Here is a 60,948-nt window from a genome sequence, read left to right as displayed (position 1 = left end):
TAAGGCGTCAAAGAAAAAAATTATAATAGCCTTTCAAGACGTCATAATTATTTGGACTACCGTTGTCATTGAAATGTAAAATGTTGGAGATCCTCTTTTGATGTGCTGAAATTCCGTACAATATTCAGAAATAGCTATTTTATGCTCTTGAAACACAACAATATAATTTATAATTTTTTTTAGATAAAACGCACAGCAGAACAATATAAAGTAAGGTAGAATGCAATAAATCTAAACTGAAAGTGTGTAATAATGAGTATACCGAACTCAGACAATGAATACGGTTGCATCGAAATGCAAAATGTAGCAAATGTTTCAATTATAAACATTTGTGACGGAAAAAAATATGAACAGATTAGAAATACCAGGACAAATACAAGAACTATATTATTTCAGACTCACAAAGGAAGAGAGGTTGTCAAAGGTATTGTACCAAATGATAATATGTATTTTTATTTCCAATTTCAATTTTTTGGTTAAGTTTTAAAATAGGGTTATGTTGATCAAAACAAAGCAGTACAAAAGATGAATGTCTACAATCGGCGCCTTTTTATATCTTTTCTAATAAAGAGAGAGACATATTGCATTGAGCTTTAACTCCTCTGAACACACACATAATCGGAAATATTTGTGATATGACTATAAATGTCGTGTTTTGTACATTAACGACCGTTATTGTTTCGTATATGCTTTCGCGCCGCATGTTCATTTAAGTACTACTTGTCAACTCCCATACTACTCATGATCACTTATTACAACTTGCATCACTGTATCAAATTCGCACAACTCAAAAAGAAGAAATTAAAAAAAAATGTGTTTTATCAAAGCAGTTGAGTCACACTGAGACAGAACTAGCACCACTCGAAAAATTAAATAATACAATTTCGAACAAAGAAAAAAACTACAAATTAGCACCACTGAGAAATGTTTTAATCATCAGTGTTCTGGATTGTCCTCCTTTCTAGGAGCACATGTTTAACAACAAGAGAGAAGCTACTATGTGTACATTCAATAAGAAGAACTGAAAAACTAATAACATAATGCTTCGGTTCATAACAACAGTTTTTGAAACACGAAACTAACCTGTGTATCACAAAAAACACTCCAAGTAGTCTTCAAGTCACGCGCGGTTTTTTTCTCTCTAGTATATAAAAAAGAAACGTTATGCATTGATAGCTTGTGAAAGAAATGATTACGATATTTTAAACTACAATCAAAATAATAAATTATATTCCACATGTGTTGTTATTTTTTTCACTTCTTTACGGTCTATTTGAAAGGAGTGTATTAAAATCATAATGTAAGGAATTAACGAAAAAAATATATCATGTTTAATATAATATCTATGTATATTTTAAGTTACTAGTCACATTCTGAGTAGAAAGTATTTTATTTTTTAGGATCAGTGTAACATAAGTCTTTTTTGGACTGGATATTGATTGTTATTTGTTTGTATCATATGTATATAAATAGTATGTGAATGTCTCGATTCAATCGGTATGTGACATTAAAATGAACAAATTTATTCTATGTGATTCTGTTTATAACTATTTTATTTTCAATCAGTTGACACTATCTTGATATATTTTTCTTTAGTGTCAGGTCTTACACTGCACATGTGATTTGTGGTTACCTAAGTACTAGCAAAAAGTCTCAGTGTTAAGGTAACTGAAAACGGAAATGCTTTCGGTGAACTAGAATACTGAAACACAATAGTTCAATTAATGTACATTTCGGAAGATGTAATAAGACAAACGATATCAATTTTAAGAAAATCTGTGTACACGTGTTTCATAGTAAACTTAGCCACTCAACTATATAAAACATATTGAACTTTTAAAAAAAATTAAGTAACCTATAACATGTTTAACGTGTGAATAATAAACATACAGATAATAAAAATATAGATCATGCATGATACCACATACAAAATGATTTTCCATCAGACTATTCAAACGATATTAATGGATGAATTTAGGTTTAAGTTAGACAATAAATAGTTGAAACATATTAAAGAAACAGGTTATAAAATATAAATTATATCTCTTCAATAAAAAAAAATAAAACAACACAAATAGTAATATCAAACAAACTCTCACGAAAAAATCCAACAAAATGAAAATATCACAATTCTATAACAGATAGTAAATACGTGGTCGGTGTTTACATTTTCACCGAAAAATCTGCAACTGTTTATCACATTTAAACCATTTGGAATCCTTCCTCATCAACCTCTTGACTTCTCCCTCGACTTCTTTTTCTATTGACTTTCCGGAAAGGTTTCGGAAATTCTGCTGCATCATAAACACAACCTAAACTGCCATACGTGTTGATCAATTTTTTCCATACCTGGTTGCAACTCAACAAATGTCGATTACCTAAAATTGTTAATGTTACATTCATACATGACATAGTAAATTGGCATAAAAGATCAGATATTGTAACAGTTGTCTTGTGATTTACATCTATGTCTGAAAGACGTTACCGGAAAAGATCTATCTGAAGAATTCATAATAAATAATACTTTGCCCATGTCCTTAGGTAAACAATCAGAAGCTTGTTGTTCAGTCGTTGTCGTTTGTTTATATGATAAGAAGCAACAAAGAAGAAGTAAAAGAAGTTGTATTGTCGTCTTTGAACATAGCTTGATTTATTTAAATATACACAAAACGATCACAGTTTATTTCAACAGATGAAGTATTAAATAAGATTGGTGGAAACATATTGTAAATAAAGATGCATCAGCAAAAATAAACACAGAAGAAAAAATGTTGTTTGAATCATAAACAAATCATAAACAAATGTACAATAAAGGTAAAAAAAACAATCTTGGTTCCCTCAGATTCATTGTGTAAGATGGCGATGCACCAAAAAATTGAGTACATCGCATTAACTTTTTTTAAAGGATTAATTACAAAATAAACTCATTAAAGATACCAGAGTTATTATATTGCACGCAGGATTGTGCGTGTCATCTACAAAAGACTCGTCATTGACGCTCGAATACAAAAAAAGTTTAAATGCAAATTTAAGTACAAAGTGAAATATAATTGAAGCTGTAGGTTGTCAAAATGTTTTGCCAAATACAGTACATTTGATTTATACATGGGGTAGATAATCACAATATTTCAAACAATTTGTCATACACAACTTCTTCGAATAACATAATTCAAAAACATGTAACTTATATCAAATGGTTTGATATTAATTAATAATTAAAATCCATTTTGTTACATCTGGTGATCCGTTTATTTGGCAAGCGTCAATAATTTAATGACCTAATCTTGCCAAATAGTTGAATTTAGAAACTGACCTATTATGAATAACCCTTTCTTTGCTCGTGTAAGGGCCACATTTATCTGGTTCTCATCTGTGATGAATCCAAGGTTACGTTTGCACCATCCTAAGGTTGGGTACTGTTCAATTCTGAATTCTGGTAACGATCGAACCAAACTAAAAATTACATAGTCCCATTCTCCACCTAAAAAACGAAAATAAGTTTGATTTAGTCTTAGAGGCATGATTTTTTATTAGTTGTTAATTGCTTTGAACTAGCTGTCAGATAACTGCGAGTACTCTCAGATCTGTTCATTGTGTCTTTTTGTGTCGGGATGTATAAGTACCCGGCCACGTTCACTTTTATTTTGTGTCTATCTAATGAGTTAAGCCTTTTTCAACTGATTATTATAGTTCGTTCTTATGTTGTACTGTCCGAGGTTAGGGGGAGGGTTGGGATCCCGCTAACATATTTAACCCCGCCACATTATTTATTTATGTGCCTATCCCAAGTCAGGAGCCTGTAATTCAGTGGTTATTGTTTGTTTATGTGTTACATAATTGTTTTTGTTTATTTTTTATTTTTACATAAATAAGGCCGTTAGTTTTCTCGCTTGAATTGTTTTACATGTCTTATCGGGGCCTTTTATAGCTGACTATATGCGGTATGGGTTTTGCTCATTGTTGAAGGCCGTACGGTGACCTATAATTGTTAATTTTGGTGTCATTTTGGTCTTTTGTGGATAGTTGTCTTATTGGCAATCATACCACATCTTCTTTGTTATATTGAATATATAAAAAACAAAATAAACCCACAGAAAACAAACAAAAAACCACACAATCGCGGACTACTAAGTTTATACGAAAATATAATTTAAAGTAATTTCTAAGTTATTTCTATCATTTGAAAGACGTATTAATGCTGATGTACTTAATAATTATCTCTAATAAAAGTACATCGCATTAACTTTTTTTAAAGGATTAATTACAAAATAAACTCATTAAAGATACCAGAGTTATTATATTGCACGCAGGATTGTGCGTGTCATCTACAAAAGACTCGTCATTGACGCTCGAATACAAAAAAAGTTTAAATGCAAATTTAAGTACAAAGTGAAATATAATTGAAGCTGTAGGTTGTCAAAATGTTTTGCCAAATACAGTACATTTGATTTATACATGGGGTAGATAATCACAATATTTCAAACAATTTGTCATACACAACTTCTTCGAATAACATAATTCAAAAACATGTAACTTATATCAAATGGTTTGATATTAATTAATAATTAAAATCCATTTTGTTAAATCTGGTGATCCGTTTATTTGGCAACTGTCAATTACAGCAGCAGGGTTTTAAGAACATCCGTTGTTCTATCTCCTAGTGTTTTATTAAACTTTACTTTTTCACTTTTTTGGTCTATTAGAAAAAGATGTTTGTGCAGTTTTTAGACCCCTCTATCAAGATTTTTTTTTGCATGCACACGTATAAATAATTGCAGTAGTTCAAAATACTAAGGATATACTAATCCCAGGCATAGATTATTTTAGCCGTTTATGACACAATTTTTGGAATTTATTTTGGATCCTCAAAACTCTTCAAATTTGCACTTGTTTTGGCTAATTGACTTTTTTGAATTGAGCGTCACTGATGAGTCTTACATAGACGGAACGCGCGTCTAACGTATCGAATTATTATCTTGGTACCTACGATAACTATGTATATAACGCATTCATACGTATGAACGTTGTTTTCACTTAGACTTGTCTGTATTGTTTCGTTTGGGCTTGTTTTTTATTTCCTTCGGCTTTATGTGATGCGCGCGTTCATCCTATTTCAACTCTTCAAAATTCAACAATCTATCCTTAATTGAGGTAAAATATATGACATGCAAAATACGGTTTTGATTCTTTACATCACTGAATATACATTAATTGTCTAAATCCGGATATGGTGTACTAATTATTGTTCCTGCTGTTTACGGTATACCATCTTTTCCGCAAGTTCATTGTTTTCTGTTTGGTATTATTTAATAATTAAGATTCATTTTGTAACATCTGGTGATCTTTTTATGTGACAATCATCAATAGGAGTCAACAGTGTTAAATGTGTTTTGTTAAAATATACTTTTTTCCTTTTTTGTTTCCTTTTGAAAATGTTGTTTGCTCTATTTTTGGAAACCTCAAGTAAGAAATTTGGACAAATTCTTTACGTTTTAAAATGAAGCTTGTTAGTTGTAATTTGTGTACATTTTAAAAGAGAGCCGTGGTGTAGTGGTTAGTGCATCGGACTACTAACACAAAGGTTCCTGGTTCGATTCCCGTTCGGGATGAGAATTTCAGGAACTCAATTTTCGGCTCTCCCTTGACACCATTCGCGAGTATGGTCTTGAGGAAACGATGATAGTCCGTCGGAAGGGGACGATAAATGGCTGACCCGTGTTAAGAAAGAGCCATATCTCTTGCACGTTAAAGACACCCTTGTGGATTTCGAAAAAGAGTAGGCTAATGCCGCTACAAGGCAGCACTCGCACCCGCAAAGTGGAAAGGGATTAATATAAGTTGCAAAACTTGTTTCCCAATCCACTATAAATAAATATGTTTAAACTATAAGGCAGAGCTTGAAACTATAGAACATTTACTTTGGGGTTGTCATATTTTAGCCGACATTTGGCACAATCTAAATTCATGGATTTTCGATAAGGTTCTCATCGAAATTCCACTTACAGTAACTTGACTGTTAGTGTTGCTCTCCACCAATTGCAACTCATTCAAAATTTTGACCAAGTTGCAATTTGTTTTATAAAATCAAATTGTTCAACTGGTCAGAAATTTGAACCAACTGCTGCAGAAAACCAAAGCAAAGTCATGAAAGTGCAAGATGATAAAATAAAACATACTTACAATCCTATAAGACTTTAACTCCACTTTAATGATGTAATGACAACATTTGTTTATCAGTTTGTATTGGTATATTATAGTCATTTCCATGCTGAAGGGGAAATGTTTATTTTGAATTGCTAAAAAATTGTTCAAACTAAGCTTTCATATAGTTTTTCTTTCTAAAAGTAATCTATATTTATAAGAATCAGACATTATGTGAATTAAGCATTTCATAATTAGTAAAATATGTGTGAAATTCCAATATATGTTTGTAGGAAGTTTCCATGGGGAGATAATCATTTTTTCTTTCAAAAAGTCTTTATTCAAAAGAATAATATTTTAGATTATCTCCCCATGGAAACTTATCAATAGCATATTGTTATTTCACACATATTTTACTGAATATATGATGTTTTGTTTAAAATAATATCTGATTCTTATAAATATAGAATACTTTTAGAATGAAAACCTATATGAAAGCTTAGTTTGGACAATTTTATAGCAATTCAAAATAAACAGTTCCCCTTCAGCATGGAAATGACTATAATATAACTATACAAACTGATCAACTAATAGACCACTTTCGAGTTCATCCGTCACCGGAAAAAACTCGTCAATTATACGCGCCTTTATCACCGTCATTTGTGCGTTTAGGGGCGTCGTCACTTCCTTCCAATGTTGAGCGAGTGGTTATAAAACTATAATTCTATATTGTACGAATTATTCGGCAAAATGAACTCTCAAAATTGACAATCAACACTGCTGTCATTAGGGAATTGTCAGTAAGTACCTACAGAGCAACAATTATTTCTAGTTTATCCTGCACAAAGACGATCACTAAGACGCTTGATGAACGTAAATAGTGCAGGGATACAGGCGAGCCCCTCTATCTGGTAAATGACGTCATAAAGGCGTGCATAATTGACGAGTTTTTGCCGGTGACGGATGAACTCGAAAGTGGTCTAATAGACCAACATCATTAAAGTGGAGTTTAAGTCTTATAGGATTGTAAGTATATTTTATTTTATCACCTTGCACTTTCACATTTTGCCTGAACAGTTTGTTCAATATTCTGACCAGTTGAACAATTTGGATTAATAAAACAAATCGCAATTTGGTCAAAATTTTGGATGAGTTGCAATTGGTGGAGAGCAACACTAACAGTCAAGTCACTGTAATTTGAAAATTGTCATTTTTGGCCTCTATGAAAATTGTAAACTGAACTTTATTAAAAATAAAAGTTATCTTACTGACGAAGTATTTTATTAACAGATGTAAGATGCTAGATAGAAAACCTAATAAAAAAGGTCTTCAAAACTACATAAAAGAAAACTTGATTTTTTTTGTGGAAGAACACAACTTGTAATGGAACCCCTGGGCTAAAGTCATTAATTAGATTTAAACATTTATGTATATGAGCATTTGAAATTATCTGTTTACTGTTATACCATACCATATGTATGCTCATATATAATTCTTGCACTACTATAACTATATTGATGAAAATGTTATTACTATACTTAATCCATAGATTTCAAATTGTTAGTTCATATATTTCATTTGCTTGCTTATTGTGCCACAATATAAATATATGTTGATACTTGTAGATTCATGAAGAAAAATAAAAAATTATAAAAAAAAAAAAAGAAATTGGTACACAATTGCGGCTTTTATCCTACGCACAAAGGTTTAAACGCTGTTTTGTATCAATTGATACTATATCAATATTTAAAAACATCATAGAAACAATAAAAGTGATTTTATATCACGTTAACTGGTGAAATAATTAAACAAAAGTAGTTTGTTAAGAGTCAGATAGTGGATTCGCTTGAAACATATATAAGACTTGCCGTATTTAAGGATTTGTAGAATCCCTGACTCGTGTATTATTGTATGGCTCGTAGCATATTTATTGTTTCTAAGGTTTTATTTCAAAATCTGGATACTAATGATCTACAGTTAAAAGTTGCTGACCATTCTCTTTTTATAGCCAATACTCTGAATTAACTTACTCTATGGAATGTATAATAGTTTAGTAAAAAAAATAGATTAATTATGATCAATCATTATTGCAAAATTCATTATGGTTTAATATTGTCTGTAAAGTAGAATTTCAATGCTAAAGTGTTAAAAAAAGTGTTTTGTCTGCTGAAACAAATTTAAAATTACTTACCTTGGCTTCCATTGACAGTATTCACATTTACGTCATGATATCCTTCCTTCTCCAATTCCTTTGTAATTAAACTACACTGTGAATTGTACTGAGACATGATATTTATAGTGCATTTCGGTACCATTCATTTCTGCTTGTCACCAAAAATGTTTTCGCGTTCAAACAAGTACTTGAAAATCTTAAGCTGTAATGTATACAGAAAATTGATAACAATGTTTGTCTTTTAACACGGACTAACTTAAGTATTTGATAGCAAATATAATGTTTCAATTGATATTTAATAGAGACAGAACAAAACAAAAGTTTAAAATAAATCATGTGTGAAATAGAAACATATTATACCTTATCTGAGTTTTGTATATGATAGTTAATTTAGAATTTACAGATCTAAATAAAGTTAATTTTTAACGTTTTGTAATAAAAAATAAAACAATCAATTCAAAACATAACATACAACTTGTTTCACTTCTTCTTTATTGCTTCTTGACATTATGTTTCCTTCCCCACTGCTAACGGTCAATATATCTTCCTCGCCTTCCACATGACAGAATATATGGCGTTTATCATTGTTGTTTCCCCATATTTGCAGTGGAGGGTCCTCTTCATACGATGTGGATTTGCCTGTTTGTAATTTACCCCCATAAAATCTGCTGGATGGGAAATCGCAAATGCTCTTGTGCTGTAAAGCATTAATAGTGTACTCAGTTTTTGTTGTTTGAAATGGATAAATAGTTCCAAACAAAACATAAAAAAACATCAATTGAAAGGGTTCCGTTTTGATCGAATCTATGCGTTATATAATTATTTTTTTTTAGATAAACTTAAAAAAAACCAACTCATCCTTTGTGAACTTTAATTTTCAAATGGCATATACAGAAATGCAATTTTGTTTTGAGAGTTTGGTTTTGACAACAAATATCTTGTTATTTTTTCATTAATATATTAAGACACAGACGATTTAATGCTTGACGTATTCAAAAGACATTAGTATATTGTAGAGTAATTTTCTCTTACATAAGATGTCTTTCTGTTTTTTATTGTATTAGAAGTCCGAGTTGACATAGATCTACAGTAAACTCATGCGGAATATTGTGGAACTATTTTATTCCTTATTTGTAAAGTTTCTTGATAAGTAAACCTTTTTGATTTGTGACTGGTCGATATTTTAGATTTAAGTTATTTTTAGAAACAGAAGTTTTCATTGGAGGGAGCGGTAACAATAACACTGATACATCCAAAAAAACATGACGTAAACAAAGAAATTAGATTTAGAAATGTAAGAGTTGCATCTACTTTGAATTTACTTACTCGATGGAATATAATATACTAGTTAAGTACAAAAAATATACGTTCACAACAAAAGGAAATTGCATTTACACATTTTCGTTACGTTTCACAAATTAAGAAATGAAGATTAAAGGAAATTTATGTAACGGATGTTAAAAATACCTGTTACAAATTATAAAATTACATTTAACAAATTAAGAATTAACAATTAACAAATTAAGAATTATATAATTAAGGTAGATAGGGTGTCTTCCTCCATTTTGGATATTAAAATTCCAGAAAACAAGGTCTAGATTTTTGATAAAATGTGCAAATTTTGAAATTAGTAGATAATTCATGAATAAGATTTTTCATTATAATATAGAATATGCCATATTTTATCATATTTATGGTTGGATTTTACCAAAAAACAAATACTTTTATTTGATTCATTTTTTCCCAACTTTGCCAAATAAGGGGAAACAACTCAAATGCAAGGGCAGATAATGCTTATAGTGTTACTTTAACAATAGAATGTGTTAGGAATTTACTCATTTTATTATGTAGCAAGAAAACAAGTCCGGTGACCCCATTTTTCTTCTTCTTATCTGAAAGAATAACACTGGAGCTATCTTCTCATATTTTATCTCAAAATTTTATGGTGTGGTTTTCGTTTTATGACCGAAAATTGGGGTTTTCATGCATAATCTATACAAAATTTGACAATTTTGCACAACCTGTAGTGTGAAAATAAGTCCGGTGACCCATTCTTTTTATTAGTGTTCTTAAACAAGCAGGATATAAACTACATTTTGGCAAATTATTAAAAGATTCTATGGATTATAATTTAGACACCCCATCTACCTTAAGACGAATATACCATCCCGTATTTTTTTCTGTTATTTTTTATAAAGACTCAACTGCAGACCATATTTAACTCGTACAGATTCTTACCATTCTATATTGGGTTTTCATCTGTACAACATTATTACTTTGCCAGTATCTTTCAAAAAGCGATTTTGACAAGCCAAGTCTGTCTGCTTGTTGGCACTGAATAACTGGTTTCAACTGCTTATGGTCTCCAATCAGAACAACTTGTTCTGCTCTGGTAGCAATTATAGTTGCCAAACATTCGGGTTCCGTGCACATTCCACTTTCGTCAATGATGACCTGATATATTTCATTTTTCAAATTACAAAAAAGGTTTGAATTAGTGGCTACAGATGTAGTGCAAAATATAACGTCATAATTTGTCAATTCTTCCCGTGTAGCTTTTGAAAGAAGCTCGGTATATTCCTTGATAACATCAACTTTTAGCTTACTTTCATCTTCCATCGCATTTTCAAATTCTTTTATTTCTGCAGCATATGGTTTATCTTCACGTCGAATAATCCAGTGAATGGAAATAGATCTCAGCATTTCTTCTGGTTTCTCGTCTCCTTTTTTCGCAGAATAAAATTTACCAGGAATAGGGAAATCACAATTAGCTAAAGAACCACCATAAAGCCTAGTTATGCGAGGACATTCTTGTAGTTGTTGCACGTTGTTAAGAAATCTCACTAATAAAAAAGAACAGAATTTTTACACCAATTTAAAAAGAAAGAAAAAACAAAACAACATTTTTACAACACTTAAAGTTCTAGACGAAACTTAAAATCTTGACGCTAGGTAATTGCACTGTCTTAAAACCCAATTTAATTCATTATACATATAAGTGAATTATTGTTTCTCGTTCCTCGTTTTTTGGTATATAGATTAAACAGTTGGTTTTCCTGTTCGAATGGTTTTACAATACTCGTTTTTGGAGCTGTACTTTGACCTATAGTGGTTTACTTTTACAAACGGTGACTTGGATGGAGAGTTGTCTATTTGGCAATTCTGCCACATCTTCTTATATTGATAAAAGTTATACTTTGATCAATTGATAAAATTAATGCATATGTCCAAGCCCCTTGCACGCTCACCACACAAATTTAGCTAAGAATGATAAATAGTTTATTTGAGAATTAGGCATAGTATTCTCTATCTGATTTGTTTATTCTCTAAAACAAGTAAATGCAGACACTCAACCGTCACGAATAATGAAAATACTAACAAACTGCATTCCTTCTGTTATAAGGCTGTATTCCACAACTTACAATATACATTTGCAGATCGTGAGGATTTCAGCAGACAATGTCAAAGACATGTATTCATATTATTTTAAAACCAAACAACGTAAATTTGTTAATTAGCGGCATTACAATCTGTCGATATCTATATATAAAAATTGTATAAGGTGTTGTATTTTTCTGACAATAAAAAAAAAAAATAACAAAAATACCGATGTCTTATGAAATTCTAGACGGCAAGTCTAAAATTGCAAAATCAGAAGCTGGGGCAAGAGTTAACGAAATAGAAAACAACTGTCATATAACCGACTTGGTGCAGGCATTTTGCTATGTAGACAATAGTGAATTATAGCTGGTTTTATAGCTTGGTTAACTTCTCACTTGTAAGACAGTCGCATATAATTCTATCATACAATTTACAACATTGGGTAAGGCTGTTAACCTTTTTTTTTTTTTTTAATTCTGTGTAACTATAAAAAAAAACACAATTATGTTAAAAAAGAAAAAAAGTAAATAGACACTATAAAGACAAAGCACATAAGCAAAAAAATAACATAAAACAAAAACACGATTGGGGGATGTATAAATACCGAACAACGCCAAAAGGATATTACCAAAAAATAGTCTAAACAGTTAACGTAAAAAATGTACAAGAACAAATAAAAAGAAAAAAACCTCAACACATTATTTAGATGATTAACAAACTCAGATTCTAGATTTAACCTTCAAGACCATCATGTTTTAGATTTGAAGTTGATACGGAATATCTATCAAAAAGGTCTTGGTATTTTTCCGGTGAATTAATTCTGAGAAACTAGATCAGTTGGACAAAACGTGTTTCATCCTGATTCATCACCTTCTGCTTAAACACTGGTGACGTTTTATCAAGTTTGAGTAGCAACTGCAAGCTCTTGAATAACGGATTAGTCGAGAAATGTTTATTATATATGCAGGTGAAGTTGGTATATTGCTGTTAAGCAAGGGGGAATTTACACTTTCAAAATCAATATCGTCACAATAGATTCTGGTAGAGATGACTTCTTATGTCAAACTCGAGGGATACTATAAAAAAGAAGATGTGGTATGATTGCCAATGAGACAACTATCCACAAAAGACCAAAATGACACAGACATTAACAACTATAGGTCACCATACGGCCTTCAACAATGAGCAAAGCCCATACCGCATAGTCAGCTATAATAGGCCCCGATAAGACAATGTAAAACAATTCAAACGAGAAAACTAACGGCCTCATTTATGTAAAAAAAATGAACGAAAAACAAATATGTAACACATAAACAAACGACAACCACTGAATTACAGGCTCCTGACTTGGGACAGACACATACATAAATAATGTGGCGGGGTTAAAGATGTTAGCGGGATAAGTCTATAATTTATCGTTCCTGAGGATATAGTAATTGCACCCAATCAGAAAAAAGTACATATCAAAGGGAAGAGCTCCATCAATTTTCGAAAATGACGTTTTTACACTAAATCAACTGGTCCAAGGACACAGTTATCGTCCTTTGGTTTTCGTTGTCTACGAATATAGTCCCTAGTGTAAACAGTGTATAACTTGCATGTTTTATTTAATACACTTTCCCAATTTATTTATTTATATTGAATGCATGAAATATTAAGTAGGGGGATGTAATTACATGTCAAAAAAATTTGGGTGCTGAAACTTTATGTTAAGTAGTGATTTGGTCCAGTTCTAAAAGGTCAAATTTTATCACGTCTGAAGCTGTCAAACTGAATTTTACACCCCCTTAACACAGAATTGTCAATATTTTGAGTTAGAGCTGGGAGAAGTTTCTATAATTTTGATATTATTTGTCTCACTGGTAGTACACTACACTGTAAAAATATTTTTGAGAAAGAGCAGGTGCGATTTTTTTAATTTGAATTTATTGTCTAAAAGAAATGCACTACGAAATAACTGTGTTCTCGGGCCAACTGATTGAAGTTTTTAAGTTTATTAATTTTGAAATTATTAAGAAACTAAGGTTTCAATTCCCTCAGGCAAAGTCGGCTTTAGGTTAATTTGGCTATTTATTTTAGGTATTTTTGACACATACGTAACGGTTTCGGTACTTATACATCTTCGGATATCAAATGTTTGGCTTTGAGTGTTCCTGATGAAGGTAAATCCAAAAAAGCGCTTCGGACGCAAAAATCATTAACGTGTTGTTTTCAATTTTTTACATCACTGGGTCGGTACCTCTGCTGGTGGACTATAAGTCCCCAGGGTATTATCAGCTCAATAGTTAGTATTTCGGTACTGACATGATTTAACAAACTTTACTAAAATTGTTCGTATATAAATTTTTGAAATTATTAAGAAACTAAGATTTCAACTCCCTCAGGCAAAGTTGGCTTTAGTTTAATTTGGCTATTTATTTTAGGTATTTTTGACACATACGTGTAGCTCTTCAACGGTTTCGGTACTTATACATCTTCGGATTTCAAATGTTTGGCTTTGAGCGCTCCTGCTAAAGCCAAATCCAGAAAAGCGCCTCGGACGCAAGAATTTATAAACGTGTTGTTTTCAATTTTTTACATCACTGGGTCGATACCTCTGCTGGTGGACTATTAGTCCCCGAGGGTATCATCAGCTCAGTAGTCAGTATTTCGGTACTGACATGATTTAACAAACTTTACTAAAATTGTCCGTTTATAAATTTTGAAATTATTAAGAAACTAAGTGTTCAACTCGCTCAGGCAAAGTTGGCTTTAGGTTAATTTGGCTATTTATTTTAGGTATTTTTGACATATAGCTCTTCAACGGTTCCGTTACTAAACCATCTTCGGATTTCAAATGTTTGGCTTTGAGCGTTCCTGATGAAGGTAAATCCAGAAAAGCGCTTCGGAATTATTTTAACGTGTTGATTTCAATTTTTTAAAGACTTGGTTTTTTTTATTAGATGTTTCTGACTTTGAACTTGTAGCTGGACAGTGATTTCTAAAGTTTGTATCTTCATTTACAAGTGGGGTTGATTTCATTTTATAAATTAGCCGTATGGTGTATTTGAACATTAACACATAAGGAAATAATATTCCACTTTAGTTTGATTCGTAAAATAGGATGATAATCCAGACAATTTTTACATTCTTCATGGTATATCAAATTAAAATAAACGCATATTGTAAGGTTTTACTTGTCGTGTAACACGCCATGTGGTGTTAGGATTGCTCAAAGAGCGACCCCTTATAGGTGGGGTTTCATTTGATCAATCATGACACCCTTTGGTGTATTACAAGACAAGAAAAACCTTAAAATATATATTATTATATATATTACATGGTGTGTTAATGACCTTATACGATTTATATGGAATCAGTAAATTCCATATGCGATCAGAGCAAAGCTCGAGTCCAAATGTTGAATTTACTGACCCCATATATATCGTATTAGGTCACTAGCACACCGTGTAACGAATTTATCTTACCGACTGTCTTTACATGTGGTATTTAGACTATCGGCTACCAAAGTATTTAAGTCTTCAATACTTAGTTTTAATATTATTAAGAATCTACTTCTTTTTGTCTTTACAAAAAAAAATGCCAACAATAACAACGTGTTAGCTTTAAATTTGTTTTATGAATGTATTTCAATCGTTCATTATCAGTTACGTTTACTGTTTAAAACTTGAAATGATAAGATGGCTGCCGACGTCTATGGTCGTGTTGTATCGTCTAGTGATTTAAACAGTGAAATGTCTGATTTAAATGGAACTACAAACATTGAAAATGAGCCCGATGGTTTACAAGAAGTTCACAATGATACTTTTAGGGAGTATTTACCCCAAAACAGCCAAATTGTCCAAATTTGACCGGGATAAATACCCCCAGTCGTTCATATGTAAACGACAATGACGCCATTGACGAAACTCTCAAATAGCCGATTTTGTACCGAATCAAGAATTTATATCCTTGTTAGACCAAGAACTCTCTGATCTTCCAAGAGATTCATATGTATTAAAACTCATTGAGTTGGCCCATGATTCTGAGAATACGATAACTTGGTATCGTACTATATTGGCGAGCAGAGCGAAATCCATCCAGGGGTGTCCGACGGGAAAACTTTTTACCCGAAAAAGCACAAACAGAAGTTCCTCTATACAAAAATATGCAAAAGACTGCTACATAATATATATGTTCATTAACGGTGATGATTCGAGCATTGATGATGTTTTCAGAAAAATTGATCACAATTCAATTAGTGACCAAAGTAAAACTGTGACCCATGAATGTAATATCATCGAAATGAGGGTAACTGTACAAACCACCTTGAAAGAGTAGTACTATTAGAGAAAAACGAAATCGAAAATAAAAGAATTATCAAAAACATAAAAACTGAAAACGACAAATTGAAAACAGAACTTTCGAGCACGAATGAGCGATTAAACCAACACCTAATCAATTGTGAACGTAAATTTACACAGTATGACGCAAACCACAAGCTAATAAACCAACAAGCCAAAGCTATTGGGGAATTTGACTTTCATTCGTATACAGCTAATGTAAAACGGTTTGACTCCGAACTTGAGCGACATAGTAAAGTGTGCGTTAGTCTACAAAAGAATATTAGGGAGTTTAAATGAAATTCAAAACAATTTTATGCCTCTAAAGTAACCCCACCGGGAATCCCAGATAGTCCGCATACTACCGATATACAGATAAACTCTAGTACGAGAAGTGGTCAGTTATCACTTATAGAAATACCAGAAAGTAGATCACCCGTAACTTGTAAACAAAACATAGAAAAAAAATCTTCTAACGGTAATAACAATAGTAATAATGTTACAGGTTTACCGTACAGAACACATGAAACGCAAAGCAAAGGAAACAGAGACATTTCAAAACCAAATACGCAAAACAATGACATTACTTATAAAATTCCTGTTAGACTTGAAGGAGTCACTAGCAATGTTGAAACGACAAATGAAAACTTTTTACGGGTGTTACAAAGAATAGAACGGCTAGGTATAACTTGTCAGGAATTGACTCAAAATCTACTCGAGCTGGAATTTTAAGTAAAGAAACTAAAAATGTACATGTAACATACTTACGTTTGTTTAGCTCAAGGAACAATGATCGTCGGATATCTGCGAAGCTTAACATCGCAGAAAACTGTGCAGAAATTGTCGAAACAGAAAACTTTTGCTCGAAAGGCATGTATTGCAGAAAATGGTTAAGCAACCGTGAATGGAATAAACGCTTTACGGATGATGCTCATCATGAACCAGACTGATAATAAACAATCAAAATGCAGTGTCAAATATTATTTTTCCTTGTTACCTTGGTTACCTTGTTTCTTATAATGTCTAGTCTAAAACTTTTAGCATGGAATGTAAGAGGTATTATGTCTTCTACTGTATGTTTGAGTAATTTATTAAGAAGTACTGATTGTGATGTTTGTATTATCTCTGAACATAAACTTAAAACCAGATCCTTAAATTATTTGTCGAGTATTGAACAAGGATATAATTGTGTATGTAAAGCTGATTCCTTGACTAATTTTTATAACGCATATCATGGTAAATGTGGTATTGCCATCCTGTATAAGAGCACACTTCAATTTTCTATTAATGAAATTCATGATACGAACTCAGAAAGAATTGTGGGTCTTGAGATCAAAACCCCATCTAAAGGGTCATTATTTATTTTTGGTGCATATTTACCATCTGATGAATCTGTAGATAACTATAGAACTGAACTTAATATATTAGATGCATTATATACTCATTATAGTAATTATGGCAATGTTATAATCGCAGGGGATTTAACTGCCAGTTGTCTTGAGAAAGATAAATTATGTTCAAACAGGTACAAATCTGCGGAGCTAATAAAATTTGTTAAAAGATATCAATTGCTGTTTTCAGGTGGAAAAATTAAACATAAAGGGCCAGATTATACATTTATTAATAAGACATCAATGATTGATTTTATCGGTCGTCCCACTGTCTATATCACTCTGTTCAGCTCTTAATATTATTCCGTATCATGTCTTTGTGACGTCAAATACGTTGACCCGGCCTTAATAACTTTGACCCGGACATATCACCGACGTCATAATGTTTGAACCGACGTTAATAACTTTGACCCGAACTTATCAAGTCATCTTTTGTGTGCTGGTGAAACAAAGAAAACACTTCTGAAACACGCAAATATAACCCGATAAATCGATTATCAGATTATCTGCATATTGATATTGTAAAATATCAGCTGCTTGACATTATATGAAGGCTTTTTGATCTCGTTTGCTACGCTCACTCGAAAAAAGCTTCATATTATGTCTCGCAGCTGATATTTTACGATATCAACATGCAGATAACCTGATAATCGGTACATATTCTTATGAATGATAGTATATATAGGCAGCTTAAGTCTTATGAAATACTAAGCGAGGGTTCGGTTAGTAGTACGTCCGATCATTTACAAATTTTAGCCGAAATAGTGTTGCAACATAATCCTCATCAAATATTGAATTCATTTAGTAAGCTAAAATAAAGTATGGCATAAAATAACGGACGATCAAATCGAACTGTATAAACAATTTTTACACGAACCGTTACAAATTCAGATAACGAAAATGGACTCGGATAATGCAGATATTGATACTTTATACAACGATATGGTGACTAGTTTACATGCTGCAGCGGATAAAACAGTCCCGAAGTGCGGTTTTAATCCTTTTACTAAACCGTATTGGACATCTGGTGTTAAGATTGCTCACGAGAAGGAATGAACATTACGAAAAGCCTGGGTTATTGATGGTTGCCCTGGAGGTATGCATCACGATTCATATAAGTTATACAAGCTAGAGAGCAAAACATGAATTCCGAAACATACAACAGGCTGCGTATGAACAGTATATACAACAAACTAACGATGACATTAATAAGGCAACTGAATGCGATATCCGTCTTTTTTGGAAACTTATTAAACGTAATAAAACTGTCTCGTCCAAAATTTATCCTGAAATAATCCAAGATGACAATATATGCAACACTCCCGAAAGCATCGCTAATGCATTTATGGACTACTTTTCGAAACTCTACCAGTCGGACAGTGATGAAATGTATGATAATGACACGAGACAACAGATTGAACTTGATTACAATAAAATATTAAAATCTTTTTATAAACCAAACGTGAATTTACCAGGCGGTATTATCAAAGAAAGTTAAATCGATGGTATAATTAAACTCTTGAAGCGTAGAAAAGCTAGTGGCCATGACATAATTCAACATTAACATCTGTTGTATGGTGGACATACTTTAGGCCGATGCTTAACATCGTTATTCAATCTAGTTGTGAGTAAAGGTCGTATCCCTAATGGATGGAAACTAGGTCTCCTTGTTCCATTATTTAAAGGCAACAATAAGCCTAAGACTTCACCGGACAGTTACCGACCAATCGCTTTACTTCCATGTGTTCCCAAAGTGTTTGAACATGTTATTAAGTCAAGATTGTTGTTATATGTCTTTGATGGAAGTATCTTTCCGAACCCTCAGCAGCAAGGTTTTCAGAAATATCTCGGATGTCTTACTGCATCCTTTAATTGACATGAAACTATATTTCATAATATTGAATTATTTAGTAAAATGTTTGTAGTATTCCTGGATAGCAGGAAAGCATTTGATACGGTATGGAAGATATGTTTAATGTACAAACTGTTTAAACTTGGTGTAAATGGTAAGCTATGGTTAATAATTAATGACTGTCATTATAATACGCAAAGTGCAGTTATTGTCAATCAATGTCAATCAGATTTTTTCTATGTATTAGAAGGTGTACGACAAGGAGGTATGCTCTCAGGTTTATTGTATTTAGTATTTATAAATGATTTAATTTGTGATTTGGAAAAATTTAATCCAAATACAGGTATTTTCAATATCAATTGTTGTGCACCTGCTCTTGCAGATGACATATAATGTATTGCCACATCTCCAGCATCCTTACAACGTATGCTTAATGTGTGTAACCAATATTCAAAGAGATGGCGTTTTCGTACAATTCAAATAAGTCGTGTATCATTCAATTTTCTGTGAATACGAGAGAGATCAATGTCAATTTTCCATGGTTTATTGGTAATGAACGTATCCCGATAGCAAATATCTATCTACACTTAGGTATAGAACTAAACTCTCGATTTAAATCAAATAAAAGAACTGAAAGTTCATGCAGAAAAGGCAGAAACGCATACTTTGCGTTGAATGGTATAAAGACTAATGCAACGAATCCGTGTGTATTACTCAAACTATATAAAACTGTGGTACTACCCAGTGTTTTATACGGGTGTGAGATGTGGAATAACATGAAATCTTATGATAAAGCTACTTTAAACCGGTTTCAACATTTTATAGTGAAACATATTCTTAACTTGAAAACGTCGACTCGATCTGATATGTGCGAAAGTATTCTTGGTATTCATCCAATAACAGGATATATTGTCAAAAGAAAACTTATATTCCTACAAAAACTGTGTACTTTAGACATTTCCCCTCTTTCTAAGAGAATATTTCTCACCAGATTGTTTACTTTCTTTATAGACTCTCAAAGGACACACTACGGATTTATTCCTGATATCATTGACATTTTAAAACAGTATGGACTTATGAGTTACCTTCTTGACTATATTGAAGATGGAACTTTCCCATCAAAACAAATTTTGAAGTCTATCGTTTATAATGCAGTTGATAGTATACAGTTAAACAATTGGTTAAACCATGTTAGTTCTGATGACAGCTTCACACGTTTCAGGAATGTTCACACGTCAGTAACAATTACGGAATTTTGGAAACACTCAAATTCTTTTCATGAGATTAAAAATTCCTTTTTAATCACTAAATTACTAACTGAAATACCAAATACAACAAGTAATACATGTGATATATGAACAAGGAATTTTAAAGATGTTTATGTACACGCTTGTTGCAATTGTCAAAGTACTAATGCACAGCGAGAAGTCTGGTGGGACATTTTAAGTGACAATTTTCCAGTGCAGCTTTACTATGAATTAAGCATGTATGACGACGAAATCCTGTTTTAAATGTAACTCGGTCGAAAACCACTGACAATATTTTCAAGCATAGATGAATCGGTTCAATTTCTCAAGCTGGGTCATGCACATATTATCCAGTGTGTAGCAGAATATAGTTGATCTCTTAGACAGTGTTATTAGATGTGTCAATACATGATGTGTCACTGCATTTATACTATAAATATTGCTTTTATAGACTATTTATGTATCATTTTTTGTGTATTTACCTTATACTTTGCTCTTATACTAATAATTTGTGTGTAATTATGTTGTAACGTTTGCTTATATTCATTAATTGTATGTTCATTGAATCTCATTTATGAGGAATTAAAGATGTGAATGAATGAATGAATGGTTAAAAGTAAACACGTCGAAACCGTGTATATTTAATATAATGTCAGTTGGTTTACTTTATTTTAATTTTGTTTTTAAAACACGTTCATCGTGTGTGATTTATTTTAAATACACGACTAGCAGAAGCGTTGCTTTCCTCTGGATCAAAATTATTACGGAGCTTCTATTTCATGCTTTTCTATATGGTCTTAAGCATGTCATTTGTGTTATATTAATAAATATATAAATAATGCTCATACTAAATGTACATTAACGATCTCTATTCAACAGTTGATCAAAAAGAGGGACGAAATATACAAAGGGACAGTCAAACTCATAAATCTAAAATAAACTGACAACGCCATGGCTAAAAATGAAAAAGACAAACAATAGTACACATGACACAACATAGAAAACACGAACCCCACCAAAAACTAGAGGTGATCACATTGTGTTTTAAATTATGAGGTCAATGGTAAAATATGCATTAATCGTTTATGAAGCTTAATAGCAGTGCAACCGTTATACTATATATTGCCATATGTTTAATATTATACATGCATGTATGCATATACTTATTATAATCTTACCAGCGACTAGATCTACAGATTTATTGGAAGGTCCACAGAACAAAATACATTTCTTTCCACCCTCATCTTGTTCGATCCGTTTGTTGATGCCGTCAAATAGATATATCAACTTAATCGCCGTATTTGTTTTCCCTGTACCTGTATAACCATACAAAAAGACCAAGTCAGATATGTGGTTGGGTTTTTAAAACCATATAAAACAATACAAATAAAGGTATTTTTCTAAATTTTGCGGTTGATCCTCACAAATCTATCACAAGTGTTAGCTTATATATATAAGCCTTTCCTAGTCTTAATACGAATCGTCTTTTGATTCACATGTTCAACAATATAGAAGTACAGGTACACTTAAAGACTAAGAAACATTGAAACACAGAACTCTCGGAAAATGTGCCTAACAAAAATCGGACTGTTTAGATTGATTATAGTTTTTACAGAACCATAGTTAATTTTGTAAACTTTAATCAACTAAGCCATCATATCAATATATAATTTATTTGAGCACCACTGAAGAGAAACATATGACCAAACTACGTTGTTGATGCTGTAACATTAATGCCAATATTGTACTTTTTAAAAGTGACGTACCTGGTGGTCCATGTATTAAACAAAAGCGCTTTGTAAGTGCCATCTTAATTGCCTTTTTCTGATCCTTATTATTTTTAGGTAATCCTATTTCTATGTCTGTTTGACTGATAGCTTTCAAATGATCATCGGCATCATCTTCAAACAAAAGGATTTTCATTCAGTTGCATATAAATTTCAGCAAAATAAACATTACAGCAACAGAATAAAAAAATGTGAAGAAAAGCTTGTAAAACATGAGAGATACGTATTCTAATATGACGTCCTTATTACGCTTTGAAAACAAAGACGTGTTCGAATGAGCACAATATATGTTTGATATAGACGCACAAGTTTACTGTTTATATTCTTGTTATTTACATTGTTATTTTAATAAAATATATACATTTTAGCAGCTTACAGTGTTCATCAAGGAAAATATATTTACCCTGTTTGTAATTATTAAAATCATTAAATATGAAAATGCAAGTTACAGACTACACGGGGAGGAAATGAGAACAGCTTAACATTTTGAGGGATTTTCGCACGATCCGACCTTTACAATACAGCGTTTGTACTATTATAATCGAAATAATTGCTAACACTCAGTGTAAAATATCGACAAATAGTATGCCTACTCATGTTAAAATGACCATAGAGCATGACATGAAGGAATTATTTCTTAGTTACAAATGTAATCAGATACATCCATCTATATAAGCATAACGTACATATATAAAAGTTAACGTTTTTATTGTTTATAAGTTTTGATAAAAATCTGGATTTTACTTAAAAACTCACTGAAATCAGGAATATTTTTCTTGATAGCAATTGACCTTGAAAGAGCTGTTGCCTCATGTAAAAATCTGATAGCATTTTCAATTCTCCTGTAAATGAAAAACAAACATGTATCTAAAGCTTGCTACAACAATTTCAGCAGATTTGAAGGACAGTCATTGTGTTCTACAGTACTACAATAGCAACGACTATCGGATAAAATATTCGAAGTCTGATAATATTTCCCGACCTAATAAGAAACAAAATACTTAAATAAGGTAGTGACAAAAACATTCGAACTGATATGTAACAATGCATTTAAACACAAAATCATGACAGTGGTTACAAAGCAACATATCGAAATGAATTTAATTTTGAATCAGTATTCCTCAGCTTCAACATTAAAGTACATTACATTTTGATGTTAATGTAATGGTGTCCTAAACTAGTACAATGTCATTATTTGAATTACAATATTTCGAGTACTATCGCACGCCCATCGTTATTATAAAGGTCAGTTGACAACAAAGTGAGAGGTTTAGCGCTATAAAACCAGGTTTAATCCACCATTTTCTACATTTGAAAATGCCTGTACCATATCAGGAATATTAAAGTTCTAATCCATTCGTTTTCGATTTGTTTTGACATTTGATTTTGCCATGTGATTATGGACTTTCCGACTTTATTTTCCTAATGGTTCAGTTTTTTTGTGATTTTTCTTTTTGATTGGATAAAAATGATACGGATGTCAAGTTGGTTCAATATTCAACATTCAACATTGAACATTCAATTTTTTTCTTCTTTTTTTTTCTTGTATCCATTTCTACATTTAACATTCGATTTCAACATTCAACATTCAACATTATTTTTTTTTGGCATCCATTTCAACATTCAACATTCGTTTTCAACATTCGATTTTCAACTTTCAACATTCGTTTTCAACATTCAACATTCGTTTTCAACATTCAACATTCGTTTTCAACATTCGATTTTCAACTTTCAACATTCGTTTTTAACATTCAACATTCGTTTGTAACATTCAACATTCGATTTTCAACTTTCAACATTTGTTTTTCAACATTCAACATTCGTTTTCAACATTCAACATTCGTTTTCAACATTCAACATTCGTTTTCAACATTCGTTTTCAACATTCGTTTTCAACATTCGATTTTCAACTTTCAACATTCGTTTTCAACATTCAACATTTGTTCTCAACATTTAACATTGGTTTTCAACATTCAACATTGTTTTTCAAATTCAACATTCGTTTTCAACATTCGATTTTCAACTTTCAACATTCGTTTTCAACATTCAACATTCGTTTTCAATATTCAACATTCGTTTTCAACATTCAACATTCGTTTTCAACATTCAACATTTGTTTTCAACTTTCAACATTCGTTTTCAACTTTCAACATTCGTTTTCAACATTTAACATTCGTTTTGAACATTCAACATTTGCTTTCAATATTCAACATTCGTTTTCAACTTACAACATTCGTTTTCAACATTTAACATTCGTTTTCAACATTCGATTTTCAACTTTCAACATTCGCTTCAACATTCAACATTCGTTTTCAATATTTAACATTCGTTTTCAACATTCAACATTCGTTTTCAATATTCAACATTCGTTTTCAATATTCAACATTCGTTTTCAGAATTCAACAATCGTTTTCAAAATTCAACATTCAACATTGGTTTTTAACATTCAACATTGGTTTTTAACATTCAACATTCGTTTTCAACTTTAAACATTCTTTTTCAACATTCAACATTCGTTTTCAACATTCGATTTTCAACTTTAAACATTCGTTTTTAACATTCAACATTCGTTTTCAACATTCAACATTCGTTTTCAATATTCAACATTCGTTTTCAACATTCAACATTCGTTTTCAACATTCGATTTTCAACTTTGAACATTCGTTTTCAACATTCAACATTTGTTCTCAACATTTAACATTGGTTTTCAACATTCAACATTGTTTTTCAACATTCAACATTGGTTTTCAACATTCAACATTCGTTTTCAACTTACAACATTCGTTTTCAATATTCAACATTCGTTTTCAAAATTCAACAATCGTTTTTAATATTCAACATTCGTTTTCAACATTCAACATTGGTTTTTCAACATTCAACATTCGTTTTCAACATTCAACAATAGTTTTCAACTTTCAACATTCGTTTTCAACTTTCAACATTCGTTTTCAACATTCAACATTCGTTTTCAACTTTCAACATTCGTTTTGAACATTTAACATTCGTTTTGAACATTCAACATTCGTTTTCAATATTCAACATTCGTTTTCAACTTATAACATTCGTTTTCAACATTTAACATTCGTTTTCAACATTCGTTTTCAACATTCAACATTCGCTTCAACATTCAACATTCGTTTTCAATATTTAACATTCGTTTTCAACATTCAACATTCGTTTTCAACTTACAACATTCGTTTTCAATATTCAACATTTGTTCTCAACATTTAACATTGGTTTTCCACATTCAACATTGTTTTTCAACATTCAACATTGGTTTTCAACATTCACCATTCGTTTTCAACATTCGATTTTCAACTTTCAACATTCGATTTTCAACTTTCAACATTCGTTTTCAACATTCAACATTCGTTTTCAACATTCAACATTCGTTTTCAACATTCGATTTTCAACTTTCAACATTCGTTTTTAACATTCAACATTCGTTTGTAACATTCAACATTCGATTTTCAACTTTCAACATTTGTTTTTCAACATTCAACATTCGTTTTCAACATTCAACATTCGTTTTCAACATTCAACATTCGTTTTCAACATTCGTTTTCAACATTCGTTTTCAACATTCGATTTTCAACTTTCAACATTCGTTTTCAACATTCAACATTTGTTCTCAACATTTAACATTGGTTTTCAACATTCAACATTGTTTTTCAACATTCAACATTGGTTTTCAACATTCACCATTCGTTTTCAACATTCGATTTTCAACTTTCAACATTCGTTTTCAACATTCAACATTCGTTTTCAATATTCAACATTCGTTTTCAACATTCAACATTCGTTTTCAACATTCAACATTTGTTTTCAACTTTCAACATTCGTTTTCAACTTTCAACATTCGTTTTCAACATTTAACATTCGTTTTGAACATTCAACATTTGCTTTCAATATTCAACATTCGTTTTCAACTTACAACATTCGTTTTCAACATTTAACATTCGTTTTCAACATTCGATTTTCAACTTTCAACATTCGCTTCAACATTCAACATTCGTTTTCAATATTTAACATTCGTTTTCAACATTCAACATTCGTTTTCAATATTCAACATTCGTTTTCAGAATTCAACAATCGTTTTCAAAATTCAACATTCAACATTGGTTTTTAACATTCAACATTGGTTTTTAACATTCAACATTCGTTTTCAACTTTAAACATTCTTTTTCAACATTCAACATTCGTTTTCAACATTCGATTTTCAACTTTAAACATTCGTTGTTAACATTCAACATTCGTTTTCAACATTCAACATTCGTTTTCAATATTCAACATTCGTTTTCAACATTCAACATTCGTTTTCAACATTCGATTTTCAACTTTGAACATTCGTTTTCAACATTCAACATTTGTTCTCAACATTTAACATTGGTTTTCAACATTCAACATTGTTTTTCCACATTCAACATTGGTTTTCAACATTCAACATTCGTTTTCAACTTACAACATTCGTTTTCAATATTCAACATTCGTTTTCAAAATTCAACAATCGTTTTTAATATTCAACATTCGTTTTCAACATTCAACATTGGTTTTTCAACATTCAACATTCGTTTTCAATATTCAACAATAGTTTTCAACTTTCAACATTCGTTTTCAACTTTCAACATTCGTTTTCAACATTCAACATTCGTTTTCAACTTTCAACATTCGTTTTGAACATTTAACATTCGTTTTGAACATTCAACATTCGTTTTCAATATTCAACATTCGTTTTCAACTTACAACATTCGTTTTCAACATTTAACATTCGTTTTCAACATTCGTTTTCAACATTCAACATTCGCTTCAACATTCAACATTCGTTTTCAATATTTAACATTCGTTTTCAACATTCAACATTCGTTTTCAACTTACAACATTCGTTTTCAATATTCAACATTTGTTCTCAACATTTAACATTGGTTTTCCACATTCAACATTGTTTTTCAACATTCAACATTGGTTTTCAACATTCACCATTCGTTTTCAACATTCGATTTTCAACTTTCAACATTCGTTTTCAACATTCAACATTCGTTTTCAACATTCAACATTCGTTTTCAATATTCAACATTCAACATTCGTTTTCACCATTCAACATTCGTTTTCAACTTTCAACATTCGTTTTCAACTTTCAACATTCGTTTTCAACATTTAACATTCGTTTTGAACATTGAACATTTGTTTTCAATATTCAACATTCGTTTTCAACTTACAACATTCGTTTTCAACATTTAACATTCGTTTTCAACATTCGATTTTCAACTTTCAACATTCGCTTCAACATTCAACATTCGTTTTCAATATTTAACATTCGTTTTCAACATTCAACATTCGTTTTCAATATTCAACATTCGTTTTCAATATTCAACATTCGTTTTCAGAATTCAACAATCGTTTTCAATATTCAACATTCGTTTTCAACATTCAACATTGGTTTTTAACATTCAACATTGGTTTTTAACATTCAACATTCGTTTTCAACTTTAAACATTCTTTTTCAACATTCAACATTCGTTTTCAACATTCGATTTTCAACTTTAAACATTTGTTTTTAACATTCAACATTCGTTTTCAACATTCAACATTCGTTTTCAATATTCAACATTCGTTTTCAACATTCAACATTCGTTTTCAACATTCGATTTTCAACTTTGAACATTCGTTTTCAACATTCAACATTTGTTCTCAACATTTAACATTGGTTTTCAACATTCAACATTGTTTTTCAACATTCAACATTGGTTTTCAACATTCACCATTCGTTTCCAACATTCGATTTTCAACTTTCAACATTCGTTTTCAACATTCAACATTCGTTTTCAACTTTCAACATCCGTTTTCAATATTCAACATTCTTTTTCAACATTCAACATTCGTTTTCAACATTCAACATTCGTTTTCAACATTCAACAATAGTTTTCAACTTTCAACATTCGTTTTCAACTTTCAACATTCGTTTTCAACATTCAACATTCGTTTTCAACTTTCAACATTCGTTTTGAACATTTAACATTCGTTTTGAACATTCAACATTCGTTTTCAATATTCAACATTCGTTTTCAACTTACAACATTCGTTTTCAACATTTAACATTCGTTTTCAACATTCGTTTTCAACATTCAACATTCGCTTCAACATTCAACATTCGTTTTCAATATTTAACATTCGTTTTCAACATTCAACATTCGTTTTCAACTTACAACATTCGTATTCAATATTCAACATTCGTTTTCAAAATTCAACAATCGTTTTTAATATTCAACATTCGTTTTCAACATTCAACATTGGTTTTTAACATTCAACATTGGTTTTTAACATTCAACATTGGTTTTTAACATTCAACATTGGTTTTTAACATTCAACATTCTTTTTCAACATTCAACATTCGTTTTCAACATTCGATTTTCAACTTTAAACATTCGTTTTCAACATTCAACATTCGTTGAAAACTAATCAACATCGAATGTTGAAAACAAATGTTGAATGTTGAAAACGAATGTTGAATATTGAACACAAATGGTGAATGTTGAAAACGAATGTTGAAAGTTGAAAATCGAAAATCGAATGTTGAAAGATGAAAATCGAAAATCGAATGTTGAAAACGAATGTTGAATGTTTAAAACCAATGTTGAATGTTGAAAATGTTGAATGTTGAAAGTTAAAACTTTAATGTTGAAAAGGAATGTTGAATGTTGAAAACGAATAGTGAAAGTTGAAAATCGAATGTTGAAAATGAATGTTGAATGTTGGAAACGATTGTTGAATGTTGAAATCGAATGTTGAATGTTGAAAGTCGATACAAGAAAAAAAAATTGAATGTTGAAAACGAATGTTGAATGTTTAAAACCAATGTTGAATGTTGAAAATGTTGAATGTTGAAAGTTAAAACTGCAATGTTGAAAAGGAATGTTGAATGTTGAAAACGAATGTTGAAGTTTGAAAACGAATAGTGAAAGTTGAAAATCGAATGTTGAAAACGAATGTTGAAAATGAATGTTGAATGTTGGAAACGATTGTTGAATGTTGAAATCGAATGTTGAAAACGAATGTTGAAAATGAATGTTGAATGTTGGAAACGATTGTTGAATGTTGAAATCGAATGTTGAACGTTGAAAGTCGATACAAGAAAAAAAAATTGAATGTTGAATGTTGAATGTTGAATATTTGACCAACTTGGCATTCGTAAAAACGATGGATTACCAAGTCTATTATAAAACTTACTTCAGATAGCTGCAAGTATTCGAGTTTGATAAATTAGGGATTATTTAGATATGATTCGGTGAAATTAGAGCTGTACAATCAAAGACGCTTATCAAACCTCTATACCGTCAAATATATATATTCAAGGTGTGTTGGAGAGTTACAAACTGGAGTCACCCTTTTATAAAATTTACTAACGACATCATCAGTTAACAAAGATGCAGTTAATTCCGTTTCATGTATAAAATACTTAAGTGAGGGATGATAATTATAAGAAACTAAAATAAAATTGAAAAGGTTTTTGTATAAGCTTTTGTATTTGATAATTTACAGACTACTAGTATGTTATTGTCAAAAATCATGTTGTATGTAAACATGTGGTAAAGAGTAAGCACAAAGCAATTACTACAAGAATTATAATTGTCAAAGTGTATGTAGTTTTATCATGATCAACCGTTTTATATAAGAAAATGCCTGAACCAGCTTTTGAATTGCCTCGGAGTTGGTGTTTTGTTATTTTACCTTTTTGTTCGGGATTACATGATTATAGCAATGAAAGCTTTGTTACAATAATCACCACATAATTGTCACTTTGGCATAGCCAAAATCTGCATCTCCTTCCTACGTTCATGACGTATTAGTCTGCTATTAACGAACAATGAATTGGCCTTACTTATATAATACGTAATCATATTAAATTGCATTTAAGACGGAACCCCATACTTTACAACACGAAATATATTTTTAACAATACATAGCACAATCGCAACAATTTATTCTGTGTAAATAATAATAAATTGAAAACAAATTCCTCAACTCAATTTCAATGGGAAAGAAACAAACAATATTTTAGTCTGGCTTTAAAATTACAAGAACACTTAATATAAATGCCATGCATTCAAACTGCTTTTCCGAATTAACATACACCAATTTGAAAGCCAAGGATTTTTAAATTTCTGAATACGTGCATAAAATTTGACTAGACACTTAAATGGAAGAACAAATGTATAAGGTCGACTTTGTTTAAGCGAGTTTTATCTCTAATTTTTAAATACTATCTAAAGTTATGAACAAAATATATGAAAACGTACGCTTTAAAATGTGCCAGTTTCGAGCACTGCATAAATAGTAATGATTAACATGATTAATTGATGAAGATACTATGTGAAATTGATGAAGATAATAAGTTTCGTATGATTTACGAAATTGGGACAAGAAATATATTTGATTAATTGATAAATTCCAAAAAATAGTGCTTTGGTCTTATTACATTAAATGATATTCGATGTTATGCAATTACTTTTTTTAATATATATCACAAAATAAATCACTCATAATTGTATTTGTAATCATTTGATTATTTTATATAATCTGAAACTTAGTTTCTAAAATTTTATCTTGACATCACAACTTGCAGTTGTTCGTATCAATACAGTAACGTTTGATGTCCTTAAAGTATGTAAGTGATAATAAACTATTTACCAAAATAGTCTAATCTGCATTTGAAAAAAAGGCGATTAGCTGTAAATAATTCAATTTCCGGATGGTCATTAATTATTGCAAATAATGATATATACTTACATAGCGATAGCAGACTTTGGCATTATTTCAACACAGCATTTTTTAAGTCTATTTTTACCAGAGGGTAGATCTGGAGGTTGTTTGCCTGCATTTTTATGAATGCGGAAATTGACAACTATATTTCCAGAGTTCTTGTATGTGTCTACACTTGTTATTTTTGCATGAGTAGACCAGATATAATATTCATCAGGACGCCATTTGTTCCATGTGGTAAATTCAGAGGGTTTATCTAGAGAGTATCCGGACCCAGGTTCTAGTGGATTTCTAAATAACGGACATCTGATACAAAGATAGTCAGTTCGCGGCATATAATATTTTTTGCTTTCCTCACTGCCATCTGCTGGTACATTTTTGTCGAGAAATGAAATAGCCATTGAAGACAGAATGATATTCCTTTCATCACAAAATTCTGATTTAAGATTAAAAGAGCCATCACTATCTTTTAAATGGACATCAACATCGTTGATTACAATAGTGTCAGATCTAACCGCGCTCATAACACTTTCCATTTGTATTATTGGTAACCATATATCCTTATATTCCTCGAGATTTTCATACTTCGGTTTTGTTTTGTTAACAGTATATTGTTCTAAACAATAAACAGGATCTCGCATATGTTCCAAACAAAATTTTACATTCTCTGTCATATCTACAAATTGAATGTAAGGAGTCAGAATACCTTTTTGAATATTGGCTGACATTTGAACAGACACTACTTGACCATGACTAAATGTCATAGAAAATTTGCAAGATTGTTTAGTAATAATTGAGGGATATTTCCTACGTTTTTCAGTCTTTGATTTAGTTTTTGTAGACAAAGAATTCAAACCATCTTCATTTGGTGTCTGTGTATCAACAATGTTCTCGTCAGGCTGTCTTTTTTTCTCTAACTCACAGTTGATGTCATACTCAGTATCAAAACTAGTAGTAACATATCTAAGAGGACTAGCATCAGTTATTTCGGTGAATGATTGTTTGCATTTGGACAAATTATTGATGGAACAAGCTGAAACTAAAAATTTCATCCATTTCGTTGACTGATGTATTTCTGTGCGTTGATGGGGATCTATTCTTTGAGGCTCATCATTTTGTGCATATTGGTATCCGTTTCTTGGGGTTTTAGGGTATGGTCTCCGTTTCAAATTCGAGTAGATACGCTTATCCCATATAAGTTCCATAATATTTCTTTCAGCAGGTAAATTTACCCTTTCGACGTCACGTTTGAATATAGGTTGACAACAAACATCAAGATTATTTAAAGTCAAAGTTGTACATTCGTCATTTAAATATCTAAGACCTGGAAACACCAACGCTAGGTCTTGATCAGAACTAAATTTGACAAAACCATAAAATACAGTTGGTTTCTTTTGCAGATCAGACGCTAAATGTAACGATTTACACTTGTTATCATAAGTTTTAGCTTGAAGAGATATTCTGTTCATTTGTGTACAAATTGTTTGCACTTCCTTACTACTGTATGGTATATCTTTTGCAGTAGTAGTGGGACTGATGGCTGCATGTAATAACCTGTGTGTAACTATGTCGATATAACGTCTGATTGGAGCTGTGAAATGAACATAGGGATATTTGTTCAATCCAAAATGACTTCCTTGTCGTTTGTTTGCTAAATTTCCAGAACATCTGTATTCTGCATTTTCCTGAAAGCTTATCCATTCATCTATCGCAAGTGCCTGATATGGATGTATCTCATCTTGACGTAGAAGTCTTCCTGCTTGACGAAAATTTCCTTCATTCATATAAGAGGTGAAAAGATTCCATATCCATTTTTGGATGAAGCTAATTTCTGTATATCTAAGACGACGTCCATCCTCTAAGTTTGCGAAAGAAATTTCCCTATGCTCCAGAGGTTTTACTCCTTGTAACTGAATAATCTGATCTAATATTTTTGGATATGACTTCAACCAATCTTGAACACGTTTCGTAGGTGGTGCATCTTGACATCGAAGAGGTACGCGATCTTTGAATAAAGGTAAAGACATCAGAAGTTTTGCAACTGATTCATTTGCCAAAATCATAAACTCTTCAATAAGATAATAAGCTTCAAAACAATTTGTCCTAGTTTCTAAATCTTCTCCAAAATCGTATTCAAAGGGAACACCCCACATGGCGTTTCCCAAACGATTCCGTCTGACAGCTGTTGCAATTCGGAACAAATCATCGATATGTTCTTTCCATTTTGATTTTACTGAATGACCATCAATAACTGCTTGCACTTGTTCATACGATAACTGTTCTGAAGATTTGATATAACTTTTTCCAATAGTGTGAGCTCTTGGTTTGAAATCAGAACCAAAAAATAAAAAAACAGTTATTGTAAGTCTGCTAAGTCCTGGAAGTAAGCTACATGTATCCAAGCTGAGTGGCTCCGGTAGCATGCAGTGGGGATCATTATACCTTCCTGAGAAATATGTTGTACCACGTTCCGCTGCCTCAATATCTATCTCGTCTCCCTTTTCAATATATGCCGTCACATCAGATATATGAACACCTACACGGAAACTACCATCATATGATTTGTCAATACTTATAGCATCATCTAACACTTTTGTACCCTTTGGGTCAATTGTGAAAGCTTTGATATTTTCAGTTAGGTCCTCTCGATCTGCCTTTTTATCGGCAAATTTTACATGCAATTTTTGCTGAAGTTTCGTTACAGTCGATGGCTTGTAAATTGTTGGAATTTCGTATTGTAAATCCAATATCCTCATTCCATTCAAGAATGATGTAGTAGATTTATGAACGTCAATGGCAACCCCTATTGGATATGTCGCCGGCCATGAAATAAAAACTACATAAAACAAATATTTTCGCCGTCTACTAGGTGTAATCCTCATCTGTCTGTCCGGTAAGAGATCTTTTCGCTCTGCATTGTATTTATATAAATCTACCGTGAAATAATTCTTCTCTTTGACGTTTTTTCGTACTAAATGTAGTTTAGGTATTGTTTTACATATAGGTTTAGCTTTGTAGTTGTCGAAACTGTCTAACTCGCAAACATATACAGGGTGATCAATATTTTCCTTCCGTTTTCTTGCCAATATGCCAACGACTTTTCCGAACACTTTTTGTCTCGGTTGGATAATTTTTCCGAGTCTAGGAATTTCTGAATTTTCCAGCAAAACTTCTACAACTACCTCGTCATCCGTGTAAGCTTTTCCACATTTAGAGCGTCCGGATATAACTATAAGGTCAATTCCATCAGTTGCATTTTTAATTTTGCAGATAGCTCCATGTGATGAATCAATTTGTAATATACCTTGCTTGTACTTCATTGGGTAACGCTGAAGCAAAGACAACAGTTTTTGTGGTTTAAGGAACTCCGTATAAAAATCCTTTTTTCCTTTGTTTTCCCGAGCACATTCATTTTGCAGTCGTGCAACACAACGTTTTGATAATTTTAATCCATGCTGAATTGCATGACTATGAAAGAACTCTTTATTCTTATACTCTTTAGAAAGCTGACATGATTGTTGAAAGTAGTTCATTGCACCTGTTGTATTTGGTACCATATCGTTTTCAGAGTCAGAGTCACTGGAAGACTTATCTTTTGGTAAGTATTTGCTTTTCCGGAAAGTATCAGCGATTTTCCTTTCTACTCGCTGCTTTGGAATTTTTTCTGGGGTAATTGATGAGAATGTAGTGAAATCAGCAGTTGTTTCATAGCCGGAAGATTCGGAAATGTCCTCTATTTCATGCAATGTTTTGCGACTTTGTGGTACCTTTTTGAATTGAAATTGGCGTCTATGATGTTGACGATTACGACTTTCTGTGTCAGTTTCATAGCCTGATGTACTAGATGATTCCGGGTGCATTGATTTAGGGATATTCTGACCTATATTTCTTTCCGATTTGGATAAGTTTCTTGCTGTAACGTCAGCGTCAGTATTCAACGATGGATTAACAAAATCGGCCTTATCTAAAATGAAAACGATTCGTAGATATACAATAAATTCATATATGGTTTTCATACATACAATAGATATTTGACACAAGTCAAATCGGTCAAGTAAATGGAACTATTGTACCAAAGATGAAAGGATGACAAATATATAAAAGAATGCCTGTAATTGTAGATAAATGTTGCGTGCTTTGTATGCTAGGTAAATCAACCTCTATACTCAGTCTTTTAAACTGGTAAAAATGTTATGATCGTCCCCTATGCACATGCACATAGACATATAATTCACTGGACATCTTAATGATTTTGGAATGATTACAAATTTCATATACATTCAATCCAAAGAATCACACTTGGAGAAAGTTTTTTTAACATTCTTTTCCCTTTTTTTAACAATATTTGTCCCAAATTGTTGGAACTACTAATCCATTTAAGTATTTTCATTCAACTGTGTTAATGTATAATCGCTTTCAAGAATGGACAAACAATATTGTTCAATATTCTTACACTTTAAAGTATGAGGATATTATTAATTGTTTTTATAGCTACTCAGTGTTTCTGATGTTTCGTTAATTTCCTCTCTTAGCTTATAGTTTATCTCAATTTTGTTTTGTTATACGGATTTTTTTCAGTTAAATCGATTGATGATTATTGAACAGCAGTATAGTACTATTGATTTTATTTAAAGTGTAAACCAATGTTATATGTGAGGTGGCCATCAACACACCTAAACAAGAAGAACCGATTTAAGTAAAATATTTACAGAACATGTTACAAAGGAACCTGATCATGAATTTTACTACTCACTTTAGAATATTTATTTGGGCTGTGATGCTATTACATATTTAATGATTGTTATTTGTATACTACTTTTGAAAATACAATATATTCATACTATAAGTTTGGTACTGTTTATTACATCCTTTCGCAAAAGCAGAAAATGAATGTTAACGTTCTTTGCATGATATTTAAATCGTTTTTGGTAACACACAAGGGGCACATTTTACAAAAAAAAAACGTTAGTATTGATTATTCCCAATGAAGTCCTCGAATGCGTTTCCAAAACACCAAATGAATGAAACGTTAAGGACATTAAACGTTTTATGAAGCATTCACAATTTTCATACAACATTCGATTTTTACCAAGAAGAACAGTTCAAAGTATAAAACATAAATTAATTTCATCGAGTGTTTTCCAATACTTCTGCTCTCAAGGAAGTTTACAATTAGAATTGAAAACTCGAAACTTAATCATTCGTTTCAAACGTTTTAAGATTTCACTGTCGATTGCTAATATTTCCTATTGTTAATAAGTTTTTCTTTATCTTGTACTTTACGAAAGATCTGAAAGCACACATTATCTTGCTTTTCTAAGGATATGCAAAAGATCAAATATTTCTGTTGGCATAATACCACCAAATAATGGTACGTCACATCCGGTTCCGAAAATATGTCGGAAAAAAATATTCCCTTGAATTGACAGTTGTAGGTAATTACTCCTACACTTTATTGCAAAATATGTCTGTGTCATAAACATATGTCTTGGGTATTTCAAAGCACCATTAGTTTTTTATTTGGGGTTTCTATAGAATATTTTGGAAACTTGAGGTAACATGGTTCCTAAATCTTTTACACAGGTTAAATAAGGGGAGACATCTGATTGGTTAACTTCTAGTGATGGTTATTTTCTTATATGCAATGAAATGTTATGTGAATTTTTTTCTGTAGTTCTGGACAGGATAAAACTTTACTCATGCCCAGTATTTCTTTATTTGAAACAAAGATAAATTCTGCACATTTTGTTTTTGAAAAGTGCAAATTTAACAAAGACGTACAAAGGAAATTCAATAGTGGTGTTACACCTGTAGACATGATCTGTTTTACGAGTCATTAACAGATATAAATAAAGCAGCAATCTGATCAAAAACTGATATATCGTCGATCACTAGTCTGATATGTCGCGCGTGGAGATATCAATTAGACAGAATAACAGAGGACACAGAGACAATTTTACAACCTATTTGTAAGTGAATCGTTTCCATAAAGTTCCAAAAATAGTTAACTAAAATTTCGTTTTGAAAAGTATAAAAAGTAAAATAATAAAAAAAAAACATACCGAGGAAAATTCAAAACGGAAAAAAGTCCCCAATCCTTTGGCACAAACAAAAGCTACAACACACAAATAGATAAAACTGACATGTAAAGTGTTTAAAATACCAAGGTTTATAGCTAGCTTAACCACTAGTTTGCATGACAGTTGCGTAAAACTACATTATAATGACAATGATGTGTGAACAAAATGCACAGATATTATACTGCTATAGGTAACGAGAGGCTCCAAGGAGCTTGAATCGCTCAACTGTAATATTTTGCTTAAATCTTTCATCAATGATTTTTTTGCTATTCAATATACATGTATATTAATGAGTGGCTTAAACATGTCATTAAAATGTTCTTTTTGTCATTCTATTTAGTTTCTTTTGTTATCTTTTCTGACATCGAACTTCTTTTAAACTAAGTTGTACTGTGCGTATTACTATGTGTTTCTTAATTTTACATTGTCTAGTGGTATAGGGGAAGAGTTGAGATCTCACAACACCGCCAAAGATTTGCTCCTGTCCCAAGACTGGAGCGTCTGGCCTTTGTAGGTCTTGTATGGATTTTTTTAATTAAAGTTCATTTATATATTTTGGAGATTAGTGCGACGTCCATGTGTACTGTACTAATTCACAATGTATTAGGGGGAAGCTGAGAACCACCTCCGGGTGCGATATGTTCTCGCTGCGTTGAAGTCACATTGGTGGCCTTCTGCTGTTTGGTCGGGGTTTTGTCTTTTTAACATTTTTCCAGTGTTTGAATTCTTTTTGTATCTATCCTATCTTTTTTCGAAAGCAAAAATAATTGCATTATACCTATCTGTTCCATTATAGCTAAAGAGGCCCAGTTTTATGACGTACAAAGAAATAAAATAAAAAATCAATACTAGTTACTAGAAAATTGGTTATTTCAAAATTAGAATCGCCTCGTTTGTCAAAGATTATGGTACTGATATGACCGCTCAAGTCAAATATAAGTCTAAAAATAAGGCAGAGGAACCCGTGTCTGTTGTCATTTAAAAGTTCTATTTCGGAAGGATATATTTATGGAAGGAAATCAGAAAAATGTGGATTTTTATTTGAAAGAACATCATGAATATATTTTAATGTAAAATTAATTATCTGGCTTCTTTGGTCTTATTTGTTTTTTTGATAAGTGTCTGACTCTGAACTCTGACTCATATGAAAATAAGAAGAGATCGGCAAGGGATTCTCCTGACAACTGGTCTTTATTATGGGTCACATACAGAAAAACTAGTATAACAGATAATTAAAGCTAGTATCATACAAGCTGATATTATACATGCTGGTTAGAAAATGGAAGTAATTTTAGATGTTCTATGAATAACATTGACACTAAAGAATCAATAAGTACCTTTATCCTTTCTCTCTTTAGTGACACGTGAAAATTCTTCCTCCGGAAGGCCTTCCATCAATTTGTTACGAAACTAAAATATAGGATAAAATGTCATAATGGTTTACTTTTATTTCAAACGTTATTATAATACATCCCAATATACCAATTGAGTGTTCGTGAAATATCAACATGTAGCCAGCTATTATTACATTACATTTACCAAGTGGTTAAGAGTGTTAAGTATTGGAACTGCTTTCTTCATTAATTCTGTTTGAGCAAATTATAGAGAAATTGTAAACAAAAATTCAACAAACACCACTCCACATCAACAACTTAGAATATATAAACTCTTATTTTTGTTTACAATCCTTAAAGTAGTAATAGCTGTCAAATTCATGATCCTTGATTTGACTCTAATTCTCATATTTTATTAATAACATACTCAAACGTTTATCCAAATAATGAATAATCTATAACAAACAATAAACAAATGCATCGGCTCTATAATATAAATCAGTATGTCATTTGTATTTTATTGTAGATGCTAACTTATTGAACATAAAGATGACCTCCGAAGACTGTCGACGTCATTTAAATAAAAATACATAGCGAACTCATGCGACACATTGGAAATTACTAGGTCTGTTTAAAACATATGTTAAGTATGAAAAAGAAGATTTGGTATGATTGTCAATGAGACAACTGTCCACAAGAGAACAAAATGTCACAGACCATCGTTTTTACCTGATTAAGAATGATTTTTTTTGTAAATCAGTCCATCAAATGGTTTACCCTTGTTTCACACTCAGTGTTTACATTCTTTTCTTTAAATAACTGAACTCGCATAATGCATGCGATTTCAATCTTTAGCTAAGTTTTAAATTGAAGTTTACATGAATGCAGATTCAATGAGGTTGAATTTTGCACTAGCAAGTGCACAATTCATTATCGAATTTTCTTAGCCAATTTTTAAAATAAATTAACCGAACAGTCTTCTAAAAGTAAGTTATACTTTCATCATCTCACTTGAAGTAATGATTGAACAAAAAATAATATTAATTTTTTTATCTCGTAGCTGATGCCCTTTAAATCAGACCTGATATCTTTCTATATATATTTGAATTTTGACTTTTAAACTGCCAGAACAGTGAAAAAATCTGTTAATTGTATAAAAATGACCAGTACATTTCAATTTTCACTATTAACCTTCACTTCACACCAGTTAAAGTCTGAAATGGCCTATATTTGTACTCGACTGTGCTGATTTTGACTCGAACAGTCTGAATTGGTTTGAAATTTACTTTACTGTAGTCTGAACCAGTACTCGGCATTTACTCGACCAGAATTAACTATTCTATACGTGCTGAACCATGCTCGACCTAGTCTGAACCATACCCGACATAGTCTAAATAATACTCGACCAAGTCTTAACCAACCTAGACCTATAATGTGTTTATATATAAAGTCTGAATTTTGGCACAACAGTACTAATATAAGATGTTATAATACGATGATGTTGTTACTAAATCGTGTTGACAAATAGTTTTGCATTACAAATAAACTTCTTCAGTTTCAATGGTTTAATATAATTGAGAATGGAAATGGGGAATGTGCCAAAGAGACAACAAATTGACCATAGAACAGACAACAGCAGAATGTCACCAATAGGTCTTCAATGCAGCGAGAAATTCCCGCATCCGGAGTAGTCCTTTAGCTGGCCCCTAAACATATATATACACTAGTTCAGTAATAATAGACGTCATACTAAACTCCAAATTAAAATTAATAATAATACAAGACTATCAAAGGCCAGAAGTTCCAGACTTGGGACAGGTGCAAAACAAATGCGGCGGGGTTAAACATGTTTATGAAATCTCAACAATATGTATACTGTATGTAATCAATTGATGAACTGTTTTAACAACAGCTATTTCCCCTGGCTAGTAGTTTGAAAAACACTTTGTAGTTAAAAATTAAGTAATTATAAAATATAGCATTAAAACCAACATTTCACAATAGACATAATATAGCGTCAACATCATATCCATCAACACTTAAAGATGAACATATGTATCACTTTTAAAATAAAATAAAACAAGGTAATCAAATAGTTTCAAAACTGAACTCTGAATAATATTTTTAATGTTATTCAACATTGTGTTTTAACATGCTTCAGATACATTTTATTGTTACTGGAAAATGTAACCATTAACTTTAGCCTAGTATATAGATTAATGGTGTCAGTTTAGTAAATAATGCAGTGAACATTTGTTTTGGTTAAAAATATATAATTTAGTATATAAAGCAACTTAATGATTAATGAAAAAACCAGACACCGTTGATTTGTTGAAACAAAAATTTGATATTATCATGAAATATAGAACTTCCCTAGCAATCATTGATAACCCTTTAAAAAGAAAATGCTTTTACAGTAACAGTAAAAATGTATTTCAAAATTAAAGACATGGCATACAAGAGGTTCTCTACTCTAATAAGGTTTAATGACTTCAGTCTATTGTGTTTTACAGGTAAAAAGAGAGACCCATTTTTTCTAAAACTCGTGTATAATTTATCAAGTGAATTCAAAATGCCTTGGGATTTTACTTTAACAGGATTTTGAAATTTGGATATGTATTTTAGAGTCTAATACTCTTTGTCCAGCTATGATCTTTTTAATCAGTTTTACCTACGCGATGGTATTACTGTATACTTCGCCATAAATCAGAAGCACACTTTTATTCATTTGTTAAATAATAGAAATATTTCTGATAGTAGGTGAAATTATTTCATTGATTTTGGTGGCTGTTGTTAACTATTTAACTATGTATGTAACCATGAAACCTATGTACACATGTAGTTTTTATTTAGGACTTAAGTAAAAATTTGTTTTAAAAAAACACATGCCAAAAAAGCACCTTGATATAGTTTAATTAGCCTTAGCATAAGTGTGTTTTTAATGTAAAAAAAAAATTAACAAATCGCTATCAAGAAAACTTTAAAATTAATATAAATAATTCTTCATATAAGATAATTTGATTTGATTTGATCTGTAGTTGATCAATCTGAGAATCATGTTAGGATGTAAATATCCGGTTTTTATATATACATGTTTCTTTTTTGTGTATGTCATGTCAGTTGAAATGAAAGTTTAGGTTGGAAATAAAGGTTATTTGGCCAAGTATGGTTCATAATGGCGGTGTATTGTTCAGACATTTGGTCAAGTATGATTTAGACTGACAAAATAGGTCAAGTATATGTCGTGAATTTGTAGAGAAGAACTATATTAGACTGGTTCAGTAACAGTTTAGAATATTATCAATGGCAAATTACTGGTTTGTAATGTTCATATCCATGCGTTTGTGAAAAAAACCCAAAAAAAACAACTACAATGTATGTAAAAATTACCCTGTGATAACACCGACCATTGAGTGATATAAGATCTTTTAGTGTCACGTCCACAGAATATACTTACAGACATTTCTGAAACCAACTTAGGTTTTCGGGAACATTTGTCTTTCTTGTGATTCATAAAGCTTCTAAGTCTTGTAAATTTGTCTTCACATATGCCGCATTGATAGACATCCCCTTCCAAATCATCTGATTCTAAATCTGAAAGATGATCCATTAACATTGATATCAGGCTGGTAATGTATATTAATTTTAAGTGAAAGATTTATTTAAAGAGAGTCGAGTTTAATTCTGATTCAGTTTAAAGTTTTAGAATTACCAGGAAGCAGAGCTAGTCGTTCAAAAAATGATCACACTTTCGGATGAATTACTTGCTGGGTAAGGTGGTTTGTGTTTCTTTTTTTCTGTATCTTATTTTGAGAAAATAATTAGTCATTTCAGTCTTTTCACTCTGTTGTACATGCATATTGCTTTGGCCTATGTTTTATATGTTCCTAATGGTTTCATTTCAAAACAAGAACGATTTTTAAATTCTATAGATTAAATTGATTACCACAAAAATCATCCAGTATATGCACTGTTACTGTTAAATCTGTCTCTACTGTTGTGTCCAACGGATGTTCTCGCAACACTTTTGCAAAAAAATTCTGAAAGGTATTCCCAAAAGTTTTTCTAGACAGAAAACATGCCTTCGAAATTTTTGTCCACAAGATAAGGCTGCCTAAATCTGCATCATACACTTCGATTACATCGTTATCTAAACTGCCTGAATTTTGTTTGCCTTCTTGTTTGAATCTATTTTCGTTGCTTTTTGGTAAATTTTTTACCTCCAAAAGTACTGGTAAAGTCGTTTCTGTAAGTTCTACAAGACACAATTAAGTAGAGATTTTATAAAGGCTAATAAACGCTTACTGACTGATTAGGTTTGTGTGAACTGCATTTGAATATAATGCTAGTTTATTTAATCTAATACCTGTTTAGATTAAAAGACAAAACAAAATGGAGTATTATGATTATAAATATTATTATATGGTGAGATTAAATACCAAAAAAACAATATTTTGACGACTGCTGTGTCTTGGTATGTTATTCACGTCAATATCGAAAAAAATGTACAGGAAAATATGAACATGAAAAATACCCTTTTTATATTGGATAATTCAAATTATTATTATAAACACCCATGGACTTATTTATTCTGAAGAATTTCTTACAGGGATATGATATATTCTACCAGATCGAGATATACTAGAATGACAAACCTCTTTTGTCCACTCGTGCTGTGCAATTTTTCCTATGCTCAATGATTTTCAAGAGTCCACCATATACATTGTCCTTACATGAACCACACTGAAATTTATCGTCTGGATGGTCTGCAAAACATAATTTAATCATTGTAAACACATGTCATCTTTCTTTAGGACGCGAAGTGATTTCCATTTCGGGAAAAAAAACTTAAATTCATCAGATAAAAGAGTGCTACCATAGTTATTTTTTCAACCTTTTGTTTAACAATCAAGAATCATAAGTGCGAACTGTATATTTTCTTTGTGGTTCTCAATAAATCCGGGAAAACTAAAAGCGTTGCTGCATAACTTTGGGAAACAAAAATAAAATATTTCTTTCCAACAATCAAGTACCATAATTTTGGAACTGTCAAATCAAAAACGACTTGGCTTAATTTTTAATTGCAATCTATAGTTTCTTTTTTATCATCTGGAAATCAAAAGTGGGAAGGACTAACGAACAAACGAATTAAATGTAGGAGGGATGGTTTAATATAGTAACTAAACTAATTTAAAACTTTTTAAAACATATTCGTATTGACCTGCGTGTTGACATTGCGTAGTCAGAATTTTAACTTATGTTTTGTTTTGAAGAATGTTTCCTCTGTTTTTATCACTTTATTGATTTGTTTTGTCACTGTTTAATCTGTTTTATCCACCTTTTTTGAAAGTCCCTTTCGTATCTCTATTTCTTTCCCATGAGTAAATAATGGCACAAAATTATCTATGTATACTCAAAAGGTACAACCATTATACGTTTTTGTTTATTTAAAGAAACCTTGTCTGTTTCAATGGCATAGTTAAATTAAAATCTAACTTGATATAAGTTATATGGTTGAAATATTGTAAATGGATTCGACAAAGGTGAAAAGAGGCACTACAAGTCAAATTCATGTTCGCCGATATGATACAAATTTGATTTAAAACAATGTTGACCTTTATCCATATCATAAAAAGTCTTAGGCTCGATAATATGTTGCTTCGTTTATAACTTTCGATTTGATTTCCGAAGTCCTCCGACGGTCATTTAAGCGATACACACATAAAGATATAAATAGGAAGCAAACTCGTGCAATTGGATTTGTTTAGGATTTGTTTATATAAGAGATCAAAAGTATATATTATTTTTTTGTGGATCGAATCAGACAATTATTTTTTTTTTATTTTACATTTGTAACACTTGCAATATTGACATTCTTTTCCTTTGAATAACAGAACAAGCTTGGCGCGTTATCAATCTATATTTAAATACGGATTCAATTAGGTCGTATTATTTACTTGCAAGTGAACAATTCATCATCAATGTTTATTACCTTAATTTGACAAAATTGAACCATACTGGCGCACTATTTCACTTTCATTAATGATCGAAAAAACATCTTACTTTAGATTGTTAATTCATCATTTTTATTTTCATTAAGAATTTTATTGATTACACTATCAATCGTTACACTATGATATGATACAAAAATCAACCCCAAAAAATCGATTCGTTTTGACCCCAGATGACTTTTAAAATGTTGATATCATGGAAAAGGCTCCAAATTATCTCCTTTGATGCAAAAAAGCCATTTTTTTACTTTAAAATTGAAAAATCTTTTTTAACTCATCGGTGACCTATATTTTTTATTATCATTTTCAAATAAGCTGTACCTCAACTAAACAATTGAAACATTTAGGCGATTTGTGTAATCTAGTTTTTTCATTTCGATATTACCTATATTTCTCCTATTAGTTCAACAGAAAAAAAGCACCTTAACAAAAATGCATGCTTCTCTCGAAGGAAGATTGTGAGCTTAGATTAACGGTTAATATAATTTTATTTTATTTTTCTATTATGTATATGATAAAGATTGTTTATAGAAAAAAACATAGCGAAATTCTACATCTAAAACAAAATCGATTTATATCCGCCAACCCCCTTAAGATCTACTGTCGGTCAACAGAACTGCAGTCTTACAATAACATTAAAATTTTAGATTTTGCTATAATTAAGACGATTTTTGAACATGAACAATTGAAAGACAAGCTAAAATTTCTCAATATACAGTTCTTGTTTTGCAAGTATAATGTCATCAAAATCCCGAAATACATGATTTGATATCAGATATTGCAATAACAATAAATATCACATTCTGAAATTCCTGAAGACAGTTCAATAATTACCATTAATTCCTTCTTCTTCTATACCTTTGATGAATTTCTCTTGTTTTTTCTTCACTAAACTTGCTGAAGTACAATAAATATGGTTGTATTATGTAATTAAGATGGTCGCTTAATCTTAAAAGAAAGTTGTTTGATGTAATACAATGGTTGTCTTATGTTCACATATGTCATATGTATGTTTTTCTAATTTATCTCAATTGGTAAAATCTTAGTATTATTACATGATACATAAATATTAATGTTTCTATTTTTATAAATAACATTTCTTGATTTAAATATTTTTACTAAGTTCATTTTTCAAATATATCTTTTTCAATTTCAATTGTTACCACATGCTTGAACTTGGACGTTTTATCTAGGGTGGTTGTCTATATAACTGAACTTAATACATATATAAATCAAGGTTATTATGCATATGGTTTTCAATACAGTTGATGTATCTCTTAAACTATAAAAATAATTATTGATTGGTTGGTTGATTGCTAGATGGTTGTTAACGTTCAATGAAATATATTTCATGCATGTGACTAATTCACAATTATTAGATCTGGATGCCGTCTGGAATGAAGGTCAAGAAAATGTGAACATTAAACCCAGACGTAGCTGCATACTATATCCAGCACAGCTGAAAGGATGCCATACTTTGGCGAAGGTTTTACTTCGGGTAATGCGTATAAAACAGGTGACCATATTTCTATTTCCAAGTCACCCTTGGGGGCTATAACTCATTAGTATGAATGTAAGGGAGCACACCTTTTTGTTCACATTTGACTATTAATTTGAAGAAATGTTATGATATGTTGTTATTGATTATTTTTTAGACTAAATGAGGATTGTATCTTGCAGTTATCCAAACACACCTTTTGGTTTTGATTGTGTCTACTAAATTCAATTATATGTTGAATGAAATAAATTTGTTAACTGAAAGTAAGCTAAAAAAAAAACTTCACAAGTCTATTAATAACAACTTCCATGCGTAAGGATAATATGACTTACAGGCAAAGGAACAAAATCGGGACTTTACTTTCGATTTTACTTTTGACCATGTTGATCTTTTCTTACTTCCTATTTTGTCGTCTGTGTTGTCATTCTTGTATTTCTCTCTTGATATCATCCCATTTGGCACTAAAAAATATCATACATTGATCTAAATATTGAAAATATAATTCCCTTCTGAGATGAGTATTATGGTTACTGAATATACTACTTCGTTTATTCTCATAAGACACCTGTCACTACCTGTAAAAAATTTACAGTTATTTTGATAACTTAGTACATACTTATGTACAACAAAAATGTAGTTTTCGAATAATTAGTTTAAGGGAGACGTCACGATAGAGTACACGTCATTCAGCATTTTGTTCTAGATAAAAGTACATGTACCTACTTTTATGTTTACAAAATGAAACCCTGGTTATATAAATCAAATTTCAAAATAGAATTACGGAAAGATACGACAATATTTTATGTTTTTCTTGGAAATGAAAATCAAATTACATTTTCTTTTAAAAGTTAAATATCACTAGAAAATTTGTATTCTCATCATACAGATTCAAAATGGTCGCCATGATTTTCAGTGCCCCTAACAAGTTGATATTTAAATAAAAATTTCTTATTTCTTCGACAAAAATTTTAACATCAAGACTTTGTAACTATTTTTGTTGTTGTAAATAAGCTGTATAATATTCTTGAGCGTCTCAATTATAACATAATATTTATATACTAGTTACCTTTCCGTGAAGAATGTGATTCAATGTCTGACGAATTTTCTATCTTCATATCATGCCTGGTAATTATTTCGGACGCGTTCTTGATCTTCACATTATGTATAGAGTGATCTTGAAAATAAAACAAAACTATAAGATCTACTAGAAAAAATAATCAGTATAACTTTAGGCAAGAAGACAAGAAGAGCGCTTGAATCATTATCCTGTCGACATTCAATCTTTTATTACTGGTCATATTTGCTATACACAGTTTTTCGAGATACAAAACTTAGGAATTACTTAAACATTGCAATAACTCTTACAACATTTACAAAGAATCATCTTATGGATTTTGTTATGTACTAAATTTTGAAGATCTTGGATGCTGATCTTATTTGCTGTTTTACCGTTTCTTCCTAGCAAACATAATTTATGCAATAAAAGACAGAAAATAAGTCAATTTACGGCAACTATCCTGATTACTATGAAAAAAAGAGTCATTAAATGGTTTGTTTTTATTTTGGGTTTATGTTAAACTTGTAGTGCGAATCATTTTAGCATTAAACAGTTTCTACATATCTATTTTTTTCTTTCAGTTAATAGGAAGGTTGAGCAATTAAACGTCCACCAGCAAAACATTATACACAAAAGTTGTATTTTATTTTTGTGTTCTAGTTTTAGCCACGTTGGTCGTATTGATTGATAAGCAGAGTTATCAGACACATCTAGATACTAAAATGATGATTGTGGCAAAGTTTGGTTAAATTTGTCTCAATAGTTTCAAACGAGATGATTTGTAAAAGATTATACAAATGATTAAAACAATGATAAAACTAACTATTAAGGGCAATAACTTCTAGAGGGAATAATTGACTATTTTTGGTCATGTTTGACTTATTTGGAGATCTTACAATTTATCTATATCTATAATGATATTCAAGATAACCATAAACGAAAAAAAATCATTAAAATATCCAAATCAGGGGCAACAACCTAGCAACGGGCTGTCTGGTGCGTCTGAAAATTTCAGGGCAGATAGAATATTTTTACTTCGTCTCAGATTTGCTCTTAGTACTTTAGTTTCAGAGATATAAGCCAAAATCTGCGTTACACCCTCATGATCAGTTCTTAGCCATGGTGGCGATCTTGGTTTATAGATTTGGTCAATGAATACATACTAGATACCACAATCATGATCGTGTCGAAGCTTGGTTTAATTTTGTCTATCAGTTTCAGAGTATAATGTATAGGAAAATGGAAACGTAAAACCAAGCAGTAAAATTAACCAAAACGGGCATTACAATAACTTACTTTTTCTTTAGGCTATGCGTTTTAGCTAAAATTAATCCTTGAAATATAACATACGTACTTAGTTGTTCTTTGTTTTCTTTTATTGTGTCGTTTATTTTTCCAATAAAATCTTCCATTTCAGCTTTGAACACAATTGTCAGCTCCTCAGTAATTTGGGCTTTCATTTCATTACGCATTTCCTGCTGGGTTTCGTCCATTTTTTGTAATGTTTCTGTAACTTTCAATAGTTGTTCCTCCTGCTTTTCACCTATGGTTGACAAGGAAGATTTGACCTCACGCATCTCCACTCTTAATGAATCAATATTCTGAAATTGTAAAGTTATCTGACTATTCGGTTTACAATATCAACGGCAGGTTCTGAAACAAATGTTCCAATTAATTCATCGAGTGTTTGCTTGATTATTGTTTGCTTCAAACGTTTAGTTACAAATATGCTATGAAAATTCAGGACGAGAACAATTTGTCGGATAGGTGAGCTTCAAAGTAGTTTGTATTATTGTCGATACATGATTGATTTTTGATTTTCTGGTATTTACATGTACATGTGTGTATGGTAATGGGACCTTCTGTATCTAATAAGCAAATGCATATCAACCAAAACAAGAATTGGTATGATATATAAATTTTTATGAAGAAGATCGTTAGGGAATCACAAATTATGAACTTCAAGAAACATACAACATTAACACATTTCTCAAATGTTTATGTTCGGTTTAATCCAATGTTTAACGTCAGAGAGGATGCAATCGAATAATTCATCCAATTTCATAAAACTAACCTCATTATTATCATCGCATACATGATATGTTTTTCTTTTTTGAAGGGAGTATAAGGAATAAGAAATTTAATGTAAAGTCTAGTGACGAGAACCATATTACAACCATACATTGCATTATTGCGAAAAATAAAAATAATTTTTGTACGAATCAGTAATGAATATGGATAACCACAGCCTATAATAAGGTGCCTAATAACCATGTTTTACCTCTGAAAACGTTTGTTGTAGATTTCGGAACTCAAGGATGGATGCTAATAATTTCTTATAAGCTCCGTCTTCCAAAGGCCGAAATAATACCGTTTCTATTATAGCTATAACGTCCGGTTCTTTTCCAATGTAACTAGCTATAGACCGTATGTATGTAGTAGCCTCATTCCAAATTGAATCAAACTCCACTCTTGATAGCTGAAAACTAGTACTGTGCGCCAAATCATTTCTTAATGAAGATATTTTGTCCACAGCCCTGCGTAACTCGCACAAATTTCTGTGAATCACAGACGACAAGCCTTTATCAATATGACTTTCACTAAGGCCAGGCTTGGCGTAATATATACATGCACATCCAGGTCCATATATGTTACATTTCTTTGATGTTGTATCTTGATGGTACAAACAATCCCACTGGATTTGATCAATTTTACCAACCACAGAAGGTGAACTGGTGCAATTGGATGGTCCTAAACAACAAATACCTTTTTGAAACAAATGATATAAAAAGTGAGTGTTATTGTTCAAAAATTGGTCAATGGTTAGATGGTGTTTATCCAAACAGCTATCCCAAAACAAATCATAACAAATATTCACAAGAAGAGTGTGTAAAAGACTTATATCAAGGTTTTCAACCCGTAATCCAAATTTAGCTCTTCTACAACAGAACACATCATAGTTCTTAACCTTTTTATGTGTTGGTTCTCTCCATGCTGTGTCAAATATAATATTCATTTGCTTTTTAGTTAATATGGTTTCTTTTGATATTGAAGTTTGACCTGGAATACAACGACAACATGGATATTTAAAATATAGATGGAACAGCTCGTGACTGTACATATCAATCAAAACGTTTAGCGTGATGTTCTGTCGATTGTGTGCCAAATGAAAATCAAGCAACTTCTGTTTCGTTTCTGTTCCGGTTTCATATATTAGCGTGCCAGCCCTGTAAAAGTTCTCACGGTCCTCTTGTGACATGGTGGAATATATATATAAAACCAAAGTGGACCATTTCTGAAACAAAATAAAAAGAAACACTGTTGAATAATAGATATAAATACTTGTTTATTCAAATAAATCAGTTACTCATAGAACAATATGATTGGTATTTTTCCTTTTATCCTCACCATAAGTAAAGATGCTAACTTTTCACTCAATTTCTTTCAAATATACAAACTTCCAATGATTAAAGAGTTTTACGACATGACGCCACTTTAAACATATTATTTCACTAGATACTTATCATTATAGGTTTGTGTATCATCTTGTACGATGTAACATACGTGGTGTTAGCTATACATGTCATGGAATGGATCCCTCGAAGGGAGAAAAACGATCTAGATAAAAGCGGATTTGGTCGAATGGAGTCTGTATATTGGTGAATTAATTGAAATTTATTCATATTATAGTAAAATACCTATTTTTATATTGTCGGTGAACACTTTCGATTATGAAGGTATATCTTGGTCCGAAATTTAATTTGTCGCATGAGATACCAGACTAGATACCTCAAGAAGATGAGTCATTTGTTAGGAAAAAGTCATGTTGCCTGCAATTCTACTTTATTCTACAGGGGGAAAAAACTAGTGTCACATCTAAAATTGAAAAATGCAGGTTTCCATTATTAAACAAGATGAAATTGGAAGGTATTGTGGATATAATTAATACTCCATTATGTAAGTATTTGAAAATCAAGAAGTATTTAAAAATCAAGAAGTATTTCATTGTGAATATGAAAACTTCTCACACTGTATAACACACTCGATGACAAGTTCCAAGAAGCATGATGCCTTTGACAAATCTGAGGAAAATTACATCCTTAGGAATTATGTATAAGTTCATCAATGAAACAAAGCATATGAATTATACTTTTTTAATGAGATTTGACCTTTAGTTGATTATCAAAAATAACATTTGTTTTTTCAGACAATCTTCTCTTTGTCTTTTGTTAGCAATATATATGTTACAGTAAGTAGGTGAAATTAGGAATTACATGTAATTACTAAAATTTGGGAATTACATGTAATTCCCGATGCACTTAGTAAATACAAGTAATTCCTAAAACGGCCCAGTAATTACTCAATCAAAATTGTAAAGGTTTCGTAGAACCCAGTGTCTCGTCTACTTTTGCTGTGAGTCGCAGGCCCAACAAAAATAGGAAAAAAATATTAAAATTTTCCTCTAGATACTATATTTTTTCTAGTTCTGTAAGAAGCTTCTGTCCAAATTGGTTATAAATTTGGGATGGTTTAGGAAATCTAAACTTTAACAGCAAAGTGTATGTTATGTTAACTGAAAAAACAATAGTCTGTTTATAAGTAATATTAGTATACGAAAAAAGGATATTTTTTTTTTACAAACTTTTCTTCTGGATATTATCTTATGATCATAAACAAGCTTCTGTTCAAGTTTGGTAGAAGTCCAGGATATTTTGAGAAAGTTATTAATTTAAAAAAAAATTTAACCACAGTGTGAATGTTATGTTAACTGGCATAAAAACTAAGTCCATTTATAAGTAAAATACGGAAAAACTTGATTTTTATTTTTACAAAATTTACTTCCTGAAATTTGTCTATTGATCATAAACAAGCTTCTGTTCAAGTTTGGTAGAAATCCAGGATAATTTAAGAAAGTTATCAAAATGAAAAAAAAACCTTAACCACAAAGCGAATATTTGTGGAAGCCACTGACGACGGAATTAAGGTTGTTCGCTATGTCTAGCTTTTGCGATAAAAAACGCAGGCTCGACGAAAAGGAAAAGAATGTCAAAATTGAAAGTAACACAAAACGGATGGACCATTCATTTGACTTATTCAAACCACAAAAAGATCATTCTTTTACATGTAGAAACGATGATAAAATTGTGTTGGAGGTATATAAGATTCAGTTTGGAGGTCTTGAAAAACTCATAAAAACACGGAAATATGAAAATGTGATGCTTAACGCTATCAATTTGTATAACTTTGTTTGTGAAGAATGTCAGCTTCATCGCAAGTGTCTGCCAAAAGAACTTGTAGTTTTGTAAAAGGAATTTAATTCATGTCATTGGCCAAGTTGATATGCACAGGCAAAATTTGCTCACATGAGTTTCACATCAATCTCACGTGAAATTCACATGAAAAATTTCACGTAAGATTCACCTCAATCGAGCTTATACATGAAACTCACGTGAAAATTTTCATGTGAATTTCACGTGAACTGAGATTCACATGAATCTGATGTGAAATTTTTCACATGAATTTCACGTGAAATTTACAACAAAAAAATTTGATATTTTTCATGATTTTAAATAAATTTAAAAATTTAGATGTTATTTGAATTACTCTATTTTAAAAATTCATGTCAATTTCACATGAAAAATTTTACGTGATTTTCATGTGAAATTCACATGAGTTTCACACAAGAATCACATGAAACTCACAAAAATTGTTTTCACCTGAGTTTCACGTATAAGCTCGTTTGAGGTGAAATTGATGTGAATTTCACGTGAGATTCACATGAATTTAAATTCACGTGAAATTGACGTGAGTGAAATTTGCCTGTGTATGACTGATAGAGATTTTAATATAACAAAATTATGAGATTTTAAGAAATATCAAGATTATTAAACCTTTGGCATAATCTAATGTCTATCTGTAAAAAGAGCTGGCTAAGTTACCTATAAACTTCTCAAAAATGTATTTCTCAATTTTGGATTGACATCATTGTCTTGCATGCTGAAAATGATTTTTAGGGAGTTTCAAAACTTATTAAACAACCATTCTCTAGTTTAAATTCACAAACACTGAAGAGTTTGCACTTTTAATGTGCCTGATAATCCTTGGTCCTTAAGTAAGCACTAAAAAATCCCTTCCCTTTACTTTCTTATTTGATATCTTGAATAATGTCTTTAATTTTTAAACAAAATATCAAGTTAGTAAATAGCTGTAAAAAAAACAAGAAAAATCAGTGAATACCTGTAATCACTGAAACAACTAGTAAATACATGTAATTACTAAATTGACTAGTGATTATAGGTTTTTACTGAAATGTTTAGTACTTACGTGTAATTCCTAATTTCACCTATTTACTGTAACATATACATTTATATCTTACCGCCTTTAGATTTATGAGGATTTGATTGGTTGATGAACTAAACGTGGTGACTATGCATATTTCATATAGGGTATATATGAAATACATATGGTTATTTAACATATAGGGTTAGCAATCATATAGGGTTTTAAAGCACTTACTTCCCTTTCAAAACAAAAATGAAATCCGAAAGGTTTAAACAGATAATTAGGAAACTGGTAATGATCGATTACAATACATTCATAAAACGAATTTAAAGCTATCATGTTATTTTTTGTATACACAAATGGGAGTAGGTTTCTTAAACATATTCAAACTAAGTATTGAAGAGTTAATCAGTTTGAAATGACGCCAGTCTAAATACCACATGTAAAGATAGTCGGTAAGATAAATTCGTTACACGGTGTGCTAGCTTCGCTCTCAACCCATATGGAACTTACTGACCCCATATATATATATCGTATTAGGTTACTAACACACCTTTTAATGTATTATATATCCCGTTATCTTTCCCACTGCAGTATTGGTTAAGGATAAACAGCAAAACATGGATATCCTAATGTTGTGTGCATAGTTGTAAGGCAAGGGAGCTATGTTTACACATACTGATAACATTTTGAAATAAAGTCGATATTCACTACTAAGAAATACTATTAGTTCCATAGTATGATAGTGACCTAGCAAAGCTAGAATCTCATATGGAATTTACTGACCTCGTAATTATCGTATTAGCTCACTAGCACACTATTTTACGAATTTATCTTACCGACTTTCTTCATTTGTTGTAGACTAGAGTTGTCTCATTTGCAATAATAACACATCTTCTTATTTTATATTAAAGTGTTCAAGTGTTTAATTTTAAGAACCTACTTCCCACTGCTGATGGAGATTTATTTCTCCGAGGGTATAACCAGCCTTGTAGTCAGCACATTTGTGCTGACATGAATTATCATTGATATGGTTATATTTATAAATTTACTGTTCTCAAAATTTATAATTAATGAAATACTAAGGCTTTTCTACCTCAGGCATAGATTACCTTAGCTGTATTTGGCAAAACTTTTAGGAATTTTGTTTCTCAATGCTCTTCAACTTCGCACTTTATTTGGCCCTTTAAAACTTTTTTGGATTCGAGCGTCCTGGTATCTATGATGAGTTTATTTCTATTGGTCTGCACAAAAAATAACTAATGTCAACAATAACAATTAACATGAACAACCTTGATATAACAATATTAAACAGTAATTTCAATACATTTAAAGAATCAAATAGTACCAAAGTTGTAAATCCACTACTAACGGTGTGTTGAAATAAGGCGCGCCTCCCTACTAACCTAATATAGAATATATACGGTCTCCATGCGGACGCTTTTAACCAATCATATTCCTAGAAATGTATAGGAGGTAAGATAATGATTATGTTCGTTCCGTTTTGAACGAGTAACAGGATTAATATATTCTCCCTATCAGAATGAAATCTACAGCTAAACTATACCAGACGTAATAAAATTGAGAAGGAAATGTGGAATGCGTCAAAAGACAACAACCCGACCATAGAGCAGACAGCAGACGAAGGACACAAATGGGTCTTCAATGCAGCGAGAAACTCTTGCAAACAGATGCGTCCTTCAGCTGGCTCCTAAACAAATATGTATACTAGTTCAGTGATAATGGACGTCATACTTGACTCCGAATTATACACAGGAAACAAAAATTAAAAATCATATAAGACTTACAAATACCAGAGGCTCCTGACTAGGGACAGGCGCAAAATTGCGGCGGGGTTAAACCTGTTTTTGATATCTCAACCCTACCCCTATACCTAACCAATGTAGAAAAAAAAAACGCAAAACAACACACAGAAAAACTTAGTTTACGTGAAGTCAAGTCCGAGTCCGATGTCAGAATATGAAACAAAAGAAAATAAAGAAAATGGCAATACTACATAAATAACAAAAGACTAATAACAATAACTGACATGCCAGCTCCAGACCTCAATCAAACTGATTGAAAGATTATGTCCTCATCATATGAATATCAGGCACAATCCCTCCTGTTAGGGGTTTATATTATACCATCATAAAATATATGAGAAGAACATAACCCGTGTCAGGCCAACAACTGGATTTAAAATAAATGTGTTTAATTCCGATGCAAAGACGCTATAAGTGAATCAATATTAAAGCCAAAATATGTTATCTTTAATGACCTGACAACAGTATCGCAACTATATCCCTTCTTAATAAGTCTGTTTAAATCTTTTATTAGCTTTTGAGGTGAATACTGACAGTTTTGTACTTTGTAAAGAATATTACTATAAAAGATTGGATGTGAAATATCGGAACGTATAGGATGTCTGGATGTTTAGTTATATTCACGAATGATTTCTGTATACTGATGATAAAATTTAGTACAGTTTTGACTAGTTTGTGAAACTGTGAAAGTACTTTAAGTCGTGGGTGTCAATTTTCGTGGTTTGAGCAACATTCACATGTTCGTGGATTTTTAAATTCGAGGACTTAAATTTTTTAGAAAAAAATAAAATTGAAAGCCATTAGGAACGAAGGTTACAAATTGTCTGGATTGAAGGAAATGACAAACTAAACATTGACCCGTGAACATCGTAGTGATCACACTAGTCAACCCGTGATAGAGTGATCGGCAGAATAAAGATTCATCATAGGTGTTAATTAGGCCATAACAAGAATGTGTCCCATCGCACTATCATTTTCTGTGTTCAGTGGATCATGAAAATGGGATAAAATCTCTAATTGGGCATTAGAATTAGAAAAATCATATCAAAGGGAACATCGAAAACCCTGGTGTAATAAATTTTCAGCAATACATAAATGTGTCTCCGTAAAATCTAATACGTTGTTACATACACGAGCGAATCGTACAAGTTGAGATATATAAACACCATAAGATGGTGACAAGGGAACGTCACAGCCTACAAAATGGATAATTAACGATAGGAAATGAAAAGTCATCTCTTTTATCATAAATGTGTGTATTAATGGAGTCTGTAATTCAGTGGTTGTCTTTTGTTTATGTGTTACATATTTGTTTTACGTTCATTTTTTTTTTACATTAATAAGGCCGTTAGTTTTCTCGTTTGAATTGTTTTACTTTGTCTTATCGGGGCCTATTAAAGCTAACTATGCGGTATAGGCTTTGCTCATTGTTGAAGGCCGTACGGTGACCTATAGTTGTTAATGTTTGTGTCATTTTGGTCTTTTGTGGATAGTTGGCAATCATACCACATCTTCTTTTTTATAAGCTCTCTGTTAATGATATCGATATCAAGATCGAGGAAAGGGCAGTGTTAGCTTTATTTAAAGAAAATTCAACAGGAGAAATTGAAGTCGACATTATTGAGAGCCAATATACCATCCAAATATCTAAAAGTATTGTTACATTTTTGTATCAAATGTTGTTTAGATGGGTCTTTGCTGATTTTAGTCATAAATTGTAACGCATGAAAATACAAAACAGGTCCACAATAAGTGGTGCACAGTTAGTCCCCATTGGAATTGACGATATACGGAATTTCCAAAGCGAACAAAAATGTTATCAAGTAAACATTCAAGCACAGATATAGTATCAAAGCATGTTCAATTGGCATAGTTCTTTTGTTTGTTGCTACTAAAAACATGACCTAAAAGAGTTTGAACATATGTATTCGCATTCTATTTTTTTAAATGCCTACTTAATTAGGTGTGTGAATTCTTTCTTTATAAGAATACGAGGCAAAACTTTGAACATATTCAAAATTACTAATATATACATGCGAGTTTTTGACACTCCAAAAGTAATTAATTCCACTATTTGCACAGGCCTTATTTGAACAATTTATTATCAGGTACAAGTGTACTAGAATAGATAGTTAGTACAAGAACAATGGCTTGAAGACGAAATAAATCTATATTTGTAAGGTGTTTTGTGTAGCTTCGGAAGCCAGTACATAGTTGGAACTTTCATTGTATTTGGTTCTGCTTGTTAAGAAGTTGCTTAACGTTTATGTTTGTTACAGATGTCGTTTTCTGAAAATGAAGTCAGTTGGAATGTTGGTGAATACGTGATTTCCTTTTGCAGAACCTCAATGTAAAATTTACGTCAAACAATAACGATATTATTATCAGCTTTATCAGCCTGGTTTACTTCCTCGAGTTTACTTCCTCAATTTTGTCTTTCCGTCTGTGTTCGTTTGTTTGTAAGAAACTACAAATCAGAGCCTTTTAAAACTTTCTACTTTGCCAGAGTTATATTAAATAAAGGTAATAAAATATAATTAGTTTAGGTTAATATAATTTAAGTCGTATATTCAGTTAGTTTGATTATCATATTTGATACTATGATTTTCATTCCTTAGTATGCAGTTTCATTATTTTTTTTATCAAACCTCAGTAATTTGTCTGTGCTGAACCTCATTCAGTTTTGGAGGGGAAGAAAATAATCAAAAAGTAAACGAACAGCCAAACATTTGGTAAAACATGTTTTCGTTCAATATTTTTCTTTTATTTCATATGTGCAATATGTGATCACTACGTGGTATTTTCAATATCGGAACTTGTATCATCCTCTGATCCATACCAGGACTCAGGAACTTGTGCTAAATGACTCAGTCCGATTGGGGAGTCTCGGCATGATACTAGTGCCAAACTGAACAATTTCATGAAATAATCTTTAATGTTACAAAATGATATGTAGCATTGGTAATTAAGAAAGCAACCCACGAATCGAAAAAACAAAAAACAAATAAAAACATGTTTTCACATTATGATTTATATGGCTCGCTATTGATGCCCTACACTGCTACTTTTGCATAGGTACTATTTCTGTACTAAAAATCTGTAGTACTAGAAATTTACTTTTAATATTTCGTGCTATTTCTTTACTTTAAAATTATTGTAATATTTAGGTACCTTCTTTTTACAGTACTTGATTTGTACTAAAATAAATGGTACAGAAATTATTCCAACAGTGATCACAATGTTCCATGTTTATCATAACGTTATTAAGAGATTTGAAATAGACATACCTTCAAAATTCTGAAAATGAAACGGTCTAACCAAAAATCTGTAGTACTTAAATTCAAAGTACAAATCAAGTACTGTAAAATACAGGTACCTAAATATTACAATAATTTTAAAGTAACAAAAATGTACTGAATATTAAAAGTAGTTTCCCAGTACTACAGATTTTTGGTAAAGAAATAGTACCTATGCAAAAGTAGCTGTGTAATGGTCCGACCGAATCTCCTATGAATTTCATTTACCATCTATGGTCATTAGGGGGTCAGTAAACCGTATAACGAATTCATAACACGCGGGACTTTTTCTGCTTCATTCTGTAGGGAAAAAATCCAATGAAACACAACAACATTAATAGATGACGTCATCTTTAACAGTAGACCTGACGTCATGAACCCGCTATGCAATAGTCCATTTGCCAATTATCGATTTGATTATGTTATTACAAACTTTTTAAACGAATTACTTCCCTTTGTGAATCGTAGACTGGTTTCATACCGGACAAAATTGGCTTTTGTCAATGCAAAGCATAGCAACTTGAAAGTGGTGTATCGGCGGTTCAACTAATTTTTCACGAAAAACAATTTTTGATGTCAAAAGTATTTAGCTTTACAACAAATTAATGTTATTAAAAGATTTGACAAAATTAAAGATTACTCACATTACGCACAGGTAAATTTGCTCTTTCAGCTAGCTCCCCATTGTAAATAAAAATCAATGTCCCTCATAAGTGAGACAACTAAAAAAGGATATCTAATAACAGGGTCAATTGACGGGAATTGGCAAATAGCCTATTTAAAAAAAATACGGATTCATAGGAGTCACCACGTGCACATTAAACCAATCACAACGTTATAAATTACCAGCGGTTTAATAAATATATTTCTCAAATTCGTCTAAATATCAGCCCAACAATGTTAGACCTGTAAATTTGCTTTCGAAAGTAACGTTAAAAATAGTTATCAAAGGTGCCAGGATTATAATTTAGTACGCCAGACGCGCGTTTTGTCTACATGAGACTCATCAGTGACGCGCATATCAAAATATTTATAAAGCCAAACAAGTACAGAGTTGAAGAGCATTGAGGATTCAAAATTCAAAAAAGTTGTGCCAAATACGGCTAAGGTAATCTATGCCATAATTTACAATGTGCATCTTGGATTATCTTTGCAACATATAAATTAAAGGCAACAGTAGTATACCACTGAAATAGAATGGCACAACAGTAAAAATAATGTTTAATAACAACTGCTAGATTCCTTACTCGATACAGGACATTTTAAGAACAAAATAGGGAGTTTTTTTGACAAGACAAACCACCTGCTTATATGGCAATGTTAAAACATATATCTCCAAAACGAAATGAATACATGAAAAATCACTGCGTAAACAAAGTTAAAGCAGTTTATGGAGTTACAACATGACAGATTAATTAAAATTTGGGGTTTACCGGTAGGTAAAAAAAACCTCATCGCCCCTTGTCCTTTAGCTGTAACATTTTCAACCACAGTTGAAGTTAAATCTTCATGTATTTTTTCAACAAACATATCCAGTTATTTTTTATTCTTAGCCCTACATGCATTAATAAAATACACAAAAATAAATTCAATAATGATGAATATAAAAACAATTTTAAAATCACAGAAGTGGGTTTGTTTTTATGTTATTTCTACGTATTTAAAAATAACAATTTAAAATAAAAATTGTTCAACCACAATTATTATTGATTTGTCATCTACAAAGGTCGCCTGTGTAGCATAGATGTATTTCAATGTAGCATCAATGTCCACACGTTACAACCTTATCGTATAACATAGTTATGAGGAAGGACGACTGCACTCGACACTTGTACAGTTTATACACATTGTTTTTTTTTCAACAAATCTAACATGGTTACACTTTCCTTTGTACCCCAAGGGTGAGCAGGGGCAAAAATATGGTCACTTGAGATCTTTATCCGATCTTTATCCGATAGCAGTCAGACAAAGTGGGTTTCCGTTTGATTGTGCAGTATATATTAATACGCAGCCACATAATCCTAAGTTTCGTTTAAAGAGAGTGCCACGATCGCTGCACAGTAAGAGCACATTTCGAAAATGTTGACACATATGATGTGGTTGGTTTGTTTATCAAATTACCATTAACATGTTTTCATAGTTTAAGATCTTAAGAAAAGTGGTCTGGCTGGAGATGATGAGCATTTGAGCTAAATTGTCGACGCATCCGGTCTCGCTCCTTGTGGGATTCATGCAATTCCCTCAAATTTGTTAGTTAGTTTGATTTGTTTCTCATGTGTATGTATGATATTTAAACATCGGTAAAGTACTATTGTATACCTTAACATTATTAATTTTGAATTTATCAAAACGAAATTATATCAAACCCCTTGCCATTTTATACATTGCAACGTCGGATTACTGATAGCGACATTACTTTTATTTAAAGTTGCTCAATAAAGTCTAAAACCGGTTAAGAAGATATCATTATTTGATTCATCGATTGATTGGCATTTTAATAATTATTTTGTTGT

At 31.3% G+C, this 60,948-nt stretch overlaps 2 protein-coding genes and 1 long non-coding RNA gene across 3 annotated transcripts; all 3 read right to left on the bottom strand.

Moving 5' to 3' along the window:
- Positions 1-2,175: 2,175 nt before the first annotated feature.
- On the bottom strand, positions 2,176-35,009 carry LOC143048381 (3'-5' exoribonuclease HELZ2-like). The gene is made up of 9 exons (XM_076222047.1): positions 31,079-35,009; positions 23,051-23,136; positions 22,274-22,408; positions 21,686-21,823; positions 10,553-11,157; positions 8,787-9,011; positions 8,333-8,516; positions 3,314-3,481; positions 2,176-2,378 (listed from the first exon to the last, which is right to left on the bottom strand). The coding sequence occupies exons 1-7, from the start codon at positions 34,909-34,911 to the stop codon at positions 8,457-8,459; spliced, it is 5,082 nt and encodes a 1,693-aa protein (XP_076078162.1). The 5' UTR covers positions 34,912-35,009; the 3' UTR covers positions 2,176-2,378; positions 3,314-3,481; positions 8,333-8,456.
- A 3,448-nt stretch (positions 35,010-38,457) lies between these two features.
- LOC143049574 (uncharacterized) lies at positions 38,458-46,424 on the bottom strand. The gene is made up of 6 exons (XM_076223177.1): positions 46,373-46,424; positions 45,311-45,373; positions 43,121-43,231; positions 42,412-42,720; positions 41,923-42,059; positions 38,458-38,541 (listed from the first exon to the last, which is right to left on the bottom strand). Exons 1-6 carry the CDS (start codon positions 46,422-46,424, stop codon positions 38,458-38,460), a joined length of 756 nt encoding a protein of 251 aa, XP_076079292.1.
- A 648-nt stretch (positions 46,425-47,072) lies between these two features.
- Positions 47,073-50,322, bottom strand: LOC143049342 (uncharacterized). The gene is made up of 3 exons (XR_012970182.1): positions 49,313-50,322; positions 48,386-48,632; positions 47,073-47,148 (listed from the first exon to the last, which is right to left on the bottom strand). It is a non-coding gene; the product is annotated as an uncharacterized LOC143049342 (long non-coding RNA).
- Between the last annotated feature and the right edge of the window lie 10,626 nt (positions 50,323-60,948).

The sequence above is a fragment of the Mytilus galloprovincialis genome, chromosome 10 (genome assembly GCF_965363235.1).
Source record: "Mytilus galloprovincialis chromosome 10, xbMytGall1.hap1.1, whole genome shotgun sequence".
Lineage (NCBI taxonomy): Eukaryota > Metazoa > Mollusca > Bivalvia > Mytilida > Mytilidae > Mytilus > Mytilus galloprovincialis.
The sequence above is the reverse complement of the archived record's forward strand: the minus strand, read 5'-3'. Positions and strand labels throughout refer to the sequence as shown.

Coding starts and splice junctions, on each gene's coding strand:
- LOC143048381 (XM_076222047.1), bottom strand. CDS start 34,911: ATGCACCCGGAATCATCTAGTACATCAGGCTATGAAACTGACACAGAA. Junction 22,409..23,050: donor GAAAAATATTCCTGATTTCA/GTGAGTTTTTAA, acceptor TTTTGTTTGAAG/ATGATGCCGATGATCATTTG. Junction 21,824..22,273: donor TTTAATACATGGACCACCAG/GTACGTCACTTT, acceptor ATGGTTATACAG/GTACAGGGAAAACAAATACG.
- LOC143049574 (XM_076223177.1), bottom strand. CDS start 46,424: ATGATATCAAGAGAGAAATACAAGAATGACAACACAGACGACAAAATA. Junction 43,232..45,310: donor AGAAGAAGAAGGAATTAATG/GTAATTATTGAA, acceptor TATGTTTTGCAG/ACCATCCAGACGATAAATTT. Junction 42,721..43,120: donor AGCACGAGTGGACAAAAGAG/GTTTGTCATTCT, acceptor TGTGTCTTGTAG/AACTTACAGAAACGACTTTA.